Here is a 72,089-nt window from a genome sequence, read left to right as displayed (position 1 = left end):
GTTTTTGTGAAGGCCTGTCAGTAGCCCTTAAAGAATAATAAATAGCAAATAATAATAATAATTTATGCAGCCTAAATGAAATGACCTGGCTCCCCTTGGTAACATCATCCACCAAGACGTGCCCCGACGTGCCCCCGCTGCAGCGAGAGACGGGCTCGGCCCAAAATCCGACAGATCGCACGTTACAGCAACCATATTGCATTTACGCATTGAAACAGGAGTAGTGACGGTCTGGCCATAGGGGGATGAGGGCAAATGCCACAACGACCAAGGTGACTGCGACCGCTGGGTGAAGATGCAGTCCTGCTGATGTGATAAAGATAAAAGTCGGTTGGGGCCAGCTTTTTTACCGCCGACAACTCTTAAACGGTAGACACGACGCAGCATTATGGCTGATGTAGGCCTATAGCTCACCTGATAGAGCAGCTCCCTCAGCAAGTAAATTCATCCTCAGCATAGGTAGTACCTTACTGTAAGTTAATGTCTTTTCTTTTCTCATCATCATGATGATCACTGCTATATATATATATATATGTAGTTTTTATGCCTTTTTTTTCTCTTGAGCATCCCCTCCAAAGGTCTCTGCACGGGCCTGACATGGACCATACAGGGACCGTTTTCAAGGATTTTTCTTTGTCAGGAATAGTTGAATTTGGATAAATATCATGGCAATTATGGTGAAAACCCACTTCTGTCAACTTTGAGCATTTCAGAGCGAGAGACGTGTGTTTTTGAACTGTGAAGTAGACTATGTTGTATTTCAATGAAAAAAGGTTTTTCAAACAATTTTCCTAACCTGGACATGCTAAATTTGGATCTATTTTAAGTCAAGGATGGTTTCACCTGTCCTTTAATTAATTTATGGTGGAAACTTAGTGGAAATTTAGAGCGTTTCAGAGTGAGAGAAGCGTCTTCTTGCACTGTGCTGTATTTCTTTTGTGTATATGTACTGTGATGTGTATTTCTACTGTGTATTTCTATTGTATGCTTTGAATTTACTATCTTTTTCTACTGTGTGCTGGGTTTTCTACTGTGTATTTCTACTTTGTGCTCTGTATTGCTACTGTGTATTCCTACTGTGTATTTCGACTTTGTGCTGTGTATTTCTACTGTGTATTTCTACTGTTTTTCTGCTGTGTGCTATGCACAGCTATTATGTATTTCTACTGTGTAATGTGTATTTCTACAATGTATTTCTACTGTGATGTGTATTTCCATTGTGATGTGTATTCCTACTGTGTATTTCGACTGTGTGCTATGTATTTCTAGTGTATTTGCACTGTGTGCTGTTTATTTCTACTGTGTATTTCTATTGTGATGTGTATTTCTACTGTGTATTTCTATTGTTGGCTCTGTATTTCTACTGTGTATTTCTCTTGTCTGCTCTGTATTTCTACTGTGTATTTCGACTCTGTGTTATGTATTTCTAGTGTTTTTCTACTGTGTGCGGTGTATTTCTGCTGTGTATTTCTATTGTGATGTGTTTTTCTACTTTGTATTTCGACTGTTTGCTATGTATTTCTTGTGTATCTGTATTGTGTGCCGTGTATTTCTAATGTGTTTTTCTATTGTGATGTGTATTTTTATTGTGATGTCTATTTCTACTGTGATGTGTATTTCTACTGTATATGTGATGTGTATTTCTACTGTGATGTGTATTTCGACTGTGTGCTGTATTTCTAGTGTATTTGTACTTTGTGCTGTGTATTTCTACTGTGTTTTTCTATTGTGATGTGTATTTCTACTGTATATTTCCACTGTGTGATGTTTATTTCTACTGTGTATTTCTACTGTGTTTTTCTGCTGTGTGCTATGCACAGCTATTGTGCATTTCTACTGTGTAATGTGTATTTCTACTGTGTATTTCGACTGTGTGCTGTATTTCTAGTGTATTTGTACTTTGTGCTGTGTATTTCTACAATGTATTTCTACTGTGATGTGTATTTCCATTGTAATGTGTATTTCTACTGTGTATTTCGACTGTGTGCTATGTATTTCTAGTGTATTTGCACTGTGTGCTGTTTATTTCTACTGTGTATTTCTATTGTGATGTGTATATCTACTGTGTATTTCGACTCTGTGTTATGTATTTCTAGTGTTTTTGTACTGTGTGCGGTGTATTTCTGCTGTGTATTTCTATTGTGATGTGTTTTTCTACTGTGTATTTCGACTGTTTGCTATGTATTTCTTGTGTATCTGTATTGTGTGCCGTGTATTTCTAATGTGTTTTTCTATTGTGAAGTGTATTTTTATTGTGATGTCTATTTCTACTGTGATGTGTATTTCTACTGTATATGTGATGTGTATTTCTACTGTGATGTGTATTTCTGCTGTGTTTTTCTATTGTGATGTGTATTTCAACTGTATATTTCCACTGTGTGATGTTTATTTCTACTGTGTATGTCTACTGTGTTTTTCTGCTGTGTGCTATGCACAGCTATTGTGCATTTCTACTGTGTAATGTGTATTTCTACAATGTATTTCTACTGTGATGTGTATTTCCATTGTGATGTGTATTTCTACTGTGTATTTCAACTGTGTGCTATGTATTTCTAGTGTATTTGCACTGTGTGCTGTTTATTTCTACTGTGTATTTCTATTGTGATGTGTATTTCTACTGCGTATTTCTATTGTTGGCTCTGTATTTATACTGTGTATTTCTCTTGTCTGCTCTGTATTTCTACTGTGCATTTCGACTGTGTGCTATGTATTTCTAGTGTATTTGTACTGTGTGCGTTGTATTTCTACTGTGTATTTCTATTGTGATGTTTTTTTCTACAGTGTATTTCGACTGTTTGCTATGTATTTATTGTGTATCTGTATTGTGTGCCGTGTATTTCTAATGTGTGTTTCTATTGTGATGTCTATTTCTACTGTGATGTGTATTTCTACTGTATATTTCTACTGTGTATTTCTATTGTGATGTGTTTTTCTACTGTGATGTGTATTTCTACTGTGTATTTCGACTGTGTGCTATGTATTTCTAGTGTATTTGTACTGTGTGCTGTGTATTTCTACTGTGTATTTCTATTGTGATGTGTATTTCTACTGTATATTTCCACTGTGTGATGTTTATTTCTACAGTGTATTTCTACTGTTTTTCTGCTGTGTGCTATGCACAGCTATTGTGTATTTCTACTGTGTAATGTGTATTTCTACAATGTATTTCTACTGTGATGTGTATTTCCATTGTGATGTGTATTTCTACTTTGTATTTCGACTGTGTGCTATGTATTCTAGTGTATTTGCACTGTGTGCTGTTTATTTCTACTGTGTATTTCTATTGTGATGTGTATTTCTACTGTGTATTTCTATTGTTGGCTCTGTATTTCTACTGTGCATTTCAACTGTGTGCTATGTATTTCTACTGTGTATTTCTCTTGTCTGCTCTGTATTTCTACTGTGTATTTCTATTGTGATGTGTATTTCGACTGTGTGCTATGTATTTCTAGTGTATTTGTACTGTGTGCTGTGTATTTCTACTGTGTATTTCTATTGTGATGTGTATTTCTACTGTATATTTCCACTGTGTGATGTTTATTTCTACTGTGTATTTCTACTGTGTAATGTGTATTTCTAAAATGTATTTCTACTGTGATGTGTATTTCCATTGTGATGTGTATTTCTACTGTGTATTTCGACTGTGTGCTATGTATTCTAGTGTATTTGCACTGTGTGCTGTTTATTTCTACTGTGTATTTCTATTGTGATGTGTATTTCTACTGTGTATTTCTATTGTGATGTGTATTTCTACTGTATATTTCCACTGTGTGATGTTTATTTCTACTGTGTATTTCTACGGTGTTTTTCTGCTGTGTGCTATGCACAGTTATTGTGTATTTCTACTGTGTAATGTGTATTTCTACAATGTATTTCTACTGTGATGTGTATTTCCATTGTGATGTGTATTTCTACTGTGCATTTCGACTGTGTGCTATGTATTCTAGTGTATTTGCACTGTGTGCTGTTTATTTCTACTGTGTAGTTCTATTGTGATGTGTATTTCTACTGTGTATTTCTATTGTTGGCTCTGTATTTCTACTGTGTATTTCTCTTGTCTGCTCTGTATTTCTACTGTGCATTGTCTGCTTGTCTACTTGTCTGCTCTGTATTTCTACTGTGCATTTCAACGGTGTGCTATGTATTTCTAGTGTATTTGTACTGTGTGCGGTGTATTTCTACTGTGTATTTCCATTGTGATGTGTTTTTCTACAGTGTATTTCGACTGTTTGCTATGTATTTATTGTGTATCTGTACTGTGTGCCGTGTATTTCTAATGTGTGTTTCTATTGTGATGTGTATTTCTATTGTGATGTCTATTTCTACTGTGATGTGTATTTCTACTGTATATTTCTACTGTGTATTTCTATTGTGATATGTATTTCTACTGTGACGTGTATTTCTACTGTGTATTTCGACTGTGTGCTATGTATTTCTAGTGTATTTGTACTGTGTGCTGTGTATTTCTACTGTGTATTTCTATTGTGATGTGTATTTCTACTGTATATTTCCACTGTGTGATGTTTATTTCTACTGTTATTTCTGCTGTGTTTGTCTGCTGTGTGCTATGCACAGCTATTGTGTATTTCTACTGTGTAATGTGTATTTCTACAATGTATTTCTACTGTGATGTGTATTTCCATTGTGATGTGTATTTCTACTGTGTGCTATGCATTCTAGTGTATTTGCACTGTGTGCTGTTTATTTCTACTGTGTATTTCTATTGTGATGTGTATTTCTACTGTGTATTTCTCTTGTCTGCTCTGTATTTCTACTGTGTATTTCTATTGTGATGTGTATTTCTATTGTGATGTGTATTTCGACTGTGTGCTATGTATTTCTAGTGTATTTGTACTGTGTGCTGTGTATTTCTACTGTGTATTTCTATTGTGATGTGTATTTCTACTGTATATTTCCACTGTGTGATGTTTATTTATACTGTGTATTTCTACTGTGTTTTTCTGCTGTGTGCTATGCACAGCTATCGTGTATTTCTACTGTGTAGTGTGTATTTCTACAATGTATTTCTACTGTGATGTGTATTTCCATTGTGATGTGTATTTCTACTTTGTATTTCGACTGTGTGCTATGTATTCTAGTGTATTTGCACTGTGTGCTGTTTATTTCTACTGTGTATTTCTATTGTGATGTGTATTTCTACTGTGTATTTCTATTGTTGGCTCTGTATTTCTACTGTGTATTTCTCTTGTCTGCTCTGTATTTCTTCTGTGCATTTCAACTGTGTGCTATGTATTTCTACTGTGTATTTCTCTTGTCTGCTCTGTATTTCTACTGTGTATTTCTATTGTGATGTGTATTTCTATTGTGATGTGTATTTCGACTGTGTGCTATGTATTTCTAGTGTATTTGCACTGTGTGCTGTTTATTTCTACTGTGTATTTCTATTGTGATGTGTATTTCTACTGTGTATTTCTATTGTTGGCTCTGTATTTCTACTGTGTATTTCTCTTGTCTGCTCTGTATTTCTTCTGTGCATTTCAACTGTGTGCTATGTATTTCTACTGTGTATTTCTCTTGTCTGCTCTGTATTTCTACTGTGTATTTCTATTGTGATGTGTATTTCTCTTGTCTGCTCTGTATTTCTACTGTGCATTGTCTGCTTGTCTACTTGTCTGCTCTGTATTTCTACTGTGCATTTCAACGGTGTGCTATGTATTTCTAGTGTATTTGTACTGTGTGCGGTGTATTTCTACTGTGTATTTCCATTGTGATGTGTTTTTCTACAGTGTATTTCGACTGTTTGCTATGTATTTATTGTGTATCTGTACTGTGTGCCGTGTATTTCTAATGTGTGTTTCTATTGTGATGTGTATTTCTATTGTGATGTCTATTTCTACTGTGATGTGTATTTCTACTGTATATTTCTACTGTGTATTTCTATTGTGATATGTATTTCTACTGTGACGTGTATTTCTACTGTGTATTTCGACTGTGTGCTATGTATTTCTAGTGTATTTGTACTGTGTGCTGTGTATTTCTACTGTGTATTTCTATTGTGATGTGTATTTCTACTGTATATTTCCACTGTGTGATGTTTATTTCTACTGTTATTTCTGCTGTGTTTGTCTGCTGTGTGCTATGCACAGCTATTGTGTATTTCTACTGTGTAATGTGTATTTCTACAATGTATTTCTACTGTGATGTGTATTTCCATTGTGATGTGTATTTCTACTGTGTGCTATGCATTCTAGTGTATTTGCACTGTGTGCTGTTTATTTCTACTGTGTATTTCTATTGTGATGTGTATTTCTACTGTGTATTTCTCTTGTCTGCTCTGTATTTCTACTGTGTATTTCTATTGTGATGTGTATTTCTATTGTGATGTGTATTTCGACTGTGTGCTATGTATTTCTAGTGTATTTGTACTGTGTGCTGTGTATTTCTACTGTGTATTTCTATTGTGATGTGTATTTCTACTGTATATTTCCACTGTGTGATGTTTATTTATACTGTGTATTTCTACTGTGTTTTTCTGCTGTGTGCTATGCACAGCTATCGTGTATTTCTACTGTGTAGTGTGTATTTCTACAATGTATTTCTACTGTGATGTGTATTTCCATTGTGATGTGTATTTCTACTTTGTATTTCGACTGTGTGCTATGTATTCTAGTGTATTTGCACTGTGTGCTGTTTATTTCTACTGTGTATTTCTATTGTGATGTGTATTTCTACTGTGTATTTCTATTGTTGGCTCTGTATTTCTACTGTGTATTTCTCTTGTCTGCTCTGTATTTCTTCTGTGCATTTCAACTGTGTGCTATGTATTTCTACTGTGTATTTCTCTTGTCTGCTCTGTATTTCTACTGTGTATTTCTATTGTGATGTGTATTTCTATTGTGATGTGTATTTCGACTGTGTGCTATGTATTTCTAGTGTATTTGCACTGTGTGCTGTTTATTTCTACTGTGTATTTCTATTGTGATGTGTATTTCTACTGTGTATTTCTATTGTTGGCTCTGTATTTCTACTGTGTATTTCTCTTGTCTGCTCTGTATTTCTTCTGTGCATTTCAACTGTGTGCTATGTATTTCTACTGTGTATTTCTCTTGTCTGCTCTGTATTTCTACTGTGTATTTCTATTGTGATGTGTATTTCTATTGTGATGTGTATTTCGACTGTGTGCTATGTGTTTCTAGTGTATTTGTACTGTGTGCTGTGTATTTCTACTGTGTATTTCTATTGTGATGTGTATTTCTACTGTATATTTCCACTGTGTGATGTTTATTTCTACTGTGTATTTCTACTGTGTAATGTGTATTTCTAAAATGTATTTCTACTGTGATGTGTATTTCCATTGTGATGTGTATTTCTACTGTGTATTTCGACTGTGTGCTATGTATTCTAGTGTATTTGCACTGTGTGCTGTTTATTTCTACTGTGTATTTCTATTGTGATGTGTATTTCTACTGTATATTTCCACTGTGTGATGTTTATTTCTACTGTGTATTTCTACTGTGTTTTTCTGCTGTGTGCTATGCACAGTTATTGTGTATTTCTACTGTGTAATGTGTATTTCTACAATGTATTTCTACTGTGATGTGTATTTCCATTGTGATGTGTATTTCTACTGTGCATTTCGACTGTGTGCTATGTATTCTAGTGTATTTGCACTGTGTGCTGTTTATTTCTACTGTGTATTTCTATTGTGATGTGTATTTCTACTGTGTATTTCTATTGTTGGCTCTGTATTTCTACTGTGTATTTCTCTTGTCTGCTCTGTATTTCTACTGTGCATTTCAACAGTGTGCTATGTATTTCTAGTGTATTTGTACTGTGTGCGGTGTATTTCTACTGTGTATTTCCATTGTGATGTGTTTTTCTACAGTGTATTTCGACTGTTTGCTATGTATTTATTGTGTATCTGTACTGTGTGCCGTGTATTTCTAATGTGTGTTTCTATTGTGATGTGTATTTCTATTGTGATGTCTATTTCTACTGTGATGTGTATTTCTACTGTATATTTCTACTGTGTATTTCTATTGTGATATGTATTTCTACTGTGATGTGTATTTCTACTGTGTATTTCGACTGTGTGCTATGTATTTCTAGTGTATTTGTACTGTGTGCTGTGTATTTCTACTGTGTATTTCTATTGTGATGTGTATTTCTACTGTATATTTCCACTGTGTGATGTTTATTTCTACTGTGTATTTCTGCTGTGTGCTATGCACAGCTATTGTGTATTTCTACTGTGTAATGTGTATTTCTACAATGTATTTCTACTGTGATGTGTATTTCCATTGTGATGTGTATTTCTACTGTGTGCTATGCACAGCTATTGTGTATTTCTACTGTGTAATGTGTATTTCTACAATGTATTTCTACTGTGATGTGTATTTCCATTGTGATGTGTATTTCTACTGTGTGCTATGCACTCTAGTGTATTTGCACTGTGTGCTGTTTATTTCTACTGTGTATTTCTATTGTGATGTGTATTTCTACTGTGTATTTCTCTTGTCTGCTCTGTATTTCTACTGTGCATTTCAACTGTGTGCTATGTATTTCTACTGTGTATTTCTCTTGTCTGCTCTGTATTTCTACTGTGTATTTCTATTGTGATGTGTATTTCTATTGTGATGTGTATTTCGACTGTGTGCTATGTATTTCTAGTGTATTTGTACTGTGTGCTGTGTATTTCTACTGTGTATTTCTATTGTGATGTGTATTTCTACTGTATATTTCCACTGTGTGATGTTTATTTATACTGTGTATTTCTACTGTGTTTTTCTGCTGTGTGCTATGCACAGCTATCGTGTATTTCTACTGTGTAATGTGTATTTCTAAAATGTATTTCTACTGTGATGTGTATTTCCATTGTGATGTGTATTTCTACTGTGTATTTCGACTGTGTGCTATGTATTCTAGTGTATTTGCACTGTGTGCTGTTTATTTCTACTGTGTATTTCTATTGTGATGTGTATTTCTACTGTGTATTTCTATTGTTGGCTCTGTATTTCTACTGTGTATTTCTCTTGTCTGCTCTGTATTTCTACTGTGCATTTCATCGGTGTGCTATGTATTTCTAGTGTATTTGTACTGTGTGCGGTGTATTTCTACTGTGTATTTCCATTGTGATGTGTTTTTCTACAGTGTATTTCGACTGTTTGCTATGTATTTATTGTGTATCTGTACTGTGTGCCGTGTATTTCTAATGTGTGTTTCTATTGTGATGTGTATTTCTATTGTGATGTCTATTTCTACTGTGATGTGTATTTCTACTGTATATTTCTACTGTGTATTTCTATTGTGATATGTATTTCTACTGTGATGTGTATTTCTACTGTGTATTTCAACTGTGTGCTATGTATTTCTAGTGTATTTGTACTGTGTGCTGTGTATTTCTACTGTGTATTTCTATTGTGATGTGTATTTCTACTGTATATTTCCACTGTGTGATGTTTATTTCTACTGTGTATTTCTACTGTGTTTTTCTGCTGTGTGCTATGCACAGCTATCGTGTATTTCTACTGTGTAATGTGTATTTCTACAATGTATTTCTACTGTGATGTGTATTTCCATTGTGATGTGTATTTCTACTGTGTATTTCGACTGTGTGCTATGTATTCTAGTGTATTTGCACTGTGTGCTGTTTATTTCTACTGTGTATTTCTATTGTGATGTGTATTTCTACTGTGTATTTCTATTGTTGGCTCTGTATTTCTACTGTGTATTTCTCTTGTCTGCTCTGTATTTCTACTGTGTATTTCTATTGTGATGTGTATTTCTACTGTGTATTTCTATTGTTGGCTCTGTATTTCTACTGTGTATTTCTCTTGTCTGCTCTGTATTTCTACTGTGTATTTCTATTGTCATGTGTATTTCTACTGTGTATTTCTATTGTTGGCTCTGTATTTCTACTGTGTATTTCTCTTTCCTTCTCTGTATTTCTACTGCGTATTTCGACTGTGTGCTATGCATTTCTAGTGTATTCACACAGTAGAAATACACATCACAATAGAAATACACAGTAGAAATACACAGAGTCAAAATACACTTTAGAAATACAGAGCAGACAATAGAAATGCACAGTGGAAATACACATCACAGTATAAATACAGAGCAGACAATAGAAATACACAGTAGAAACAACAACACACAGTGCAAATACACTAGAAATACATAGCACAAATTCGAAATACACAGTAGAAATACACATCACAATGGAAATACACATCACAGTAGAAATACACAGTAGAAATACACAGCACACAGTGCAAATACACTAGAAATACATAGCACACAGTCGAAATACACAGTAGAAATACAGAGCAGACAAGAGAAATGCACAGTAGAAATACACAGCACACAGTAGAAATACACTAGAAATGCACATCACAGTAGAAATACACAGTAGATATATAGATCACAATTGAAATACACATCACAATAGAAATACACAGTAGAAATACACAGCACAAAGTCAAAATACACTTTAGAAATACAGAGCAGACAATAGAAATACACATCACAGTAGAAATACACAGCACACAGTACAAATACACTAGAAATACATAGCACACAGTCGAAATACACAGTCGAAATACACATCACAATCGAAATACACAGTAGAAATACACAGCACACAGTACAAATACACTAGAAATACATAGCACACAGTCGAAATATACAGTAGAAATACAGAGCAGACAAGATAAATACACAGTAGTAATATACATCACAATAGAAATACACAGTAGAAATACACATCACAGTTCAAATACACATCACAGTAGAAATACACAGCACACAGTGCAAAAACAAAAGAAATACATAGCACACAGTCAAAATACACAGTAGAAATAAAGAGCAGACAATAGAAATACACAGTAGAAATACACATCTCAGTAGAAATACACATTACAATAGAAATACACAGTAGAAATACAAATCACAGTAGAAATCAGAATCAGAATACTTTATTAATCCCTGGGGGGAAATTGTTGTAGTTCCAAATGCTCCCTGCAAAGTAGAGATAAAACACAGCATGAATGGAACAAGAGGTAAAGATATAAATGCAATAGTAAAGTAGACAACAAATAAAATAAAGTAAAATAGAAAAATAAAGTAGACAATCTCAATCTCAAGTGTACAATGACCACTCCAAGTATGTACATATATACAGTGCAATAAAAAATATGGCATATGTGAAATATACATAGATACACATATATATACATATATAAATATATATATATATATATATATAGCCATTTGAGTCCGATCAGAGGGAGGAGTTGTAAAGTTTAATGGCCACAGGTAGGAATGACTTCCTGTGGCGCTCAGTGGTGCATTTTGGAGCAATTAGTCTCTCGCTGAAGATGCTCCCACAAGCGCACGTACTGTGGTCGGCCAGTGAGGTAATCCACAATCCAGGACACGGGGGGGCGGATCCACCAGCATCGCCGTCAGCTTGTCACCCAGTAGAGCAGGCCTGATGGTATTGAAAGCACTGGAGAAGTCAAAGAACGTGACCCTCACAGTGCTCCCCGGCTTGTCCAGGTGGGCGTAGACACTGTTCAGCAGGAAGATAATGGCATCCTCGACTCCAATCCGGGGCTGGTAGGCGAACTGGAGGGGATCCAGGTGCGGCCTGACCATAGGCCTGAGCTGCTCCAGGACGAGTCTCTCAAGGGTCTTCATGATATGTGACGTCAGTGCCACCGGTCTGTAGTCCGAGAAACCACTGGGCTGCGGTGTCTTTGGCACTGGAACGAGGCAGGACGTCTTCCATATCACAGGGACCTTCTAGAGGCTAAGACTCATGTTGAAGACACGATGAAGCACTCCACAGAGCTGTTCGGCGCAGGCTCTGAGAACCCGTGGGCTGACACCGTCAGGACCTGCAGCCTTACCGGTGGGGAGTTTGCTCAGCTGTCTCCTGACATGAAGCGTTGTAAACAGTGCAGGTCAAGGAGGGGGAGAGTTGGAGTCCATAATGAGAGGAGGCCAGGTAGCATGGGAGCCAGAGGAGGTGTGAGGAGTGGGGGATGGGTGTGAGGTGCTCAAGAAGTTGGATGGGGTGCTAGCAGGAGGAGGAGGGAGGGTCTGAAGCTGTGGTGGCTGGAGACAGTCAACAGGAGATCCAGCAGGGGCCAGGGCTGCAGTGTCAAATCTATTGAAGAACAGATTTAACTCCTTGGCCCTAGCCACACTACCATCAGCTCCACTGCTAGTTGGTCTGAAGCCGGTAATGGTCCTCATACCACTCCAGACCTCCCTCATGTTATTCTGCTGGAGTTTCCACTCCAGCTTCCTTCTGTAGCCGCCCTTAGCCTCTCTGATCTTGACATTAGGTCCCTCTGAATGTCCCTCAGCTCCTCCCTGTTGCCACCTCTGAAAGCCCTCTTCTACAGGTTGACATTAGTATACAGCAGGTCCAGGGTCTTCTCCTCTCTGGTTTTACAGGTCACATACTGGGTGAATTTCGGGAGTGTTTTTTTAATGGAGACCTGGTTGAAGTCATCCGAGGTTATAATGAGAGCACTCGGGTGTGCAGTATTGATCTGTTAAGCTCTTTTGGACAATAGCCGGACTACATTTCTGACAATGTAGTCCGGCTATTGTCGAGTGGATGACGTCACATGCCGACGTCGGGTTAGCGGACGGGGGAATATACACAGCCACGACAAAAGCATGTGAGAATTCACGGGGTACATAGTAGGGACGGAGACCCACAGCTAATAGTTCAATATCCAGGCTGCAGATGGGGTCTTTGATAGTGATGTGACCAGGATTGCACCACCTGTTGTTCAAAATAAACAGCAAGCCCCCGTCCTTTGCGCTTACCGCTCGTAGTGCAGTCCCTGTCAGCCCGGACAGTGTGGAAACCCTCCATGGAAACATTGTGGTCATGAACATCCGTGTGTAGCCATGACTCCGAGAAAATCATCAGACTACATTCCCGGTATTCCTGGTGATTCCGGGTTAGCGCTGTAAGTTCGTCCATCTTATTCCCCAGTGATCTCACGTTGCCCATGACGAGAGATGGGAGACACGGCTTGAATTTCTTCTTCTCCATAAGTCTCCGATGTTTCGCTCCTTTCCGCCGCCGTAGTGATCCTTTCCCTCTGCAACCCCAGTGTGTTTTCCTCCAAAGTTCAGCAGGGATATCCTCCATTACCGGCCGGCTTCAGCTCTATCAGCTGATCCCTGGAGTAAACAATGCGGTGTTGCTGAGCGACGGTCGAGTGGCAGAGTAAAAGTAGCGATTCCACCACAAACAAAACAACAAAAACTCTCCACAGAAAGCATGTTTCGAGAGAACGTAGCTTAATAAATAACTAAAGTAAAAACAGAACAAGTAAGATAAAGAAAAAAGGAGAAAGTTGAAAACAAAGTTAAAGTTAGCAGGAGCGACTGGAACAGGCTGCATACACCGCATGCGCACAAAGACACATCACAATAGAAATACACAAATACACATCACAGTAGAAATACACTGTTAACCCGAAAGTTCATTCTATGCGAACAGTTTGAGTAAATACCACTTTCAAAGATTAGTTTTATTGCATAACTTAAACAGTATGAGTATATGAAGAGTGTATGACAGTCATTGGGTGTACTCATTTTTCTAAGTTTAACAAACTTAAATTATCAAGTTTTACCTCAGGCCGCAGTGCTGCCCTGTTGTGATTGGCTCAAAACTCAAGACAAGTCTGTGCTTGTCCGTTGGCAGCTACAGAGAAAGTTGCACCATTTTCTAATTTACACGGAGCAATTTGAGGTCTTTGCACTTTGCATGCTCCTTGGACAATACATGCCTGCATTTTTCTGTTTTTAGCAAGTTTGGACGCTTTTAAAGGACATTTGCCTGCCGTAAAGAGGAAACCATTTCTGCCTGAATGAAGTGAGTTGTTTTCTCTATTCAAGTATTAGAAACTGCTGGGACATTTCTAGTTTGAAACGTGTGCATTTGAATGTGTGTAAATATGAGGTTGTCTTAGGTAAATTCTGATTTTTGAGTAGCTCTCTCTACTTGTGTGTTTTCTACATACAGTTTTGCAACAGTAGTGTAAAATTCAAATTATTCGATGTTATTTTGAAAAAAAATCAATGCCCACTTTTAACATCAGCCTCATTTGCTCTACTATTTTTGTTTAAAGCCATATTAAAATGCCTTGGAAATGCAAGTACTGCCCTGCCATCTGTGAGAAGAGAGCACAGCTTTTTAAACATTATAGGCTAAAACATGGGACTTATGCAAGAACCGAGCCCTTTCCTTGCTTGCATCAGGAATGTTTGTGTACATTCAACTCTCTCAATGCACTTCATAGCCATTTATCTCGCTTTCACACCAGAAGTGTGGATCAACCGCAAACTGTAGACTCTCAATTGAAGTTTCGCTGTTTGTCATGCGAATCATAATATTTATGAAGACCACACAGCTGATTGTAGACAAATTGCTGTTAACCTGAATATCCTCCTTTGTCTTGTTTCTCGCACTATAGAATCTTAATGAGGGAGGCTCTGTGGACATTTCCGTGGGAATCCTCTGCTATGAAGACACCAGCGCTGCAAGCCCAGCATCGCCACAACTAAACCCCTCAACAGTGGGGATCATCCTAGAGGGCAGCCTTGTAATGGAAGCACTCACCAACCTACCTCAGGCAATGTGCCTCTTGTTTGGCTTTACCTTTGCACTCCACCTGCAGTACCTGAAGTGCTTAAAAAACACATTTGCCTTCATTCAGCAGGTAATGCTAAATTTTGGTCAAAGTGAGCTACCTCCCAAGGTTCAAAAGCTGAAGAATGATCTTGCAGTGTAAGATACATTTATGCTCATGGCACAATTCTCCATGTCCGTGTCTGGATTCTTGCACAAATACATTGCACTCAACATTGCACTCAATATTCTTGCAGTTGCTCATTTTGTATGTGATATTTCTTGTATTGCATGTGTCTAGTGTTGTTCGTTTTACTGAAATAGTTCTACAGAGGGCACATGTTAGAAAGTTGCAGTTTTTTTAACAACTCTGGTCCTGTGTATGCTGTGATTGTATTTGGAAGGAAATTGTTTCCTAATTCAATACACATGTTCTGTTTGCTGCATCATAGAAAGGTACTGTAAAGTAATATCTGCAGCAAAAAGTAAGAATATACTGTTGTAGTTGTTGGCAAAGACCCATTTTGATAATTTTATAAAAACAAGGTCTTGCTGTTATTTTGGATTTGCATCTGGTATTTCACACAGCATCATTGTGAATACAAGTTGTTGCTTTGTTGTGTGTCTAAATAAAATAAATAAAATGCACTGCATTGTGTGGTCATTGACAAAAGAATAATTTAATTGGAATTTTCTTATTCCAAATATAATATTTTAAAATTTAATATATTCATATTTTTAATAAAACTATAATTTTAAGTGTATTTGACTTATAATATTAAGTTTTTCTACTTTTAAGTAGACTCCACTATACTTTTCCTATTGTGATTACTTAAAGCTCTGGTCTACGATCTGAGAAAGGTTTGAAAAAAGCATCCCCCCCACACACACACCCCTCCCCTCTGTGCTCCTTAACCCCTCCCCTCCTAGCTCGTATCGCTCTCCCCTCGGAGTCCGGCGACACACCCCCTCCCGCTACAAGCTTTTTTTTTCTCTTCAACGAACTTTATACGTCCCGCAACTAGGTTGTTTTTTTTTTTTTTCTCTTCAACGAACTTTATACGTCGCAACAAGCACCAAGAGCAACAAGCCGGCAGAAACCAAATACAGCCCAGCTTTGAATGCGGAGTAACGATGTCGGATTCACAGATAAAGTTATTACAATGCACGTTGAAACTCACGTAAATCTTGTAAGTCATTACAATGTCCACAGCTAAGCTCCACAGCCAAGCTAGCGTAACGTCATTAGCATGCTACAGCTACGTTACCTTACAGCTACGTAATCAGCTACAACAGCTAAGTTAGCCACTTCTAAAAGTTATTGAGGGCCAAGAGACTAACAGATGCTGCCGTCAGCTTTCATCACAACGATCGCTTCCACATTGTGGCTGAAAAACAAACCTATGTGAGTCTCAGAGCAACTGTGTGTGTCCCAGCTGCTGTCTGAGTAGCACCAGACAGCAGCTAGGACACACACAGCTGCTCCGAGACTCACACAGACCGCGACACAAACGTGCCCGTAAACCGTAATCTCTTGTTTATGACAGATAAGACACACAAATACACACATCGTAACGCGTTTATGATAATCCATCATATTGATTTAGCAAAGGCTTTGTTGAAAACAAACGGACAAGACCGGGAGGAGGGTTAGCAAAACAGCTGAGCAGTGACCGGGCGAGAGGTTGTTATGGAGAAATAAATCCGGACAAATAAGATAAAAATCAGGAAATAAATCCGAAACCCCTCCGCTTCGCGTTGGGATTTCATCCATCCCTTCATTCATCTTACTTGCTGCTTCATTTAGCTGCCACCAACAAATAAATAGGCTGATTTGGTGTAAACATGTTAACAATGTTAGCTTGTTGTTAGCTTACAATGCTAGCATAGAGGCTAACGTCTCCGTTGAACAAGTAAACAAGTGTTGACAACACTGCAGAGACAGACACCGTCTAATAACACAGAAACAAACTAACGGCAGCTTTCACAGTCATAAGCAGCATCGGCATGAAAGTTATCTGTGTCACAACATCCACAATAAAGACGAAGGTTACCTGCTCAACAGAAACGCCGCTGTATCAGCACCGGGTCCATATCTTCACGGACCTTTCGCCACCGTTCAAATGATGACCCGATGTTTATTCGGTTTGAGCCCACTTTGTTTCACATCTCCGGTTAGTGTCTTTTCAGTGACAGACTTTCTTTCTTTGACTCTTTGTCGGTGGGGCGAGCAGAGGCAGCTGAACGGCTCAGGGCAAAACAAACCTCTTGTCCGCTTGTAGTTTCAAATGCGGAAGTGGGTCGGGACCAGACGTGAGCAGTAGCAGGAGAGTGAGCGAGGATTGGATCGGAAAATTGATCCAATAGGAGCCATCCGGGCCGGATGGTTCCTATTGGTCAATTTCTTTTCAGTTTTACAGACACTAGAGAGAATGGATTTTTTTGGTTCCTTTTACTCTCCACATTGTGTGGGTGGTACTATTGGGTCATATGTAAATGATGTTAATAATAATAACAAATCTTTCAAATCGTAGACCATAGCTTTAAACCATTTAAGTGTATGTTACTTAAAAATGTTTAATTCTGACTATTGTACATTTAAGTTGACTATACTTAAACAAATTAATTTTCTCTACTGTCAATAACTCAAACCATTTGAGGCAATCACTTGACACAAATGGTTTAAGTACAATCAACTTATCCGGGTTTACAGTGTACACAATAGAAATACACATCACAATAGAAATACACAGTAGAAATACAAATCACAGTAGAAATACACATCACAATAGAAATACACAGTAAAAATACACATCACAATAGAAATTCACAATCAAAATACACAGCACACAGTACAAATACACTAGAAATACACATCACAGTAGAAATACACAGTAGAGATATAGATCACAGTAGAAATATATGAGAGGCCGTTTAGGAAATTATTCATATTTGCTCTCACACACACCACTATACTCATACACACACACTACTATACTCTCTTACACACACTAGTATACTCATACACACATACACCACTATACTCTCACACACGCGCACACACCACTTTACTCTCTTACACACACCAGTATACTCATACGCACACACTAGTATACTCTCTTACACACACTACTATACTCATACGCACACACTAGTATACTCATGCACACACACCACTATACTGTGTATGAGTATACTAGTGTGTGCATGAGTATAGTAGTGTGTGTGTGTATGAGTATACTAGTGTGTGCATATGAGTATAGTAGTGTGTGTAAGAGAGTATAATAGTGTGCGTATGACTATAATAGTGTGTGCGCATGACTATAATAGTGTGTGTATGAGTATAATAGTGTGTGTGTATGACTATAATAGTGTGTGTAAGACAGTATAGTAGTGTGTGTGTGTATGAGTAGAGTGGTGTGATGAGGATTCAGGTGAAAGCAAATGACCGACAGAGAGGGTCTCAACCATGGTCTAAAGCAGGCAGTTGACCTCCTAAATAACATATTACAGTTTTTCTCGATTGTTTACACACATTTTCTGAAAGCATGCCTCATACTCTCAGAACTCTACACACAAATCAAAAAACACACACACAATGGGCAAAACCCCTCACTTCTCCTGCAAAATGAAACTTTACATTCAAAACAATGTTATTTCTTCTCAAAATGATATTTTGTTTTCAAATGACACACACAAACCATCATATGAATAGACATTTATAAGAACCAGTTGAACTCTGATGTGCTCAATGTAAAACACTATGATGAATGGAAAACACTTCTTCTCCATTCATCATTCACCTTTTTTGTTCAGTGTTACACTTACTACAGACAGTGCATACATAAGTGTGTTGTAAAATATTTTAGAATATTGTTTTTATACTCAGAACAAATATATTTTATTTTTCCCACAAAAACAATGTACACGGTGTACATCCCAACCAACACAAAGTTGCACATACAGTGGTCGACATACAAAACAACAGAAGAATTTGCAGTTACAGTGAAAAAACAAACAAAACTATGCTGCATCCTCTCTTCTGTTTCGGTCGGGCCACAGCACCTCATCCACATTGCATCATCATGTTGCCCTTTTATGCTAAAGCTCTGATTGCTAATTGTAAAACTGTGTGACAGGTGTTTGCCCATGTGATGAGTCAGTGTGCATAGTAGGGCAATTAACTTTAGAATTTTGAATAACAGTGTGTTCCTTGTGAAAACAAGAGATTTTCTCCATGGAAATTGTGCCAAATGCAGAGAATTGAGCGTAGTGTTTTGAAAAAGTGTGTTTTAGAGCTGCAGTTTGAGTGTAAAGCAGGAATTGTGCTTGTAGTTTAGCAGAATTGGTTCAGGGGGTTGGTGCACAAGTTTCATGTTGAGGTCATTGTGTCTCAAGTACCAGTAATTGTGTGTAAACAATTGAGAAAAACTGTAAATGACAGACAACTGCTAACAACAATGTCGGAGACACAGAGTTTCATCAGCAACATCCCAACCACCAGCCGTCGATGACGAATTAAAGCGTCTTTTTCGGCCAGGATCTAGTAGCAGCAGTGGAGCCTTTCGGGCTGGTTCAAGTAGGCCTAGTGGCAGTGGAGCAGCTAACGGACCCCGCTACCAAACACAAAGGTGTTTTGGTGGATGGGCATCAAAGTCCAGGAAGAGGTAAGTTGAATGAATAACATTTATTTATCCTAAGTTTCATAGGCTATCGGTATCTATTTTTATTTAGGCTGACTAGGAAGTGTTGAAAGACGTGACAGGCTATGTATAAAAAAATGAATGCTGTTGTAGTTATAAAATTAATCTGACAAGGTTAGAGGTCCCGGTTGTGTGCGTTTGTTTTCAATGAAGCCTTTTTATAATCAATCAGTGGATTATCATATGCATGTTACGATGGGTGTATTTGTGTAGTTTTATCTGTCATAAACAAGAGATTACGGTTTACTCTGTCTGAGTGGTGAAACGGAGTCCAACGTCGCTAGCGGCTACATTTGATTGGTGAAACGCAGTCATGTGAACGAGCATCTGTAGGAAGTACCTTCGTCAAAACAGAAACAAACAGATCGCGCATTGTTGTTTGATAAATGACGTATGACCTTGTTGCAAGGAGAGTGGAGGCTCCTTCCACACTGTGGCTGAAAACCAAACCTGCAATCAGAGCCTCTGACCCGGTGTCACAGCTTTCCTCTCGGTGGCACAGAGTCCGCGACACAAATGCGCCCCGGAAACCTGTAATCTCTTGTTTATGACAAATGACAAATACACACATCGTAACATGTTAATCAATCGATCCACTGATTGATTATCAAAGGCTTCGTTAAAAGCAAATGCACACGACCGAGAGGAGGCTCAGCAAAACAGCAGGGAAGAGACTGGACTTGCAGGTGCACTAACGTTAAATGATGCAATTTATAAATTGATAAAAGTTGTATTTTGATGAACAACATTATGTTTCAAATTAATTATTTCACTCCTATGTTGGTAATGAGCGAATAATGTAGAGTTAGTCTGTTGTTATGGAGAAATAAACCCTTTCAGGATGTATGAAGTCCTGTCATTTCCATCCTGCGGTCTGTATGCTGTTAGCACAAAACTTAGTTTTAGTAGCTTTAGGGCCCACACAGAGAAAAATACGTATCGAAACTTTAAGTATTCATTTTTTCTAGATGCCTTTGCTTTTCGTCAGCAGTTAGGTGAGCTATTTTCTATCAAGATGAGTGTGTTTGGGGCAAAGAGGAGTCGCCTCCTCTTTGCCCCAAAGACACTGACCTTGATACAGTGTAGCTATGACCGGAAATGGCTATGCACTCCAGGACGCCCGGAAGTTTCCATGACGACCGCTTGTGCACCTAGCGAATAGATGGTGGTGTTCTCCATTTTCAGTCTTTAATGCGTAATCATAACTTAAAGCTTGGGTCTGCAATTTGGTACAAAAGCATGATTTATCATATTTGTATAACATTTCTTAACATCCTGACAGCAATTAAATCATTTGAAAAAAACCCAAAATAAGTCCATTATCTCTGGCAGCTCCAGGGCTGTAAAAACGTCTCCCAATCCTTGTTAACGGCCCGAGGATGTTGTATGGACGGACTACCTGTCAATCAATGTGCCCTTACCTGACCACCCGCCCCACCCTCTGCTGAGTCTGCGCATCAGTCATTGCGCGTGACCAGCTTTCTACACTGGAGCTATGGCGGACTGTTTACGACGAGACTGGCAGAGAAACTACAGCCACACTTCTCATCACCAGCGGTACCTACAGCAGCTTACACTGCTGAACAGAGACAGAAAAGAAAGACTGAACTCAAGAAGGCTATCAAGAAAAGAAGTTAGACAGTGCAAGAAGTAAAACGAGTCAACATCGGAGCGGCTTTTCAGTGATGGTGACAACTGAAGGAGTCGAAGACCTGAGGACGGACGCCATGGTAGCTGTGTCTCTGTTGGACAGGTAAGAGCTGGTTTGTTTTGTTGGGGAAATGTATTATTACTCTGCATTATGTAGTCAACGTAGCTAACGTTAGCTCCTTATGTTGCTGTCGCATGTATTCACCCAACACTAACGTTAGCCGGTTGTAGCTAACGTTAGCTAGCTAGCTAACGTTAGCCGGTTGTAGCTGACGTTAGCTAGCTAGCTATGGCGAGTGGATAGTGCCACGGTTACCCAGCCAAAGGAGACTGTCGTGTGGAATTGACGTCTGAACCCAAGTACGTCGCCTCACCTACGCCGTCGTCAGGGTCGTGTTGACAAGTACGTCGCCTCACCTACACCGTCGTCAGGGTCGTGTTGATAAGTACGTCGCCACATGTACGCCGTCGTGACTATAATGTACTGCGATTTTTAAACGCTTGATGGCGCTGTTGAATTGTTTGTATTTCAATGTCAGCAATAAAGTTAATCAGAAAAAAATTGAGTGTCATTTATTGAACCAAAGATACTGTATTTAACGTCTTTGATTTTATTTAGTCTATACGTTCAGCCACAAGGTGCAAATTGCTTCAAATTTATATCAAATTATGTTTTAAAAAAATCTAAATTATTTTCATTTTCTTTCACACAGACATTAAGTTGAGTTTATTAATTCGACTGTTGCTAATAGAACAGATACATTTTCTTATACCTAATGCAAATTAGTGAAAACATGATAAATAATACTTACAATAATAAAATTAAAGTTGCAATTCGCGATGGGGAACAGGCCCATGCGACCAAGTGCCACTGCAGGGGCCAGAGCCAGACGGGGGCCGCTGCACAAAGCAAGACGGGAGAAAAAACAAAACCAGCAGGAGCGAAAGTACACAATGTTGCGTCCATTTACCAGTGGGCACGGTCGGCGGGCGTCTGTGATCAGGGGCAAAATATCATCACACGTGAAGTTTGGAACAGATCAGACAATGCACTAAGGAGTTATGACAGGTTAAACGGTGTGTCCACAAGGGGGCAGTGTAACCAAACGTAGGCCGTTTTAATACATTTTGATCAGCATGGTCTCTTGATGATCTGTAACCAGTTAAAGGTTGATTTTGACCAGTTTATTCAAATGCGAGGTGTTGAAATGGCCAAAATCACGCCATTGGCAAAAGTTAAAATCTAACCGTCTGACTCCTCTTAGGATTTCACCATGACATTTTGAGAGTTTTTTTGTGTCTTGGCATGTTCTATCAGCCTAACGAATTTCATGCCTTTTGGGTGAAACCCATATGAGGGGCTCAATGTTTTTATCTTTGAAGGGGAGACAATTTGCAACACCCATTTTCCAGACATCAAAAGCAGGAAGCAGGAATAATAACTTTATTAAATTCCAGAAGAACAATAGTGTGAATGCTGACAAAAGGGTAACACAGAACACAAGACACTAAACCTTATGCAGTTCCAAACTGCGGTGACTGTACTATCCCTGAAATCATACAATCACTGAAACTGTCATAACAGCTGTGCAGAGGGAGCCTCAGGATCAGGGCACAGGTATTTGCCTCTGGGAATCTCCTCCTCTGCTGTGAATGTGGGGCGTGTAAAAATCCCAGAGTGGGGACAACACTGAACCCCAGAGGTGGGATTGTTTCTGCCCCAGTGGCAAACATCAGGAGCCTCTCCATGGTGACCTGCACCGGTTCAAGTCCCTCCTGGTGCAGGACTGCATCTCCACCTGCAATGTAAAAGGTGAGAAATTTAAAAGACAAGATTCCAGTTATTTTTTGTTTTTACTATCCACAAAAAATACAATACCTCCAAATAAATCTGTAAGTGTGTAAGTGTAAAAACCACCCCTTCAATCAAATTAAGGAACATGATTACGATCGTGTTTAGATACTGGTGCTTTGTCTGATGTTGTAAAAGCATAATCTCGAAACTTGACTATTTCATTGTATATGTTTATAGGATAACTGTTTGGATTCTAGGTCCAGGTAACCCCTACTCAAGGAGCAAATGGTGATCATATGCAGCATGTTCAACTCAATGTTGCAGGTCAGAGGGTACGTTGAGCACTACGGATGAAACCTGTAGCTTTAAACAGGTCACCTCCCAGTATCATATTGATTGAGGGTGTTGCTATCTTAAATGTTAATGGAAATAGTGAACACTGAAAAGTTAGGTATGAATGGAGTCACAACAAATAATCAAATCATTGAAATTGATGTCTGTCGATTGGACCACTTTGTGACTTTGTGACATGCCAGGCAACAAGACGAGACTGTTGTTCACTCATGACGGACCAATATGGACACGTGCAGACACACACATAGTCTGTTTTGACTGTCTAGAGCTAGACTTCAGCTCTGTATTACTACCTACTGTTGTAACATGTTATGTGAAAATGTCATAAGAAAAAAGTATGATGAAGATAATGTATTCTGTGGGTAACGGGGGCGGGACTAGATAAGCTTGTGCGTCTCCCGCTTTCCCTTTCGGCCATGTGTATTGTATTATTTAAACTAAGATGATGTGTGATGATGATTGATCTAACTGACATGCCCAAAATAAACAAATAAATATAAATATATGCCGTTTAGAGCCCAAATCAATGTTTGTTTCTGAAATAACTTCAGATAACGTGAGAGTAATTAAATTTATCCAGTAACAATTATGGTAACGAAGTACACTGCTCGCTGACCAGACATGAACAATGCGGAGGTCGCAGTAATTAATTTTGTTGTTTTGTTTTTTTTGTATTTGTCTTTTTTTAACAATTACAAAAAATTGGACCAAATGATACAAATGATAAATAATTTCAAACCCAAATCAATTTCAAAATATGTCTGTGCCCATATTTTCATATGCACAAAATTTAACATTTTCTAGGACAAAGCAAAAATAAACGTCCACACGCTGCATTTCGGGTGCATGGATGGAATGACATTAAATGACCATTGTTGTTGAACATTTATCAGGTGTGGAAATTGCCTAAAATGTGGGATAAGGCTTGTGGAGTAAGTAAGTTTAATTGAAAAATGACCCTTCAAGAAAAGATTCGGACTATATATGCTAACTAAACTTCTTATGATGTGGAAATGCTTTTTTTTAGGGTCTGCCAGGTAAAAATTAAATATGAAAAAAATATTCACAAAATATCTTGGGCAAGGTATGGTTTTAAGTAATTTTAATTACCCATGTCTCTTATTGCCCATTTTTAAGGGACCTGCGACTTCTTCGACATCAAAAAAATTTGAAGAATTTCAAGGCTTTATGGTAAGCCTATGCATACTGTCAACAACAGCTCATGGATTTTTGGGCATGACAAAAAGAAATGATTGTAAATAATGCAGTAACATTCATTCTTTTTTTCTCTGATGTATTCCTAATAATTTGTTAAGCATTGTTTTAAAGGTTTCATTGTGAAGATCACTTCCCCATTTCTTTCAAGTCATCACAGTGTGCATACCTTCAAGGTCAATTAGCCAGTCTCTCCAATGACCAACTGCCCTCTCCTCTTCAACACGTCGGGAGCTTCCTGCTATGCTGTAATTGACCTTGAACAGATCTGACACTTGCTCTGCTGTCAGCGGAGCAGGGGGACCTCCACAAAAAAGCTTTCTTAACGCAGGCTTCTCTCTGAGTGCCTGCAGGACACCCAGAGTCTCCATGCCCTCCCGAAGCCTAGACAAGAAATAACATAAAATTCATTAATAAAGGGATAGTTACCCACAATTCAAATTTCACTCATTTTCTACTCACCCTCATGTCGACTAAGGGCTGGGAGAAGTTTCAGAGTCCTCCGTGCCTTGTCTGAGTTACAGCGGGGCTCCATGCAGCACTGCATGTCCATATGACGGTAGCAAACGGGGCTCACTTTTCTTCGTCCAAAAAGAAACACCAAAAAACATCCAAATACCTCCATAGTGCTTGTCTGTAATGTCCCTCTTGTATTGAAGCCCCGACATGAGAAATTGTTCCGAAAAAAATTAACTCAGACAAGGCATGGAGGACTCTGAAACTTCTCCCAGCCCTTAGTCGACATGAGGGTGAGTAGATAATGAGTGAAATTTGAAGTTTTTCGATTACTAACTGAGAATGTAAATGTATACCTGTTTATTTCCCCCCTCAAATCATTGTGCCATTCTTGTTGATTGGCTTGAAAAATTTTCACTAAAGAAATGCGTAACTTGCTCACTTAGTGCATGTTTACACACAGAAGCGAAAAATATATCACCAGAAAAATCCTATATTCTCTAAAAATTAAAAATTAAACATTCAAAAGACTTACTGCTTTAACGGTCCATCCAGCCTACCCTCCAGATAAAATGTCAGTGCAGACGACAGTATTTCATCCCTGTCACTGAGGGTTCGGATAACACCGAGTGACCCCAACAGTGACAGGCTGGTAAAGGCCTCCGCCACCGCTTCCTGGACCTCTGCCGTACTGTTAGCTTGTTTAATCTGAAATTAAATTCAAATTATTTCTTGAACAGATAAATACTGTCTAAGTTCCATGTTCAGTTTAATACTACAAGAGTTAAAAACAACAGCATAGCAGACATCTCTGAGGCAGGACACATGTTAAAATATAATTGTAAATTGAGGAATTGGTGTAGCTGATTGAATTTTCAAAAAAGCTGTGTCTATTTCCTGTTTTGTTTTTGCTTTTTAACATTTCATAATAGTTCTCAACCAAAAATGAAAGCTATGAAAAATATAACCTCTTAAAATGTGTAATATGTTCATCTTGTATGAGGCAGATCTGTCCTTCTGAATTATTCATTCATTTTCTATACCGTTTTTCCTGCACTAGGGCCACGGGTAAGCTGGAGCCTATCTCAGCTGACTTCGGGCGAGAGATGGGGTACACCCTGGACAGGTCGCCGTCTATCGCAGGGCTAACATATATACAGACAACCATTTACATTCTCATTCACACCTATGGGCAATTTAGAGTCGCCAATTAACGTAACCTGCGTGTCTTTGGTCTTTCTGAATTATTTACACAGTAATCCCACTTTTGAATATTGATTGCAGAACTTGAAAACTTGCCTTTTGGAGCTGGTCCCTCAGCTCACTGTCCTCCACTTCCTCCAACTGTACAGGGGGTGGAGTTTCCCCTGTGAGCTGGGCCATCAGTCTATTGGACAGTGTGTGTGGCCCCACTCCTCCGTGGACCACACACACTGATATTATCCGTCCTATCACTGCGTAGGTGCCCCTACAAAGTCCTGGAAATATTAAAGACATTTGAAATGTCACGTTAGCAGAGTTTAGGCAAAGAAAGCACACAACTGTAGACAGAATGTACTGCATATGTTACCTATTATTTCTTGTTTAAAAGAACTTATTTGTTATACGTCCGTGTTATTTATTACTACTGGAAATTTGAAAATCTTTGGTGTAGGTGGCTGCACTTTTGTGTTAATTTATAAGTAATTACATTTTATAAACGTTATTTGGTAGAACTATTTCATAATTTCTTTAATTGCTTTGATGTTTATAATTAACACCTGTAAATGTAAATCTGCATGATTTCTGACCATTTTTTTGGATGTTTAATGATGTAACTGCCAATGTAACTCACACTTTCTATGTGTACGTGTAAATTAAAATGGTGACTGGTCATTTACACACCTACAGAGTCCAGCTGTAGACTTTTAGATGTTGCCGGTCCATTGAAAAATCGGCTATTCAACAGTGCCTTCATGAGGAGGGTGAGGAATTCCCTCGTTGGCCCGCCATTGTCAATGGAACCTTCACCCTGGCCTAAGGAGTCAACGAAAACAACGTCCAGCCTCCTTTCTGGACAAAAGGCCTTCCTCATGAAGGCCCTTAAGGCACTTTACAGGATGTCAGACCTGACAACATTTACTCTGTTGGCTGGAGGTGGCACCTCCTCCTGTTTTACACGGGCCACAAGTGTGGTTAGGACGTCTCTTATTTGTCCTTCTTGGGACACGGTGGTGGGCAATTCCTGCAAAAATATTGATTTCAGGGGAGTTACAAATAATCCTGAAATTGATGCTGTGGCAGACCATAATCGATATCATTCAACACATCAAGTTTTTTGGTGCCATACCATGGAAGTTCTTTATATTTTCAAATTTAGTATTTTTAATGTCATGATTAATTATATAAGTCACTTGTAGATGACCAATAGGGTACATTAGAAAATTAGGGTAAATGACTGTTAATGCTTTTGGCTGTTTAAAAAGACTGAACTGGCCTTGTACAAGGGTGTACGAACATAAATCATATTTATAAAGTACAACTATGTAGTCATTTATTTGGCCTTTACTGTCTATTACAGACAGTTCTAATCATCTAAAGTTACTTGTGTTTCTTCATTCATTTCCTCGACTGCTATACCCACCTCCTCCTCCATAACCTCCTCCACCTCCTGGTCCCCCTCCACGACCTCCTCCACCTCCTCCTGTTCCTGGTCCCCCTCCACGATAACCTCCTCCACCTCCTCCTCTTCCTGGACCCCCTGCACGAACTCTTCAACCTCCTCCTCCATGACCTCCTCCACCTCCTCCTCTTCATGGTCTTCCTCCACAACATCTTCTTCTTCTTCCTCCTCCTCCTCCTCCTCCTCCTCGTGGTCATCCTCATGCCTTACAGGTGACTAATCAGGAGACATTAGAAAAGTAGTGCTTTAGAGTTTTTTTCCCAGTGTAATGTTTTCCAAGTGCAGAAAACCTTTTTTAATTATTTTTATTTATTTATTTTTTACATTGTTAACTTACCATGTCCATTTCATCACTGCTGCTGTCACTGTCACTTTGTAAGTCAGTCTGTGAATTACACAGACATAATTAATAGAACAGAGAAAAAATACATTTGAACTACTGACATTGGTCTTAGAGAAAAATAATTGCTCACCATAGGACGCACATATAAAGCCGAGCGCCCCAAGACTCCGCTTTGGCGAATCTGCTTTGGCGTGGACTCTGTCAAAGGGATCACTACCCTGTGCCTGTTTACTTTGCAGAACTGAAAGTCTTTGTTCTGCAGCACAGGGTACTGATCCCTTATGAATTGGCGAAAGCCACTTTCGGTCAGGTTCCGTCCAACCTGGTAAACCTTTACCCCATTGGCTAAAAAGAAAAATGCAAAAAATTAAAACAACCAACAAAAAACAATTAAAATAGTAATAGAAAACTTTGAACTATGGACAATTAATGTAATTATGATATAACTATATTTTTAGAATAAAAAGTTATTTTCCAAAAATGCCTGACTCATGAGTCACATGACCATTACTGCCCTAACTTAACTTAATGGTGTAAAATATTTCCTGCTTTAATACATGTATTTCTTTGTGGGTAACAACTACTTTATACAGTGTATGACGGACATTTGCTTACTGCTATAAATGATACATGTTTTCAAATGTCGGCTAAATAGTCACAATTTGTTTTTGTTTTTTTTGTTTTTTTTTAATTATCTTTTTCTTTCAATTAACAAACAGACAACAAAAAACATAATACAAAATAATCAGACATTGTAATAAAGTAAAAATAAATAAATAAGAAAATAACAATTACTAATTCAAATAATTACATAAGGTTTCATTCAGAGGATGCATTTTCATAAATATATGCACTAGGTACCATAACAACAAACACATGTGTACTTACTTACAATTGCTTATGCCTTTATTCAAAAGCGAAGGCAATGTGTAATTCATTACAAGTATACAAGACAAGCAAGACAAAATGTATATATATCTATGAGAAACATAATTTCCAAATCATGAGATGCCATTTGCCACATACCTCACCCATTTTTCCCATTTTTCTTCAAAGATATAAACTTGATTTCTAATTCTCATTGTTATTTTTTCCATTACATATATCTCATTAACAAGATCTTTCCATTTGAAATTACTTAAATTATCATCTTTTAACCAATTTCTTGTAATTTGTTTAATTAATGCTACTCTTATTATTAAAAATAAATATATATCTTTTTTCCTGATGTTTTCTGGAAGTTTTCCAAGTAATAAAATTAATGGATTTTTATTCACAGAGATGCCAAAAATATTTGACAGTTCTCTAACAGAATCTTCCCAAAAAACACCTAAAATTTTACATGACCAAAATACATGACTGTGGTGTGCTATTTGCTCCCTGCATTTCCTCCAACAGCTTGAGTTTACATTACTTCTATATTTACTTTGAATTTGGGGTGTCCTAAAATATCGATTTATAATCTTCCATGCAAATTCTTTCCAGTAGTTTGAGTTAGTTGTTTCATGAATGTTTTTACACATTTGTTCCCAATCTACTGGTGAGATATTACAGGGAATTTCATTTTCCCATTTGTTTTTTACATTAAGATCCATTTGTTTATCTTGATTATTTGCTTGTATTATTTTAACCAATTTAGTTAAAAGTTTTGTTTCAGTACCACAATCATATATCTTAAGCATGCATTTAATAATGGGGTTTACTTCTTGAATAGATTTCTTTTTTACAACATCAAAAACATAGCTTCTCACTTGGAAGAATCGAAATAAATGAGACTTTGGTAAACTATATTGCAACGACAGCTGTTCAAAAGATTTCATTTCTTTATCCCCAAACATTTGTCCAAATTTACATAAACCTTTGGATGCCCATGTGTTAAACGTTTGGTCCATTCTATTAGGAAAGAAGTCTGGATCACTCCCTATTTCTTTCAAAAAAATTACATCTTCCTTTAATTTTAAATTGCGGCAGACTTCCCCCCAAACCGTAAGTGTAGCAACTACCCATCTATTATCAATATTCTCAATATATGATTTTTTGTATTTGGAAAAAGGGAGAGCAGTTAGTGGTATATCTCCACAGTTTATTTCCATTTCTCTCCATTTTGTATGTGAACATTCTCCCATCCAAATTTTAACATTTCTTACTTGTGCTGCTTGATAGTAAGCTTGCAGGTTTGGAAGGTCTAGGCCACCCATTTCTTTTGGCAATTTAAGATAATTCATTTTAATTCTTGGTTTCCTGCCATTCCATATAAACTTCCTTATAATAGAATCCCACTGTTTGAAAATGTTAGCGGCAATATATATAGGTAGTGCTTTAAAAAGAAACAAAAATCTTGGTAGTATGTTCATCTGTATAATTTTGACTCTTTCCCATAAGGAGAGTGGGATTATGGACCATCTGTTTAGTTCCTGTTTGATTTGATTTATTAATTCATCAAAATTCTTTGCGAACAAGTTGTCCAAATTCTTTGTTATATTAATCCCAAGATATTTTATCCTTTCCACATCCCAATGAAATGTATATTTATGTTTTAATTCATCACTAATTGTGCCACCCATGATCATTACATCACAATTTGTTTTTAATTGATTACTCTTTTGGATTGTGTTTTAGTCCAAGAACACCATATTGTCAAAACAAATTTAACATACAGGTAGAAAAATTAATAAAAACAATCGAAATTAATAAAAACAAAAAATACATGCTCACTTAATTTTTAAATATTAAAAAGACATTGGTGTTTTACCTTGCTGGGTGTTGTACAGCATTTGATGCGTTCGCATCAGGCTAGTTCGCATCGACCAGCAGTTCTCGCGTGTGTTACTATGAGGACATAAACAACACAAAATTACACAGGCAAGGAAAAATTACTACTATATGATATTGACAAAATTTCAGAGGTTCCTTTCCTGCTGTGGCTAAGGATGTAGCTTGCCACCACCGGTGTGAATGACTATGAATGAATCAGACCTACAAACTCTGGAGTATTGAAAAAAGTAAAATCATGCAACGCTACACGCTTGTACTACCCTGGTTGACATAAAAGAAGGTGACAGTAGCCAAAAGGTGAGCAGTTTGCATGTGGTTTTTTCTCCTATTGCTTCATTAAAAGAGCACGCTGGACTCAGCTTGCACATAGACTGAGGTTAGAGGACCTCGAGTCCAACACTATTTGAGACTTATATTAACACAAACATTCCGCTTACTTCTGCTTTAACATAATAGAAGGCAATAAGAAGCCAACCAGTATCAGGAAACTCTGTAACAACATCTACAGGTACTGGAGTATTTATTTGTCGCTAGTCATATCATCGTGGCAATATTTGAAAGCATTATTGCTTATTGCATGTTTTTCTATCAATGTGCAGTCCTACACTTAACACAAAGTGGTGAGTAAAAACTATGTGTACGGCAAGTTATATTTTTCCAGTGTCACCTTGACACTTGTTAATATGACAACACACCATCCCTCTTTTTAACTTTGTAATTACTGTATATAAGAAGTAATCTAGAATATTTACTTACGTATGGTCGGTGGAGAGTGCCACCCCACTTGTTGCGCTGCTACTGCGAAAAAAATACATTATAAACATTACTTATTAGCAGTGGTCTACTTTAAAAAAAAGAGAGATATGCTCGTCTCGATGGCTGGACTCAGTGATGATCGAGACGGTTTTTCCCTTTTTTGTTAGATAGCGTGTATATTATCAGGTAGTCTGGCCTGACGGAAGTGCGTTGCTGCGATTAGCCTCTGATCGGTCACCGAGAGGGCCGAGTGAGAGGACGGTTCCTGTAGAAGTTCCTACCCCCTTCCCTTTACCAGGAACTCCTGCTGTGGAAACATGGCTTATGTGTCATACACCATAACCTGCCACAAAAGTTTTATATTGCCTTACCCGATGTTGCACTGGGCTAAGTGCGCCGGTAGTAGATGCAGTGGGATGAGGTTGTTGCAATTCCTGCAACTTTCCTTTATGTCCACCACATTTTCTTCCTATAATGTCATTTACAGAGATGTGTGAGGGTTAGGAGACATAAAATTAAATAAAAATAAAAATAATTTCAAATGATTTAAATAAATATATTACCTGTAGCACGTCCACATTGTCCTGGAGGTCACTCTGAAGGGGAACTATATAGGCAACAGCCTTTTTTAGACTGCTGCGCTCCTTTAAGAACTGGACAGTGTAGCCACCTGGTGGCACTGGAATATCGACAAGCTGCCTGCTCCTGCAGCACCGCATCAGTTTAAATCCACCACAGGTCTTCAGTGGTGGATAGGCCCCCTCCAGAGTGCTGATAAAATCCTGGGCGCTGCCTTTTGCATCCTTAAAGACGACCACCTTGGACCCTAGTCGACTGGCCTGGAGGCACATGGCTTCCTCCAGGGCAGGGATTTCGGAGGTGGCCATCCTTGCACAGCAAAAGAACTTATGCTGCCAGGGCTGTTTTGCTACATTTTGGCGCCTCCTATTGCCACCATAAGGCTGGAAGAGCCGACTCAGGTTGGACCTGACTAGGTCGGCTCTATTGATGGGCAAGCTCCTGAGGGTTGGGGGTGGTAGTGGGGGTGGTAGTGTTGCTGTGCTCGGTCGAGCAGGCCCAGCAGCTTCTCCTCCAGATGGACCATGTGGAGCAGGCTGAATTAATGTTGCGTCACGGATTACCTGGCTCAGCTCCATTATGATGTCCCTGGCTCTGTGTCATTGTAGGGAAAAAAATCAATAAATAATTAACTTTTGGGGTAGATAAGTTATAAATTTTTTTTTTTTTTATCTAAATCAATTTATACTTTCTGTTTATTTCATTTTGGAGGGACAGTAAAAGTAAATAGACAGACTGTATACAGTGCAGTAGTGTTGTTTTATAATAGCTAACTACCTATCTGGACTGTCATATTTTCACTGAAAATTAATCAGAAAAAATGGCTTAAAACATTTTTAGGGGAGACTGGGGACAGTTTTAACACTTTTTAAAAATTTTCTTAGTTACTCAGAGACTATTATGACTACACTCATCAAACTTTTATAGATTAAACATACATTTGTCAGCTAATTACTCATGCCATTTAAAGATGCGTACATATGACAAATCAATCACCATATTCATTTGAATGGAAGAATCTAGATGTTGCAAATGAGCCCAAACGTGGGGGCAGTTGCAACACGGATAAGGAACCGTTGGAACATATTAAATATACATTAAATTTCACTAATCAACTTTAGATTTTTGTCCCAATAACAAAAGTATTCTCAAAATATGCATTGTCTTACAATAGTACTATAGTATTATTTAGTTATGTAGTAATATTTATCAGAGAACAGTTGGAGTTTTGTTTTGCATAGAACATAGGCCTTGAGTCAATGTGCAGAGGTTACCAGTGGTGATGAAACTAAATAGCTCAGTGTAAGACAAGAAGAATGGAACTATTTGCAAGACAAAAAACTTTTATTAAACACATACTCTACGTTTGGATGATTTATTCACTGTATGACATCAAATAAATTAACTTTTCTCAAATTTTCATTGGGAAATATACAGTATGTGGCTACCTTTGTCCCATGGAACAAGATACAACTAGGCTATAGATACAAATTGCATATTTCATTACAGGAAGTTATCTGGGAAATTATTGTAAAATCTTTGGCATTAGTCTCTCGTGGTTTAATGTAATTGGCTGTTCTGTTCATCATGAGTGGAGCACCGGAATATGACAGTAACGACAATTCCATTGACTACCGTGGTAAAGGCCGTGTTTTTGTTTTTAGGTGTCTTGGTCATATCAAATTACACTTAGATTTTGTTTATTATAAAATGTAGATTGAAACATTCATGTAGAAAACTGTTTTTTTGTTGTTGTTGTTGTTGTTTTCTAGCCTATGTGTTCATGTTTATCTGTAAAGGGTCCTCAATGATGCTATTCACGTGGGTGATCTAGAAATGTCCTTAAATTATTGAAAATACCGCACTTGCTCATTCACCAACAATGCAGAGATGTCAGCGCTTGGGCGCTTTTGCAATACCCATATTCCGCCATCAGGAGGCGCTTCCATTGGACCAATGCGTGTCATACTTTGAGCTAGAGGCACCATTCCAACTTTAAACTAATCAGAAGACCTTGAACTATTGAACTTTTTTTTCAAAGTTTTAAAATCTGTTACGGTTTTGAAATTATCACAGTTTTAGTTTGAAGGATTTTTAGCTCCTCTTCTGGGTTTATAATGGGTGTGTATTGCGTGAGCTAGAGTGGGTGACGTCATCGCTAGAGTGCAGAGCAGCTGCAAAAACTTGAGAAAAAACTCTCTTCAGCTTGATTTGGGTCCCACAGCTTTTACTTCACATAGACAATATATACATAGAAATGTAGGAAATCTCAGATGATGGTCTTATTTCAGATGTAGGACTTAAACTTTTGGCTGTAGAAGCCCTAGAGTGACAAGCACTCCAGCAACTCCGCCATAAGCCGCAGTGTTAACTTTGAGCCTAAATCTCTGGAGTGGAGCAGACGGTACCGGTTTTGTCTCTCGCTCTTGTGCCCTCATTTTTCACTCTACAGAAATAAAAAACACATCACATGGTTCAGCAATGTCTCCTGTTACTCACTGTATACATATTTTGGCCATAACCATTACACTTTTTCCTAAACCTGCAGCTGTTTGGGAGCTGTTTTCCTTTTCATTATTATTGGGACATTTTCAACTTTGGTTCTGCTACTGCTCCAGCATATGTGCAGCTACAGAAACTGTTTGGCTGTCAAACTGTTCAGCTTTTTAAGCTCTTTCAGCCTATTACTTTCAGCTTTTCTGCCTTTTCAGCTTTTGAAAAAATCAGCTTTTCCTGCAAATTCTTGACCATTCATTCTCATAGTTTTATGCATGTTTTATGCATTAGGCAAGTGTTTAGAGCAGATTTTGCGAAATCACTTCAGCAGTCAGCATTCACACTGTATTTTCGCAGGAAATACAATTTCTCTAGTGTAATTAAAACTTACCGTTGCTGACTCTCTCCAGAAGCCATAATGTAAGCAAATGGAACACAACTTCTCTAGCTTTTCTTGCTTGTCTGTGACTCTCCAGCAAAAATGCCCGCCAGAACCACTTCGATTAGCCGCGCCCCCCTTGGTTACTGTTGCTAACGTCCAGGGTTGTTACTTCACACGACGCATGTGTGAATTTTCAAAATGGAAGCTAAACATTTTAGAGAAATCTATGACAACCATTCAGAGAGACTTTTCATAATTTTCGGATTCGCGACTGGCACCCATGAAGGTTAAACAAATCAACGTCAATACCAAGTTTGGGCCAAAAAAAAAAAACTTGATTTCCCCATAAACGCATTATGAATTACGTAATATAGCTGATCATGCTGTGCATTTCCAAAAAAAAAATAAAAATCTACCCTGCTACTTCAAATTTGTTTGTAGTTATTGCAATTTTTTAACATTACAAGTTCTGTATTGTTGTTAAAATGTCTTACTTTAAAGTAAAAAATGTTTGAAAGGCGGTTGTTGAACATTTTTTCATTCATTATTTTTTGTTGTCATAACCTAAGTAGAGCAGGAAGATAAAATGAAGATCTGAATTAAAATGATACTGACTCAGCAGCCAAGTCAAGATGTTATTCTTCTCGCACCACAGAGTAGTGCAAGTCCAAACTTGAAGAGCTTTTCATGTCCAGAAAATTGTCTCCCACAGGCCAACAGGAAAACCCACTTCTCCGAATAAACTGAGTCTTTATGCAAAATCAATGTATGTGACATGACTCTGGAATATAGCTTATATTCATTCAAAATCACAAAATAGATTTATTTTTCTTGATGATGATTTACACCTAGGAATATTAACATTTTTCGGTGCATACATGTATAAAAACGAGTGAAGTTGTAGTGGGAGACTACTTTTCTTATCTTTCCAATTAATGCACTATCTGACTCTGAAAATCCGCTCAAGGTTGAAGTCCAAAAAATCAAAGACAAAGCAGCAGGTCCTCAGTCCAAAAGGTGTTTATTTCCAAAACAGAAAACATATATCCGTGAGCTACCCCGGGGCAACTGAGATATCTCCCCGATTCTCCCCATTTTATACCCGTGGTCCAGGGTCCCCACGCCCCTATGGACCATCCTTTTACCTTTATGATAATCATGGGTTTGTCACTTATTATTCTCATTCTTAGATGTGCTCTTAAGGCCCTACAAATGTCTCACTCAGGCCCCTTCTGTGGCCTTGGGTGAGCTGTGGCAGCACCTGTTGCTCATTTAAATGGTGCATCAAACATTGGTCGTTTATCAGCCTCAAGCTCAATTAGAGCATAGTTGGGACTGCTAGGGATATTCCAAAATCTAATCACATGCATGATCATGACCCAGTTTCATATTTGCCACTACAAAGTCATTGCCAAACCATATGAGGTAGGCTAAAAGTATAATTAGACAATAGATAGCCTAATTGGCCCTATACACATGTACAATGAGATGAAGAGCTGCACTTTCAGTTCTAACAATTAAATACAGTACAAGAGAAAAAAATTCTTGAATGATTCTTGTAAGACAATAAATGAAGTGTGTAAAGAGGATGGAGGATGGTCTAGAAATCTAGACGTACCATAGCGGCAGCAAATATTTAATGATATATTCTGGCTTGTCAGGCTATGACTTTGCTGCAATTGTGCAGGTGTATAAGCCTCAATGTATGCAGTAGTTCGGAGTAGTTCCTCACAGGTTTTAAGTTTGTGCAGCAACAAAGTTGTTCGCCATAGACAAGGCCTGCCTATAAATGTCCACACCAAACTCCTCACTCGTCATGAAAGGGTCAATGTGGAGCCTCAAATGTCCCTCGGCTCTCTGTTGCGTATCCAGAGGAGCTTGTGGAACCTCCACCGCAGCCTCTGGGTCAGGGGTTCCAACCGGTCCCTCCCAGTCGATGCCCCAGGTTGCCGCATCTATCTGCAGATATGAAAAAGACTTAGTTAGAACTATGAAGGGCGGGTGCGCATGTTGGTGGGGCCGGTCGCCCACCCAACAAAACAGTAGAGGAAACAATGTGTTGTAAAATGAAAATCAATGTTACCGTATCAGGATTCTCCTGATTGCCCAATAGCAGGCCAGTCACCCAGATTTGCTCTGGGGACCTATTTCCCTCTGTAGAGAGAGGATGCCTGTCCCACATCCGAATAAACTCCTGGAGATGCCAATTTAGTCTTGGCAGAAACACGAAATGCAGGCAGATGATGTGAAGATCTCGATCTGGATCCAGTTGTCCCAGATCTTCGAGACGCCTGAAAGTGCTGTAATAGTTGCACACAACCATACACCACACATCACGCCACAGCCTTTCAATCCTCTGGTTGTGGACACTCTTGCCTGTGATGTGGCTTCTTCTCTCTGTTTCATATTTATTGGACAGAAATGCAAGACAGAGACTAAATCTATAATTAGTTGTTTAAGGATTTTCCAATTTAACATTTAAAAAAAAAAAAAGAATAACCTTAATGATGTAATGCTTAGAAATTTTGAGACAAGTAATATTCACCACAGTTGTTTTAGGCATGCTTATACAAGATCCCATAGAGAGAATGAGCAGAAATAAATTATCTTACCAGGTCTACGTTGTGGATGTTCCAACATGTATCTTGCCACATCAACATTTTCCCCGCCCTTGTCACTTCTGACACAGTGGGGCAAACCATGCCGATTCACAGCTGTCAGGAAACACTCAAGAACTGTTGCTGCCATGTTGTTTGCATTACCCGTGAGGTACATAATGCGTCGGCTGTATCCGTCGATTCCTCCGTGTATGACAATTCTCCAGCTGTGAGAAGAAAAATACTTATGAGGGAATAATAAACGATTATACATCATAGAACCCCTGAACCCTATTACCACAATGTAGTTGAAAATGAATAAAAAACAATTTGACAAAAATGTAATGCTCCACTGCATACTTTCTCAACCTTAAATTAATATTTCTGAAGTAATTTAAGCGTTAGAAATACTGTTAATAGTATGAATGTTGCCTCAGCTGAAGCCGCACCGATTCAGGTCAGCTGAATCAGAATTATGCGACTTCCTTGTGCGAGTAGGAACACCGCTCTTCCGGTACACTGCAACTTCGCCAGTCTCCTAAGACCGAGCTGAAGGCTGGAGTGACTGGTCATATCATATCATCAACTTATCATGGCCAAGCAGCATCCCTCCAGCTCTGTAGCTCTTCTTGGCACAGGTTTTCATCAACAATGGTGTTGACAGGCAACTGTACTGTAATACCAACCAGCTAATAACTTACAATATGTAAAAAAAAATTCTACGGCTAACTGTAAGCCTCGCCCTCTTTCTTGAAAAAAGAAAAAAAAGAAATGTGAAGTTTGTGTGTAATGAGTAGATTTTGTTGAAGAATGAGGCAAACTTTTTTTTTTCTAATATTAATCGTGAAAAGGCACAAAACATTTATAAAAAAATAGTTTAACATTTATCTCCTTAAGGAAATGTTAGAGCCTAACCCAAAAAGTAATGTTTAATGGTGTTAAGTATAGATTTTCTTACCGGATTAATTTATGGTTGCCGTCAATGTGCCAGAGAGACAGGGGACCCGGGACAGAGTATGGAACCCTAGGAGTGGTGTTGAGTTGAAGCCCACGAAGGAAATTTCCGACAGGATCAACAGCTTTTAAACACTGGCGCACCCTGTACTGCTGGACTCTTGATAAAGAATAAAGATGATAAAATTAATGCTAAATGCTCAGTGGTTTAAGCAGAGACAGATATAGACAAGTTATTTCATTATAGAGGAAATGAGACAGTAACTAACCTGATTCCTTTTGAACAGAGATACCCAGTCACTGTTCTGATTCCTGCGTTTGGGCAGTGAGATATGTAGTCTGCTATCTCTCGCCCAAGTTCATCATCTGAGATAGCAGAATAAGTCTGACGCACAGACAGTCCATATTCTGTCATCCTCCTTCGTACAGTTCTCTTACTTACGCCGAAAATTTTGGCAATATCAGTGACTTTGAATCTTTTTTCCAATAGGAATTGGAGCTGTTCACTCGACTTCACAGAATTGCAGCCCTCAACCTCCATAATTGCCATGTGCAATAGAGAGAAGATGTGCTCCTCATTAGAAAGCCTCTGTTCCCCGTCAGCACCTAAAATCGCTAGGAGATCACCGATGCTCTCCAAGCTGATAAGAATGCGATCTGTCTCTTTTTGGGGCACTTGCAGTTGGTTGCCCAAGTCATCCAAGGTATCTGCTATATAACGCAACACCTCCTGTGGACTGAAAAAGAAAAAGGATATCAGTTAGTGGGGCAATTGTGCTCTTTGCACAGCTCTACTAGAATAGAATAGAATAGAATAGAATAGAATAGAATAGAATAGAATAGAATAAAAAATACTTTAAAACATCCCCAGGGGCTAAATTCAAAAACGTACAGCAGCTTTCATAAGTAAACATATAATCCAGCATTATAAAATGGCATTGCGCATCTTGATGGCAGCATGGATGAAAGATTTTCTGAATGTTTGCTTTGCAGGTCAGGGAGATGAGCCTGTTACTGTAGCTGCTCCTCTGACCTATGAGAGTCTTGTGTAGAGGGTGTTTGGGGTCAGTCATGATGGCCTTCAGTTTACACCCCATCCGCCACTTAACCACAGCCTCCACCAGCTACACTCTCTGTCCCAGCACAGAGATGTTTTTATGAGCTTGTCTGTTCCTGATACACCTTGATTAACACATATTGCATTCAAGAGAAAAACAACAGAATCTTAATTGAACATATGTAAGCCGTTAGCAGTTGCAGCTAATGCTGGCTAACTTTATCAACACCTTCTTTATCCACCTCGAGTGATGATGTAAGCCAAGATGGCGACTTATGTGTCCTACAAACTTTTGTGGAAATGGAAAGTGAATTTTTATGATTAGAACAACGTGGTTCTTTGAATAATGTATCCAAAAACATAAAATAGCATACTAAAGTAACAAAATATGTTACAACTGATAACAAGTGCTCCTGATATAACAGTTAATGTAAGAGCACATTTGCATGAAATGCAAAGTAACATTACAAGACCAAGACCCACACAAAAAAATACCTGAGAAGTAACTTAAATTAAAACGTGAAATTCTCGACATTAAAAAAAAAACACTTACCTAGCCATCTGTTGAAAAGAGTTGTATGATTTCAATAAGAACCAGGCATAAAATGTTCAAGCAAAGTTGAGAGCACAACCATCTAGCAAGACGAAGAGGCACTTCAAACAAAGTCCTTAGCGTCTCAGCTTTAAAGTCAAAGCTCCTCCCATGAAGCGTAAGTTTAGGGACGGACTTCCGCCGTCACTTTTAAGAAACGGAAGTTGTTTATCTTTTTTTATTTTCTATTTTTTTATTCAATTTTTTTATTTAAGTATCGTCAAGATACAAACATCAAAGGCACATTGGTGATAGATAAATACGAAGTGTTGAACCAGCTATCTTGATCAACAAAGAACAAAAATAAAGAAAATAGAATGTGAGGGTCTCACTCCAAGATAGTAAATAAGTCCAGCAAAGAAAATAACCTTAGGGCATTTTTGCTTTTCATGAAGTGCAAAGCCGCAGTGAAGTTAGTTTTAAGTTGGATATTTGACAGACATTCGCTCCTTCTCAATACATTAAAAATTCATATAAAATATTACATGTGTTTAAATGCAATAAAAACAGGTGTGTGTCATATAGGGGACTTAGATCTTCTGTCCTGTGTTGATTTTGAGTCAACAGGTCACATGACCTGGGAGTTATTGAGCTATAATGCTCATATTTACTGTACAAAATACATTAAAAAAATCAAATAAAATATTAAATGTGTTTGAATGCAATAAAAACAGGTGTGTGTCATAGAGGACAGTTAGATATTCTGTCCTGTGTTGATTTTGAGTCAACAGGTCACATGACCTGGGAGTTAACGCTCATATTTACAGTATAAAATATATAAAAAATTCATGTGACCTGTTGGCTCAAAATCAACACAGGATGGTAGGGCTAAGCCTCCTCTATGACACACACACCTGTTTTTATTGCATTTAAACACATTTACTATTTTATATGAATTTTTAATATATTTTATACAGTAAATATGAGCGTAAGAGCTCAATAATTCCCAGGTCATGTGACCTGTTGACTCAAAATCAACACAGGACAGAAGATCTAAGTCCCCTCTATGACACGCACATGTAATATTTTATATGAATTTTTAATGTGTTGAGAATGAGCGAATGTCTGTCAAATATCCAACTTAACTTCACTGCGGTTAGTGCAAAGACTTTTTTATGTATATATTCTGACTTCGTTTATCCATCCATTGAAGTGGGGTTTCACTTTGAGGAACTTACATCTGTTAATGAAAGGAAGTTGTTTATCTTGCAAAAGGAAACATAAATATGTGTGAATGTAATCTGTCAGAGCTCGAATATGAATAATTCAACTGCAACTATTAATGCAAAATCCCCTGTGTTCCCCCAATGTCGGTTCATCCCTCTTCGATACGGACCCAGGAGAGTTTTGCAATCACTGGTTTGTCGTAGGACCAGTCAAGGTGGGAGCCACATCCGGTTTACGATCACTTCCGGTTCTGGCGCTAGCGAGTCTAAGCCGCAAACTTGGATTGTCTTATTTGAGGTAAGGTATAGTAAAATAAAAATACATGTGTGATTATTGTTTGTCTATGGAGCTAGCAAAAGCAAATACAGTAATATTGACCGATATTTTTGAAGATATTAGAAGTTTTCCGTTCGTCGCGAATTCGCGACGTTCGGCCATATTGGCTAAATTAGCCATAGCGGCTACATGTAAACAATACTACATTTAGATGGCTTTCAGCAGTCACACACTTTCTAATACAATTCTTGTATTTCTCTGTAATCATTATAGAATTGGCATGTTGTTATATGAATGCAATTTTTGCCCTTTATTTTTACTCAGGAGAATATGCATGCATCCATGTGCTATGGAAAGGAGTACAAACCAGGGTTCCACCAGCAGATAGTGATGGACAGTGAGACAGTGATGACGAGTACATATCTGCACAAGGTGATGAAAATAGCAGTAATAATGCTATAATACTGTACAGACTTTCAGCTTTTGTATTGTTAGCCTCATATTTGTGGATGTCACTGTGAGAGCATGCTGTGTATATGTAAATAAAAATGTCTGCACTATTTTCAATAGTGTTTTTTTTTTGTTTGTTTTTTAAACACCAGGTGACCACAGCAGCAGCAGCGATGACGGCAGCACTGAAGCAGAGGATGATGCACTTCCTAGCACAGCTACTCCTGCAAGAGCAGCTGCTATCAGAACGAAAAGACAGAGGGTAGAGTGGGAGTCAGTGAAACCAAACTCTGCAAAAGAAGTCCCAGTGTGGAAAGCTGCTCTTCCTGAGGCAGATGCAATAAAACTGCCCATTCAGTACTTTAGAGATTTCTTCGACACCGAGCTTCTAAACAGTATTGTGGAACAGAGCAATCTATACTGCATACAAAAAAATCCAAATTGTGTGCTAAAATTGGATCGTAATGAACTGGAACAGTTCATTGGCACAGTAATTTACATGAGTGTTTTGCACTTACTTCACTCACGAATGTACTGGTCCACTCACTCACTCACACACACACACACATACTGTATGCTGCACCTGGGCTGTCATTGAGGACATACACAGACAGTCAGAAACAAGTGGTTGACGTTGGCTCAACCAGGCAAGTCATGTCAGGTCCTGCACTGAACTACACACACATACACGCACATATTTGTTTTTATTGTTGTTTTGTTATCATTGTCATGATGAAGTTTTGAATGTCTGTCATCAAACCAGATTACAATATAAATTAAAATAGTATGTTGGCATTAATAAAATCAATTTCATACCTCAGATGGGAAATGTGTTTTAATTACTACTTTATTACTACTTTTATCCATTAATGCCTGTTGTCGCTAATTTGCATCATACCCAAATTTATAACTATTCTATGTGCTACAGTCAAATTAATAATCTCCACTCAATTTAGTCTCTGCTTAAAGCAAAAACAAAAAAAAATATTTTTTTAACATAATTGCATATAAATTCAGGCGTCAAGGGGATATATATATATATATATATATATATGTGTGTATATATATATATGTGTATATATATATGTATATATATGTGTGTGTGTATATATGTATGTGTATATATCTATATATATATATATATATATATATATGTCCCCTTAACGCCTATAGTCGCGAATTCGCCGCGAAACGCTTCTATTCAAGATATTCAAAATGCAGCTTTGAAAGTGCAGAGATGGTCTTTGAATTGGAATTTCCCTCCTTCCATTCTGTTCCACAAATATATATAACTTGTCTTGACCTAGAGACACCCCAGCATAGACATCATCGTTTTTCTTTTTTTTAATTTGTTTTTAAAAACAAAATAAATAATAATAATATCATGTATTAGAGGATAAAATTCACTTTACCTAGCTCATCCTCATCAACTATTAACATTAGATTAAATAGGTTTTTATGTCACATTCATATTCTCTGAAACTATAGTCAAGCAGGTATAATGCAGATGAGACAATGGTTCTTGGGGGGGAAAAAAGAAAAAACAAACAAAGAAAAAACAAAACAAACACAACATGTTCGTCGTTGTTAAAGCTATAAATCTCAAAGTAAGGATGACTTAGGCTGCATAAAAAAATTAGGGTACCATCAGTATCATAAGGACGCTGAAATATTTGAATTACAGTCATTATTCATGATAAGCAATAAACACTGGTTTTCTCTCAAGTGACCTAGGAAGCTCTACTACTGTCTATCTGACAGTTTGCCTGTTGCTCTACAACTCAACACCACCTACACACCCTAGAGTACCATTGAAAACTCTATACAGTCTGTTTCCACCGGCATTAATATGGCGCAATCTTGTGTCACTCTTGTGACACTCATGACATGAACACGAACAATAAAAGCTACCAAAATCACCCCCTCTGTAAAAGAAAAACCTGGCGCATTTTACTGCCAATTAAAAAAGAAAAAAGAAAAAATCTGATACATTCCATTCTTTCCTGGTCCATCACGTTGCCATTAAGTGGATGATCCCAGTTGTTCAGAATGACCTCCTCCATCTTTAGTGTGCATCTCTCCATCATATCCCCTAGTTAGTCCATCAGGGAAACAGGACTGAAGTCAGGTGCCTCAGAATGTTTGGCCTGTATCCTAGCAACGACATGCAGAGCTTTACATAGAACTTCAGCAGTAGCCGTTGGTGGGATGAACACAAGTGTTGTTATGATATGAAAAAATAAGTCAAGTTTCTGGGTCATCACTCTTGTTGGGCAGAGAGTTTACATTTCCCATGACTCATCTACACTTCCAGGCCTTCAACCCTTTCACCACCAGCATGGCAACCAGGAAATCACCTCTTCATCTCATCTGGAACAGGGTGTTATCCTCCAGACTTGCTCCATTTTCAGTGAAAGAAGCTCCTGTCCTGAAGAATGTTCTCTCCATGCAAAATAATAATAATAATAATGGATTACATTTACATAGCGTAAGTAAAGTAGTCATCAGTAGACAAAATACGATAAAAACATACAGAAACACAAAAAATAGAGAAACGGTTAAATAAAAACTCAGAGCTACCAGATTTTCCCTGTGAACAATGGCACCATCTAGTTGGTAAGATGTAGCCTATATAGAGTATCTTTGGTAAGATCCAAGACAGTCTGGCTGCAGACGTCTGCACTGTGAGGTGTCCTCCACTGTCAGGACCAGGATTTGATTCGAAGCCTCTAAACATAGCAATTCCCAGGGAAACATTGTTAAAATTGGAGATGGACTTTTAAATTCAAGTAAATAGCCTAGGATAGTGTGTCCAAACTTTTCACCGGAAGTGTAGATTTGTGTGCAGTATGCTATATTCTATATGTGTAGTGTACGGACAAAAAAAACCAAAAAAACACTGAAGGTCCTGGGGATGTTTAATTTGCTATTTTGCAGAAAGGAACAGATGGATAGCTGAATAGTATGCTACATAAAAAAAAAAGATTGTTAGCCTACATTGATTACTAACTCAACAGCAGTAGGCTACGTTTGCAAGCACCTCATACACTAAAAACATTATACCTACATGAAAAATTTTAAGTGCATTGTTGCCAGTTGTTGGATATTCACAAATAGCCTACAAATTGATGATAACTGTGCAAGGATTACACTCCGTGTAGGCTAATAGTCATACACAAGGATGAAAAATATTACCTTGTGGTCAATTATGCTTAGCTTTATTGATTAACTTTACTGTTTCAATTTTAGGCCCTAATTGAAAAATTTCACTTCTTGGAAAATGTTGTCGTCATTAATGACTAAATGAACAAACTGAAGACATGTACTGACGACGGCGTACATGGGGCGACGTACTTAGACGACGTGTGTTTCACACGCCTTTGGTGACGACGTGTGTTTCACACGCCTTTGGTGACGACGTGAGTTTCACACGCCTTCGGTGACGACGTGAGTTTCACACGTCTTCGGTGACGACGTACCTAGTTCAGACGTCCAGAGCAGGCGTAAATTTTGTTGGTAATCCTAACATACGCCGTCGTCACGTCGCCGTCATCACACGTTCTTTCAGTGCACTCGCCGTGACGTCGCCGCCGGTCTCTCATCTGCTGTCCCATTCACTCCCATTCAAAAATCCACATGGTCTGACGGCGACGGGAGGGGAGGTTGCTCCTTCTCCTTCTCCTGGTAATCCTTGGTTTGGCACTATCCACTCGCCATAGCTAGCTAGCTAAAATAACAGACTGCTGCCGTATGAAACATATTTACATGTGACGTCACCGTTTACACGCAGACCAACGTTTACATATATTGTGGATCTGATCCATACAGCAGTGTTCACACATACACTGCTACTCTGGGCTGTTTGGACATTAGCCAGACGAGCTGTATGTGAGGGGCGGACTAGTTCTTGTGTGCAACACATGTGAAAGGCCAAGTCCACTGTTCAGAGGTCATAGGAAGATTACATACATCTGTGATTGTGGTTTGCATTGTATTTGTGAGCCGCTGTTGTAAGATGGTACTCATGTGACGTTCATTCTTATAGCATTTTAACTAGACGTTTTAGAAATGTGCTGATGTTGCCTATTTCTGTGTCCTATAGTTATGAGAGGGACGCATCAACTTCCAGCCTTGAAGCGTCAGTTCAGAGCAGAACCATGCCCTGATGTTTCCACTATTTCTGCAGAGTCTCTCTCTGACAGGTGAGTGTAACTTGATGCTGATAGCAACATGGATCAAACCACTGTTATTCATGTAATATGTGTCTTTGATGGAAACATTTCATGTATGCATGTGTCCTTCTTTCATATCAAGTTGGTTTGCTTTATGTGCATGAATGTGCTCCTTAGCAGGGATACAATAGGAAAAGGAATTGCATCATTTCTTTAGCTGCACCAGGAAAATGCTTCAAGTACTGGTCCTAGCAGTCACATGTTGGCCTACTGCTTGAGACTATTGCATATTAGTAATTCATTTTTTAAAAGAAAATAGACTTTGCATTTCAGTTCATGATCTGACTGTCAGCTGACCACAGCAGAATGTGGGAAACACAGAATGCACCTGACAATCCCTATAAATAATCGCTTGCCACCATCACATAAGCTTCCCATCACCCACCTAACCCCAGACTTCATTTTTTTTTTACATAGCAACAGTCCTGTGTTGTCTTTGAGCGAATCAATAACATTTTTATGCCCCATAAACACATTTAGATGTAACTTTATGTCCTGTAAACACATTGAGTTCTCCATCCTTATCCAGTTTTCTGTAATTATTATAATTTTTTGCAGAGAGGATGACATTCCTTTCTCTTAGGCCAGGTACTCTAAGGTGTACAACAAGAAGTCCAGCAAGTAGAGCTTGTACACACTACTATAAAAATGCATAGAAAAAACAATGAGAATGTGAAACTATGTAAATTACTCTGAAAGTGACATTTTGCTCACCCCTCAAAAAGTAGAATTGGTAAATATGAAATGACTGTAAATGGCACAATTCTGATGTAACAGAGACTATTTCTGGTTTTTTTCAGGAATATTTGTCACTGTATAAAATGCAACTCAGGTTGTGGTGTTATAATAAATTGAAATTTATTTCAAGGTCCTTGAAAAGCTGCATTTACTGTCAGATAGTAATTGTGTTCTTTCTACAGGACAGTCGCTGCCAAGACAGTAGGGGATTGAGACAGCACCGACATCAACAGCCTAACCAGTCAAGAAACCTCTGGATGTCCTTCCTGTATATAGTTGTTTATGCTAATCATACTGTATATTGTGTAAACGATAAAAGGTATACTATTTGTATACTATATTTGTAGTTTTATTTACTTACATGTGTTCCAAGAAATGGAATAAACAAGAGTCTAACCTAATTCAGTTGTTATTATTAGTGCATCATGTAAAGTGTAAGAACTGTAATGGGATGGTTGTTTATGCTGGAAGTGTAAAGAAAAGGCATTTATCATTTTCAAGACTTTATTCAAACAAGTTAGAGAAAAAACAAGGAGTAAATACAGAATGACAAATAAATAGGTGTCAGGCAGAGTTCAGCACTTGATGTGACTGCTCCAAACGTAGTCCTTGAATTGTGGCCTGTAAAGCAACAGATGAGCAACATGATTAGATATTTTTATGGAACAGAACTTGACTGTCCTCAGAATACTGTAAACATACACACTTTCAATGGTCAATACTTTATACATTCCTGGACAAAACTGTACAGATGTCCCAGTTTATATTACATTAAAAAATAAAAAGGACCAGCCGTTGATCTTTCTTTACATGTTTCTACTTACTGTGTTTATTATTATGCACCAAAACACAAATTCAAATGGTTAAAAACTACTTGGCAAAAAATGTGATTCTGAACAGAGCACGTGTGTCCAAGTTACATGCCTGGTCAATATACTGTACAAACACAAATAGTTGTAGGTGGTTATCAGGGGACAAAAAGCACCAGTTATGTTCTACATTAGATGCTGACCTGCTCATGTGCAATCCTTTGAGCTTGAAGATCTGCTCGATCTATGAACACCTGCTCCTTGACCTGTCCCCCTCACGTCCACGGCCTCTGCCTCCACTCATGTCCTCCTCTGACGGGATGATGTGCTTCGCTCTGGCGTGTCTTCATCATCAGTCAACAATGCTGTCATCGTGGAAGCTCTAACATGCAAAACATCGTATCATCATGAGTCCAATACAATATTCACGTTCGTCTGTGAATCACTGAGGGAAACAAAAAAATAAAACACGTAGCAGGCCCACCACTAATCTTGATGTTTTAGCTTTTCCATATCTAATGTTAGCATAGCCAGCTGCTGCCAGCTAACCAGCAATGAGTTACAACATCAAAACACACTTTCAAAACAATGTCTCAATGCTAAAAAAAAAAGCTAAGTTGACAGCTATCAGTGCTAGCAATGGCTATGTTGGTTGTATACGTTCAATTTGATTATATTAGGTGTTTACTTACAGGCGAATGAGACATCGTAAAGTTATTGGTAGTCGGACGTTGTGAGACAAAATGATGCGCTGTCCTCCTCACCGCTCGTGAGGACTCGGACTCCGTCGGCGGTGTTCGGCAGTCTTCGGACGGTGCGCGTTCATGGTTTGGGGGGAGCGGCTTCGGAGAGAGGCCTGAGTGCAGGGGGCGGAGTTTACTGGCTGGATACTTTCAAAATCTTTCACGGTCTTGATGGTTTTTCCAACTTGCAGACCCCAGCTTTAATACTACAAATGAGTTTGCGAAAAATATTATATTCAATGCATTATGTTTAAAAAGAAATTGTTATATTAAAATATATCGAAATATTGGTAGGGACAACTCTGTCTTTCCCAAACTTTGGTTGTGACTTGTCCCTATCGTCCCTATGCAAACTTACGCCCTTGTGTGCAACTATTACAGCACTTTCAGGCGTCTCGAAGATCTGGGACAACTGGATCCAGATCGAGATCTTCACATCATCTGCCTGCATTTCGTGTTTCTGCCAAGACTAAATTGGCATCTCCACGAGTTTATTCGGATGTGGGACAGGCATCCTCTCTCTACAGAAGGAAATAGGTCCCCAGAGCAAATCTGGGTGACTGGCCTGCTATTGGGCAATCAGGAGAATCCTGATACGGTAACATTGATTTCATTGTACAACACATTGGCCCTCATTTATAAGCTTTACAAGCTTCGGTATTTATCAATTTGGACGTGAGCGGAAGCTACGATCAGATCTCACGTCAGGTCTGAGCTCGTGTACGCAAATCTGAGTCTGTGGATTTGCGGCGCAGCACAGCAAAATATGTCTGAGTCTGAAAATAATTATTAAACAAACCTCAGCTGTCATTGAGCATAAGCAGTCACATATTTAGAACAGATCCAAACGGATGCTTAAAACAAATAAAACAAAATTTAAAAAAAAACAATAAAAAAAACAACACGTTTTTCCTGATACCACTTTTTTGTAAAATAACACAATATGATAGGCTACATAGCCTAACATGACAACTAATTATTGCACATTAAAATTTGAAATAATAATACAAAAAGGCAATTTTATGAGATTGCTGGGTTTCTGAATGTGGTTGGAGCAATTGATTGCACTCATGTGCGTTTGAAGGCACCATCCATGAATGATTATGCATTCATCAATCGCAAAAACTACCACTCGGTGATTTGTGATGCCAAGCTATCACTTTTAAACGTGGTGGCCAGGTGTCCCCCCCGGACACACGATTCTTTTATAGCCTATTTCAAAACAGCTGTGTTGGCTGCAGGACGGCGCACTGCTGAGCCAAAGTCATCTCCTCAGTAAGTAGCTACCCTGGATAAATTGCATTAAACTAAACAACGTATCAGATGATGAACATTTTGGTATGGTTCTTCTAGGTGACAAGGGTTATCCTCTAACAGATTACCTAATAACCCCGCTGGCAAACCCTGCTACAGAGCAGGAACGCAGATTCGACAGTGTGCACACATGCACACGGGTCACAGTGGAGCGCTGCTTCGGGTTGCTGAAGGGCAGGTGGCTCTGTCTCGGACCAGCAGGGGGAACGCTGCTGTATACTCCAGAGAAAGTGTGCGATTTTATTTTGGCCTGTTCAGTTTTGCACAACATTGCATTAGTGAATGGAGTGCCTTTTGATGTGCCGGCGCAGCCAGATGAGCCAATGCCCATTGTCTCTCCATCTCCGAAAAGTTTCTTTTCTTGCCAGTGTTTCTTCTCTCCATGTTTGACCTCAGTGGGCGAGGCCTCCGAACCAGGAATATTTAAGGGCGTAACATGTAAATGACGATCGAATTCAGCCGCCGCATTTATCAAGACCCGATCATTCGTACGCTGGGATTGGTCAGATACGAATGTTTCATAAATCACACGTGTGTCCTGTCATAAGACCAAATCTGCGTTCAGATCTGCACCCGTTTTCACGCAAGATTGATAAATGAGGGCCATTGTTTCCTCTACAGTTTTGTTGGGTGGGCGGCCGGCCCCACCAACATGCGCACCCGCCCTTCATAGTTCTAACTAAGTCTTTTTCATATCTGCAGATAGATGCGGCAACCTGGGGCATCGACTGGGAGGGACCGGTTGGAACCCCTGACCCAGAGGCTGCGGTGGAGGTTCCACAAGCTCTTCTGGATATGCAACAGAGAGTCGAGCGACATTTGAGGCTCCACATTGACCCTTTTATGACGAGTGAGGAGTTTGGTGTGGACATTTATAGGCAGGCCTTGTCTATGGCAAACAACTTTGTTGCTGCACAAACTTAAAACCTGTGAGGAACTACTCCTAACTATTGCATACATTGAGGCTTATACACCTGCACAATTGCAGCAAAGTCATAGCCTGACAAGCCAGACTATATCATTAAATATTTGCTGTCGCTAGGGTGCGTCTAGATTTCTAGGCTAGCAAAGTCACCTAAAAAAAGAAAATGCAACGGGACGTCCGCAGGTATAGCAACTGCCAAGTGGTCACTGACCTCTTGACGAAACGGTTTTGAAAGTCGTCCTTGGTGCGGCAGACCGGGGGTACGAATCCCACTCAGGGCAGGCCAAACAGCATCGGGCACACAAGCATAAAACCAAGATACAAAGGGGGGGGGGTGCTCTTGTATGATATCCTTGTCTTAAAGCAGAAGTAAGCGATCCGGTCGTTCTGGCTAACTTCTTGTCAGCTGATGGAGTTAGCAGGCCCCGCCCTCGTCCCTACGTCACCACATTCACGCGCATCCCTTGGCTACACACACAGAGAGGACCGCCCCTTTATGCCGTTCTCTCTCCTCATTGGATAAAGGTTGTAGGATACAAGGAAAGTTTTCTCCTCGGCTTACAGCAGAGCAGAGTGACTGACAGACCCGTGTTTCGGACCAAACACTCTATATAAGTGATTGCTGTCGGAAGATATAACTATTTAAGACTTATATTAACACAAACATTCCGCTTACTTCTGCTTTAAAGTAGCTTATTCACAAAAGTTCTTTTTAAAAAATGTGTATTTTGGATTTTTTGGAGCTACGTTAATCATTCTATTCAATTATGGTTTGTAATTCTTTTGGATGACCATAATGTCAAAGAGAAACTAAAACATTCATCTGGATTGTCATGTGAATTCTGTGAACTCACGCATTCACTTACCTCACAGTCGAAGGGCCCTACCCCCAGACTACTTGTCACTGTCTTAATGTGCAATACATTTTTAATAAATACGTATTCAAAGCTGTGACACAAGTTCAATGTCATTGTCCATCCTCTTTACTCACTTCATTTATTGTCTTAGAAGAATCATTTAAGAATTTTTTTCTCTTGTACTGTATTTAAATGTTAGAACTGAAAGTGCAGCTCTTCATCTCATTGTACATGTGTATAGTGACAATAAGGCTTTCTATTGTCTAATTATACTATTAGCCTACCTCATATGGTTTGGCAATGACTTCACTCGTTTTTATTTATGTATGCACCAACAAATGTTAATGTTCCTAGGTGTAAATCATCATAAAGAAAAATAAATCTATTTGTGATTTTGAATGAATATAAGCTATATTCCAGAGTCTTGTCACATACATTGATTTCGCATAAAGAGTCCGTTTATAAATACATGGTTGAAATGAAGGTCAGAAATGCTCAGTTTATTCTGAGAAGTGGGTTTTCCTGTTGGCCTGTGGGAGACAATTTTCTGGACATGAAAAGCTCTTCAAGTTTGGACTTGCACTACTTAGGTTATGACAACAAAAAACTATGAATGAAAAAATGTTCAACAACCGCCTTTCAGACATTTTTAACTTTAAAGTAAGACATTTTAACAACAATACAGAACTTGCAATGTTAAAAAAATGCAATAACTACAAACAAATTTGAGGTAGCAGGGTAGATGTTTTTTTTTTTTTTGGAAATGCACAGCAAATACGAAGCTGAAGTTAGCCTCCGATTCGCCAGCCTCAGATTCGGCACTTAAGGGGAAAGTTAAGAGGAAATTAACGTAACGTGCAGTGCGACAGTTGTGACACATCTTGATGTAAAAACATTTAAGACATTTATGGTAAGACATTAACTTTGCCTGACACCCGCTACAGTATGTTTTTGTTTGATACCCATACTGACCTCATTAGACCAGGTCCAGATCAAAAACCACTGTACCCAGACTTCTCAAATCTGGACTAGATTCATCTACAGGCCCTGAAGATTCATTCAGACACATTTTCTGATCTGTGAAATCTTTATTCTATTTGTGAAAATGCAATAAAGGCACATTTCACTGTTTTGTCAGCATATAGACCACATTAGACCTGGTAAAGGTCAAAAACCACTGTACTTCTCACATCTGGCCTAGATTATCCTAAAGAGGCTAAGAATTCATTATAACACAGTTTCTGATCTGTGAAACCTTTATTCTATTTTTTGAAAATGCTATAAAGGCAGATTTAACCATTTTCTCAGCATAGACCATGATAGTCCTGATCAAAAAACACCATGCCTAGACTTCACAAATAGAATCAAGGTTTCCACATCAGAAACTGTGTTATAATGAATGTTTAGCCTCTTTAGGATAATCTAGGCCAGATTTGAGAAGTCTAGGTACAGTGGTTTTTGACCTGCACCAGGTCTAATGTGGTCTATATGCTGAGAAAACAGTGAAATGTGCCTTTATTGCATTTTCTCAAATAGAATAAACGTTTCACAGATCAGAAACTGTGTCTGAATGAATCTTCAGGGCCTGTAGATTAATCTAGTCCAGATTTGAGAAGTCTAGGCATAGTGGTTTTTGATCAGGACCAGGTCTAATGTGGTCTTTATGCTGAGAAAACAGTGAAATGTGCCTTTATTGCATTTTCTCAAATAGAATAAAGGTTTCATAGATCAGAAAATGTGTCTGAATGAATCTTCAGGGCCTGTAGATGAATCTAGTCCAGATTTGAGAAGTCTGGGTACAGTGGTTTTTGATCTGGACCTGGTCTAATGAGGTCACAAAAACATAGCGGGTGTCAAATGTTTTTACATCAAGATGTGTCACAAAAAACAGACAATCAGTGTACAAACAGTCGCACTGCACGTTACGTTAATTTCCTCTTAACTTTCCCCTTAAGTGCCGAATCTGAGGCTGGCAAATCGGAGGCTAACTTCAGCGGCGTACAGCAAATCTACAATCGCCATAACTGATTAACGTTACAAAAATACGTCAGAAAACCTGCAGTCCGACAAGGTATGTGATTACATGATCAGCTATATTACGTAATTCATAATGCGTTTATGGGGAAATCAAGTTTTCAAATCAATTTTTTTTTTTTTGGGCCCAAACTTGATATTGAAGATTTGTTTAACCTCCATGGGTGCCAGTTGCGAATCCGAAAATTATGAATAGTCTCTCTGAATGATTCTCATAGATTTCTCTAAAATTTTTACCTTCCAATTTGAAAATTCACGCATGCGTTGTGTGAAGTAACAACCATGGACGTTAGCAACAGTAACCAGGGGGGGCGTGGCTAATCGAAGTGGTTCTGGCGGGCATTTTTGCTGGAGAGTCACAGACAAGCAAGAAAAGCTAGAGAAGTTGTGTTCCATTTGCTTACATTATGGCTTCTGGAGAGCGTCGGCAACGGTAAGTTTTAATTACATTAGCATTTTGGTATTTAGTGTTAGTACACGTGATTTTTTTATTTAATGTTTAATTTTTAATGTGTCCATTCCAAACTGTGCTATGTACAGGCCTTTATACTTTTACTTTATACTGGCCTTTATTTTTTGGAATCTCTGATAAATGGTCTGGCTTTTTCTGTAACGTTAGGCCTGTAAGGTAGCTACAGTAATCTTCTAACATTAACAGCAGGTTTGAAAAAATGAAAAAAAATGAAGCGTTGTAGGGGAGACTGGGGACAGTTGCAACAACTGCCATGTGGAAGCACATATGTAAATGCAAATGTACAAAATAAAACATTTTTAGCTTAAAATAGCCACAATATATCTATTTTATTCCTCATGATTAGAGCACTGGAATAAGAGAGACGACACGCATTGGTCCAATGGAAGCGCCTCCTGATGGCGGGATATGGGTATTGCAAAAGCGCCCAAGAGCTGACATCTCTGCATTGTTGGTGAATGAGCAAGTGCGGTACTTTCAATAATTTAAGGACATTTCTAGATCACCCACGTTAATAGCATCATTGAGGACCCTTTACAGATAAACATTAACACATAGGCTAGAAAACAACAACAACAACAACAAAAAAACAGTTTTCTACATGAATGTTTCAATCTACATTTTATAATAAACAAATTACAAGTGTAATTTGATATGACCAAGACACCTAAAAACAAAAACACGGCCCTTACCACGGGAGTCAATGGAATTGTCGTTACTCTCATATTCCGGTGCTCTACTCATGATGAACAGAACAGCCAATTATATTAAACCATGAGAGACTAATGCTAAAGATTTTAAAATAATTTCCCAGATAACTTCCTGTAATGAAATATGCAATTTGTATCTATAGCCTAGTTGTATCTTGTTCCATGGGACAAAGGTAGCCACATACTGTATATTTCCCAATGAAAATTTGAGAAAAGTTAATTTATTTGATGTCATACAGTGAATAAATCATCCAAACGTAGAGTATGTGTTTAATAAAAGTTTTTTGTATTGCAAATAGTTCCATTCTTCTTGTCTTACACTGAGCTATTTAGTTTCATTACCACTGGTAACCTCTGCACATTGACTCAAGGCCTATGTTCTATGCAAAACAAAACTCCAACTGTTCTCTGATAAATATTACTACATAACTAAATAATACTATAGTACTATTGTAAGACAATGCATATTTTGAGAATACTTTTGTTATTGGGACAAAAATCAAAAGTTGATTAGTGAAATTTAATGTATATTTAATATGTTGCAACGGTCCCTTATCCGTGTTGCAACTGCCCCCACGTTTGGGCTCATTTGCAACATCTGGATTCTTCCATTCAAATGAATATGGTGATTGATTTGTCATATGTACGCATCTTTAAATGGCATGACTAACTAGCTGTCAAATGTATGTTTAATCTATAAAAGTTTGATGAGCGTAGTCATAATAGTCTCTGAGTAACTAAGAAAAATTTTAAAAAGTGTTAAAACTGTCCCCAGTCTCCCCTAAAAATGTTTTAAGCCATTTTTTCTAATTAATTTTCAGTAAAAATATGACAGTCCAGATAGGTAGTTAGCTATTTTAAAACAACACTACTGCACTTAATTTCAGATTGTAATATTGATTTATTCTGTCTTACTGAAACCTGGCTGCATCCTGAAGAATATGTCAGCCTGAATGAATCCACTCCCCCTAGTCATATTAATACTCACATTCCTCAAGGCTCCGGCCGAGGAGGTGGTGTTGCAGCTATTTATGACTTAAGTCTGTCAATCAATCCTAAACCTAAATTAAATTATAACTCATTTGAAAGCCTTGTTCTTAGTCTTTCACATCCAACGTGGAAAACTTTACAGCCAGTTCTATTTGTTGTAGTGTATCGAGCACCTGGTCCTTACTCAGAATTTTTATCTGAATTCTCTGAGTTTTTATCAAGTCTAGTCCTCAAATCAGATAAAGTAATTATTGTAGGTGATTTTAATATTTATGTGGATGTCGTTAATGATAGCCTTAGTAGTGCATTTATCACATTATTAGACTCTATTGGCTTCTCTCAGTGTGTACATAAACCAACTCACTGTTTTGACCACACCCTTGACCTTGTTCTAGCTTATGGTATTGAGATTGAAAATCTAACAGTTTCTCCACAGAATCCTCTTTTATCAGACCATCACTTAATAACTTTTGAAGTTCTATTACTGGACTACACACCATTAGGCAAAAACTCCTTCACTAGATGTCTATCTGATAGTGCTGTAGCTAAATTTAAGGAAATTATACCGCTGGCACTAAATTCAATGCCATGTCTTAATATAATAGAGGACTCCTCCGCTAACCTCAGTTCCTCACAAATTGATCATCTTGTTGATAGCACTGCAGGCTCATTGCGAACAACACTGGACTCTATTGCCCCTCTGAAAAAGAAACCTATAAAGCACAGGAGGTTAGCACCCTGGTATAACTCGGATACCCGCAAATTGAAGCAAACATCACAGAAATTTGAAAGGAAATGGCGTTCCACTAATTTGGAAGAATCCCACTTAGCCTGGAAAGATAGCCTTAAAATATATAGGAAGGCCCTCCGCAATGCCAGAGCAAGCTATTACTCGTCATTAATAGAGGAAAACAAAAACAACACCAGGTTTCTTTTCAGCACTGTAGCCAGGCTGACAGAAAGTCACAGCTCTACTGAACCATGTATTCCTACAACGCTCAGTAGTAATGACTTCATGAGCTTCTTTAATGATAAAATTTTAACTATTAGAGACAAAATCCATCATCGCTTGCCCTCAACTGGCACTATTGTATCTTTAAACACAGGAACCTCAGAAACAGTTGTAAATTCTGACTTATATTTAGACTGCTTCTCTCCCATTGACCTCCACCAACTAACTTCGATGGTTTCTTCATCTAGACCAACAACTTGTCTCCTAGACCCCATCCCAACTAGGTTGCTGAAATGAAACTTTACCTTTAATTAGCACATCTCTTCTAGAAATGATCAACGTGTCTCTATTAACAGGATACGTACCACAGTCCTTTAAACTAGCTGTAATTAGACCGCTCCTTAAAAAGCCTAATCTTGATCCAGAAGCTTTAGCCAACTATAGACCTATATCCAACCTCCCTTTCCTCTCCAAGATCCTTGAGAAAGCAGTCGCCAACCAGCTATGTGACTTTCTTCATAACAATAGTTTATATGAGGATTTTCAATCAGGTTTTAGAACACATCATAGCACAGAGACGGCACTGGTGAAAGTTACAAATGACCTCCTAATCGCTTCTGACAAAGGACTTATCTCTGTCCTGGTCTTACTAGATCTTAGTGCTGCATTTGATACCATTGATCATCACATTCTACTACAGAGACTGGAACACTTAATTGGCATTAAAGGACCCGCATTAAACTGGTTTAAGTCCTATTTATCGGATCGATTTCAGTTTGTACATGTTAATGATGAGTCATACCTGTATACCAAGGCTAGTCATGGTGTTCCTCAAGGCTCCGTGCTTGGACCCATACTATTCACCTTATATATGCTCCCTCTAGGAAATATAATTCGGAAACACTCCATAAACTTTCATTGTTACGCAGATGATACCCAGTTATACCTATCAATAAAGCCAGATGAAACTAATCAGCTTACTAAACTCCATGCATGTCTCAAGGACATTAAGACCTGGATGACCTGCAATTTTCTGCTGTTAAATTCAGATAAAACCAAAGTTATAGTACTTGGTCCTAAACACCTTAGAGATGCATTATCTAATGATATAGCTAGTTTGGATGGCATTAACTTGGCCTCCAGCACCACCGTCAGGAATCTGGGAGTTATCTTTGATCAAGATATGTCCTTCAACTCCCACATAAAACAAATTTCAAGGTCTGCATTTTTTCATCTACGTAACATTGCAAAAATCAGGCCCATCCTGTCTCAAAAAGACGCAGAAAAGCTAATCCATGCATTTGTTACTTCCAGGCTGGACTATTGTAATTCTCTATTATCAGGCTGCCCTCACAAGTCTCTAAAGAGTCTCCAGCTGGTCCAGAATGCTGCAGCACGTGTACTGACAGGAACTAAGAAAAGAGATCATATTACTCCTGTATTGGCCTCTCTGCACTGGCTCCCTGTAAAATCAAGAATAGAGTTTAAAATCCACTACTACTGTTATCACTAGTAATCACATTTCCATGTGCATTTCATTGTTGTTGCTGTGATGCCTCTTTATGTGCTTTCATTCCTGTCAACCATCCATTATAATTGTATACATTGTGATCTCGTTGATCTGCTCTGTACATGCGACATCTATTCCACGTCTGTCCGTCCTGGGAGAGGGATCCCTCCTCTGTGGCTCTTCCTGAGGTTTCTTCCGTATTTTTTTTTCCTCACTCGAATCGAGGGTCGAAGGACAGAGGGTGTCGTCTCTGTACAGATTGTAAAGCCCTCTGAGGCAAACTGTGATTTGTGAATTTGGGCTATACAAAGAAAATTTGATTTGATTTGATTTGATACAGTCTGTCTATTTACTTTCACTGTCCCTCCAAAATTAAATAAACAGAAAGTATAAATTGATTTAAATAAAAAAAAATGTTTTTATAACTTCTCTACCCCAAAAGTTAATTATTTATTGATTTTTTCCCTACAATGACACAGAGCCAGGGACATCATAATGGAGCTGAGCCAGGTAATCCGTGACGCAGCATTAAGCCACATGGTCCATCTGGAGGAGAAGCTGCTGGGCCTGCTCGACCGAGCACAGCAACACTACCACCCCCACTACCACCCCCAACCCTCGGGAGCTTGCCCATCAATAGAGCCGACCTAGTCAGGTCCAACCTGAGTCAGCTCTTCCAGCCTTATGGTGGCAATAGGAGGCGCCAAAATGTAGCAAAACAGCCCTGGCAGCATAAGTTCTTTTGCTGTGCAAGGATGGCCACCTCCGAAATCCCTGCCCTGGAGGAAGCCATGTGCCTCCAGGCCAGTGGACTAGGGTCCAAGGTGGTCGTCTTTAAGGATGCAAAAGGCAGCGCCCAGGATTTTACCAGCACTCTGGAGGGGGCCTATCCACCACTGAAGACCTGTGGTGGATTTAAACTGATGCGGTGCTGCAGGAGCAGGCAGCTTGTCGATATTCCAATGCCACCAGGGGTCCGTTTCACAAAGCAGGTTTAGTGAAAACCCTGAAATGAGGGAAACTCTGAGTTTTCCGTTTCACAAAGGGAGGTAACTCAAACCAGAGAAAGAGGGGTAACTCTAGCCTGTTTCACAGAGAGAGGTAACTTAAGCTCTCGGTCAGTTACCATGGTAACATACTCTATGAATCTAACCTGGTCGGGACCAGGTTTTTCTCAACAAACCTCGAGTTTCTCTCTGTCTCCGCCCTCTTTCAGCCACACACGGTATTTGATTTCCTCATTCATTCAGTCAGCAGGCGAGTTTTGGCGTAATATAGTTCTGCCGTCAGTTTTTTGAGAAAATCATTGCAAAAATCAGTCAGTAGGCCGACATTAGACGTTATATTAGGTGGCGACTATTTTCACTACCATGGCATGTCCTTTTGATAATGATCCCGTGGATGAAGGTGCAGCATTACTGCGCAGAGAATTAAATATTCGTCGGAAGATGATTATCAGACCGCGCATAGTTTTCTTGCATTTCCAAACAATTATCTTTTTGAGCGGTACCGTTTCACGTCACAGTCCATCATTTACATACACAACCTAATCCGTCCTTACATTTCCAACATTACCAACCGAAGTCATGCTCTCACATCCCAGCAGATATTGTGTGTTGCGCTGCGTTTTTGTTTTTTTTTTTTGAATAGGGAGTTTTTTTTATACAACGTCGGAGATGCAGAGCACTTGAGCAAGGCAACTGTATGCAGAGCGGTCAGAAAAGTGTGCCTTGCCCTGAAACGCCCAGTGGGGTGAAAAACGTAGCCCTCCTCTTCCCCGTTGCCATGGTGACTCGTCGAATCGAGGCTCCATTGATGCTCTCTTTTTATACTTGTGGCGCACGCGCTTAACTCCAGGTGAAACTACTCCGAGTTGATCAAACTAACTCAAATCAGCTGTTCTGGAACCGAAAACTCTGAGTTGATCTACTCTGAGATAGGAAACTCTGAGTTCAAGGTTAGACTCAGAGTTTGTTGAACCTGCTTTGTGAAACGGACCCCAGGTGGCTACACTGTCCAGTTCTTAAAGGAGCGCCGCAGTCTAAAAAAGGCTGTTGCCTATATAGTTCCCCTTCAGAGTGACCTCCAGGACAATGTGGAAGTGCCACAGGTAATATATTTTAAAATCATTTGAAATTATTTTGATTTTTATTAAATTTTACATCTCCTAACCCTCACACATCTCTGTAAATTACATTATAGGAAGAAAATGTGGTGGACATTAAGGAAAGTTGCAGGAATTGCAACAACCTCATCCCACTGCATCTACTACCGGCGCACTTAGCCCAGTGCAACATCGGGTAAGGCAATATAAAACTTTTGTGGCAGGTTAGGTGTGGTGTATGAGACATAAGCCATGTTTCCACAGCAGGAGTTCCTGGTAAAGGGAGGGGGGTAGGAACTTCTACAGGAACCATCCTCTCACTCGGCCCTCTCGGTGGCCGTGTCTCCACTGCAGACAGGACCCACAGGGCTCTTATGGCGACAGGCAACAGTTTTCCATCATCGCGCAGCTGTTGTGCAGTGCTTTTTCCCAGCTTTTTTTTAGTGCTACTGCTTTTTTTTCCTGATAATTAGTCTCGCTCGCCAGACCCTCCTCCAGAGAAGAAGGGTCTGGCTGGTCCGCCTATGATTCTGCGATCAGAGAAAAAAACGCTCCAAACTGGATTTGGGTCTGCGGTGTAACGACTCTTTATATGTCTATGGTAATGACGGTTGGCAACCGCTGACGGATATTTCTTCTTCTGTTCAGTTCAAGACACAGATGTATAATAGATCCATGGTTCGGTTCCTGTTGTTGTTTGTTGATGTTTCCCTTTACCGGGCGGACTGTGAAAGCTGCAGCACGGAGGCGGGACTTCCGCCAGGTAGCTCGTTCCGACCGATCAGAGGCTAATCGCAGCAATGCACTTCCGTCAGGCCAGACTACCTGATAATATACACGCTATCTAACAAAAAAAGGAAAAACCGTCTCGATCATCACTGAGTCCAGCAATCGAGACGAGCATATCTCTCTTTTTTTTTAAGTAGCCCACTGCTAATAAGTAATGTTTATAATGTCTTTTTTTCGCAGTAGCAGCGCAACAAGTGGGGTGGCACTCTCCACCGACCATACGTAAGTAAATATTCTAGATTACTTCTTATATACAGTAATTACAAATATAAAAAGAGGGATGGTGTGTTAGTTGTCATATTAACAAATGTCAAGGTGACACTGGAAAAATATAACTTGCCGTACACATAGTTTTTACTCACCACTTTGTGTTAAGTGTAGGACTGCACATTGATAGAAAAACATGCAATAAGCAATAATGCTTTCAAATATAGCCATGACGATATGACTAGTGATAAATAAATACTCCAGTACCTGTAGATGATGTTACAGAGTTTCCTGATAGTGGTTGGCTTCTTATTGCCTTCTATTATGTTAAAGCAGAAGTAAGCGGAATGTTTGTGTTAATATAAGTCTTAAATAGTTATATCTTCCGATGGCAATCACTTATATAGAGTGTTTGGTCTGAAACACGGGTCTGTCAGTCACTCTGCTCTGCTGTAAGCTGAGGAGAAAACTTTCCTTGTATCCTACAACCTTTATCCAATGAGGAGAGAGAACGGCATAAAGGAGCGGTCCTCTCTGTGTGTGCAGCCAAGGGATGCGCATGAATGTGGTGACGTAGGGACGAGGGCGGGGACTGCTAACTCCATCGGCTGACAAGAAGCTAGCCAAAACGACCGGATCGCTTACTTCTGCTTTAATCAATCATTACCAAAAATGTATGACCAAAAACAATATAGAATATTGCACCAGTGTCTAGCAGAGCAGTTCACTCCCCTAACAGTTTAAAAAAGTACTCATCATGAATGCAGCCAATGGTACACAGAAAAATTATAAAGACTGACCCCATTATTTAGCCAGTGGCCTTCCTTCATCAAATTGGCGTTATTGTATTCTTGTTCCAAGGTAAACTCGGAAGAGAAGCTGTGTAATGTAATAACACAGTCAATTCAAATCTTTACCAATAGAAGGAGTTTCTCTCCACACCTTTAACTGTGCATTGGGGGTAGCGCACTGATATTTTGGCATTTTCATCATCCCCAAGGCAGGGAAGCCAGACAGCCAAACTTATTCAATGTGGAACAGGCTGTCTTGGTCCGTGAGGACCAAGCTCAAAGTGGCCGAATACGGAGACTAGTAATGTAAGTAATCATACTTTCACTGCTACACAGAGAGCTGTTGCCCCTTGGAAAACTCATACACAAAAAGAAAGCATCTGTTCTTAAAGGACAAATTTACGAGCGCCTGTCTTTTCGTTCTTATTTTAAATTTTTTGTGAGAGATGCAGAATGAGATATACTACAATAATCTGATGCCTAGGATGTTTGTTCTCTTGTTGAAAGATAGGTGATTTGAATTAAGTTTAGTCTTTCTTTCGTTTTCATCATAATTTCAGTTCTTTTACAGTAATCAAGTCTGGCGTATTATTGTATGCTGTGTAAACAAAGATTTTTATATGACAAATACTTTTGACGACACCCAGAGTGCTTTAAAAAAAAAACACGTGCAAACTGCTCACCTTTTGGCTACTGTCACCTTCTTTTATGTCAACCAGGGTAGTACAAGTGAATGAAGAGGGTTTTAGCGTTGTATGATGTTACTTTTTTCAATACTCCAGAGTTTGTAGGTCTGATTCATTCATACTCATTCACACCGGTGGTGGCAAGCTACGTCTTTAGCCACAGCAGGAAAAGAACCTCTGAAATTTGGTCAATATCATATAGTAGTAATTTTTCCTTGCCTGTGTAATTTTGTGTTGTTTATGTCCTCATAGTAACACACGAGAGAACTGCTGGTCGATGCGAATTAGCCTGATGCGAACGCATCAAATGCTGTACAACTCCCGGCAAGGTAAAACACCAATGTCTTTTTAATATTTAAAAATTAAGTGAGCATGTATTTTTTGTTTTTATTAATTTCCATTGTTTTTATTTATTTTTCTACCTGTATGTTAAATTTGTTTTGACAATATGGTGTTCTTGGACTAAAACACAATCCAAAAGAGTAATCAATTAAAAACAAATTGTGACTATTTAGCCGACATTTAAAAACATGTAACATTTATAGCAGTAAGCAAATGTCCGTCATGCACTGTATAAAGTAGTTGTTACCCACAAAGAAATAAATGTATTAAAGCAGGATATATTTTACACCATTAAGTTAAGTTAGGGCAGTAATGGTCATGTGACTCATGATTCAGGCATTTTTGGAAAATATAATTTTATTCTAAAAATATAAAGTATTTCATAATTACATTAATTGTCAATAGTTCAACGTTTTCTATTACTATTTTAATTGTTTTTAGTTTGTTGTTTTAATTTTTTGCATTTTTCTTTTTAGCCAATGAGGTAAAGGTTTACCAGGTTGGACGGAACCTGACCGAAAGTGGCTTTCACCAATTCATAAGGGATCAGTACCCTGTGCTGCAGAACAAAGACTTTCAGTTCTGCAAAGTCAACAGGCACATGGTAGTGATCCCTTTGACAGAGTCCACACCAAAGCAGATTGTCAGTAGTTCAAATGTATTTTTTCTCTGTTCTAATAATTATGTCTGTGTAATTCATAGACTGACTTACAAAGTGACAGTGACAGCAGCAGTGATGAAATGGACATGGTAAGTTAACAATGTAAAAAATAAATAAATAAATAAAAATAATTAAATAAGGTTTTCTGCACTTGGAAAACATTACACTGGGAAAAAAAACTCTAAAGCACTACTTTTCTAATGTCTCCTGATTAGTCACCTGTAAGGCATGAGGATGACCACACGGAGGGGGAGGAGGAGGACAAGGAGGAAGATGTTGTGGAGGAAGACCATGAAGAGGAGGAGGTGGAGGAGGTCATGGAGGAGGAGGTTGAAGAGTTCGTTGAGGGGGTCCAGGAAGAGGAGGAGGTGGAGGAGGTTATTGTGGAGGGGGACCAGGAAGAGGAGGAGGTCATGGAGGAGGAGGTTGAAGAGATTGTGGAGGGGGTCCAGGAAGAGGAGGAGGTGGAGGAGGTTATCGTGGAGGGGGACCAGGAACAGGAGGAGGTGGAGGAGGTCGTGGAGGAGGAGGTTGAGGAGGTCGTGGAGGGGGACCAGGAGGTGGAGGAGGTTATGAAGGAGAAGGTGGGTATAGCAGTTGAGGAAATGAATGAAGAAAAACAAGTAACTTTAGATCAAATCAAATCAAATCAAATTTTATTTGTATAGCCCAAATTCACAAATCACAGTTTGCCTCAGAGGGCTTTACAATCTGTACAGAGACGACACCCTCTGTCCTTCGACCCTCGATTCGAGTGAGGAAAAACTTGCCCCAAAAAAGGCCCTTTTAACAGGGAAAAAATGCGGAAGAAACCTCAGGGAGAGCCACAGAGGAGGGATCCCTCTCCCAGGACGGACAGACGTGCAATAGATGTCGCATGTACAGAGCAGATCAACGAGATCACAATGTATTCAATTATAAGCGATGGTTGACAGGAGTGAAAGTACACAAAGATGTATTACAGCAATAATGATGAAATGCACATGGAAATGTGATTACTAGTGATAACAGTAGTAATGATCAATGGCAAGGATGGTATGTAGCAATGCAGTATGATAATAGTAGTGGAACGTATGTAACAGAGATGTGACTAATATTAGCGACAGTAGTGGTGGGTGTCAGGCAGGGTCATGGCAGTAGGTGCATCCACGATCAGGCAGGGCCATAGCAGTAGGCGCATCCACGATCAGGCAGGGCCATAGCAGTGGGCGCATCCACGATCAGGCAGGGCCATAGCAGTGGGCGCATCCACGATCCACGACCCGGGCGCGGCCAGGATCCAAGGGAGCCTGTAGGACTAGAAAGCACAAGGACTCCGGGGAAGAAGCAAGTCAGTGACATGCAGAGATGGGGCATGTATACAGGCATAATGTATACAGATGGAGAGGAGAGGAGAGGGGAGGAGAGAGAAGCTCAGTGTGTCATTGTCCCCCGGACTAGGCCTATAGCAGCATAACTAAGAGCTGGTCCAGGACAGTAAGCTCTATCGAAGAGGAAGGTCTTAAGTCTACTCTTAAAGGTAGAGAGGGTGTCCGCCTCCCGGACCAAAACAGGAAGATGGTTCCACAGAAGAGGAGCTTGATAACTGAAGGCTCTGGCTCCCATTCTACTTTTGGAGACTTTAGGAACTACAAGTAATCCTGCGTTCTGGGAGCGTAATGCTCTAGTTGGGTGATAGGGTAATATGAGCTCCTGGAGATATGATGGTGCCTGACCATTAACAGCTTTGTAAGTGAGGAGAAGGATTTTAAACTCTATTCTTGATTTTACAGGGAGCCAGTGCAGAGAGGCCAGTACAGGAGTAATATGATCTCTTTTCTTAGTTGATTAGAACTGTCTGTAATGGACAGTAAAGGCCAAATAAATGACTACATAGTTGTACTTTATGAATATGATTTATGTTCCTACACCCTTGTACAAGGCCAGTTCAGTCTTTTTAAACAGCCAAAAGCATTAACAGTCATTTACCCTAATTTTCTAATGTACCCTATTGGTCATCTAAAAGTGACTTATATAATTAATCATGACATTAAATTACTAAATTTGAAAATATAAAGAACTTCCATGGTATGGCACCAAAAAACTTAATGATGTGTTGAATGATATCATTGCTATAATCGATTATGGTCTGTCACAGCATCAATTTCAGGATTATTTTTAACTCCCCTGAAATCAATATTTTTGCAGGAATTGCCCACTACCGTGTCCCAAGAAGGACAAATAAGTACGGTGGCCCTGAAGTGCAAATCACAACAACAAATCAGAAAACACAACAACAAAACAGAAAACACAACGGCAAATCAGAAAACACAACAACAAAACAGAAAACACAACAACAAATCAGAAAACACAACGGCATATCAGAAAACAAAACAACAAATCAGAAAACACGACGGCAAATCAGAAAACACGACGGCAAATCAGAAAACACAACAACAAATCAGAAAACACAACGGCAAATCAGAAAACAAAACGGCAAATCAGAAAACACAACAGCAAATAAAAAAACACAACAACAAAACAGAAAACACAACGGCAAATCAAAAAACACAACAAATCAGAAAACACAACGGCAAATCAGAAAACACAACAACAAATCAAAAAACACAACAACAAAACAGAAAACACAACAACAAATCAAAAAACACAACAACAAATCAGAAAACACAACAACAAAACAGAAAGCACAACAGCAAATCAGAAAACACAACAACAAATCAAAAAACACAACGACATTAACCAAACCGGAAAAGGTAGGTACCCTCGGGCGACATGAATCGTCGCTGATTGGTCCGTCCTTTGAACCGGAAGGACAGGGTTTACATGTTTTCAAAACAAGAGCGCTGCCAGTGACGACATACACGCTGCTATTAATGAATACTTTGATGACGAGACCAAATCACCGCAACGGTCAGCCCTCCTGGCCGAGACTCAGTGAACTTTCCCCCCAGAAAACAGCCTCTCTCCCTGCAAGTGAAATAGTCAGACAGCGTCCTGTTGACTGATGCTGATTATGAAATATGTAATTTAGACTGAAAAACGTAACTTTGTCACTTTCCAGGATGTTTGGTGGGTCGGGATCTCAATCACAACACATTATAACGGCATCCATATGATTATAAACAGTCAGCTGGTACATGTTCAGATTAACAGGAGGACACCGGGAAACACCTTGAAAAAAACACATACGTCATCTTCATGACGTGTATGTCACGCCTCCTCTGGAGCCGCAGCGCCGGCTTTCTGTGTGAATTAGCCTATACTCTGGTTCGTCTTTTACGCCGGAGTTGCTTGGTTCTGTGTGAACAACCAACGGCGAAGAATTGGCGAACCGCTGCGGCGATAATGCGGCGTCTCTGTGTGATTTCAGAGCTTCCCCGCTGGACACCCATTTCTCGCAGCTTTTCTAAGATCTCATGATACATCACTCCATTCATAAACATGTCATTAATTAGAGACATGTATGGCTCGAGTGAGGCCATTAGAACGTGGGACTCCAGTGGTCTACTGGGACTGGACCATAGACTGTACACAGTCAATGGACTGGACCGTGGGACGCTCAGACCGGTGTGTTGTTGCTCACCATGGATACCGAGCAAGTCCCTACACATTGCGCATGTGCAAAGCGTGGCCACACAGCAGAAATGTACCGTGGGAAATGGAATAACAATAACGGAAAATGTAAATTAGATTTATTATTTCGTTTTGGTTTCCTTGTTGATTATATTTTCCGTTTTGGGCTGAAAATAGGAAAACAAACACCAGTTTTCAATGTTTGGTGCACACAGAAACACAGAAAAACGGAATATTGACTTGTAAATTTCGTTTTTCGTTTGCCACATTAAATATAATTGCATGATCAGATGATACACGGACCCATATACATGTCCTGCATCAAAATATTCTTTAATAGCAGCGTGTATGTCGTCACTGGCAGCGCTCTTGTTTTGAAAACATGTAAACCCTGTCCTTCAGGTTCAAAGGACGGACCAGTCCAATCACTACGATTCATGACGCACGAGGGTACCTACCTTTTCCGGTTTGGTTAATGTCGTTGTGTTTTCTGTTTTGTTGTTGTGTTTTCTGATTAGTTGTTGTGTTTTCTGATTTGCCGTTGTGTTTTCTGATTTGTTGTTGTGTTTTCTGTTTTGTTGTTGTGTTTTCTGATTTGCCGTTGTGTTTTCTGATTTGTTGTGTTTTCTGATTTGCCGTTGTGTTTTCTGATTTGTTGTTGTGTTTTCTGTTTTGTTGTTGTGTTTTCTGATTTGTTGTTGTGTTTTCTGTTTTGCTGTTGTGTTTTCTGATTTGTTGTTGTGTTTTCTGATTTGTTGTTGTGTTTTCTGATTTGCTGTTGTGCTTTCTGATTTGTTGTTGTGTTTTCTGTTTTGCTGTTGTGTTTTCTGATTTGCTGTTGTGCTTTCTGATTTGTTGTTGTGTTTTCTGTTTTGCTGTTGTGTTTTCTGATTTGCCGTTGTGTTTTCTGATTTGCCGTTGTGTTTTGCACTTCAGGGCCACCGTAAATAAGAGACGTCCTAACCACACTTGTGGCCCGTGTACAACAGGAGGAGGTGCCACCTCGAGCCAACAGAGTAAATGTTGTCAGGTCTGACATCCTGGAAAGTATGGAAGAATTATCCTATCTTTATTCAAGAGCGTAGATTTTCAGTTTGAGAGCATGATTTCATTCCTTTTCAGTGACATAGCTCCTTCTCGCGCTCAGATTTATTCTCCTCGCACTCATATTTTCTGCTCGCACTTGGATGTCTGCTGCTTTCTTTCAAAATGTGTGCTTGAACTCAAAAATCACATGCTCGTGCTCACATTTCTTCTGCTTGCACTCAAAAATTTCGCTCGCATTCAAATATGTCCTGCGCTCGCTCAGATCTAAAGTCTGCGCGCTCAAAACTAATGTGCACGCACTCAGAACAAGCACCTCCTCTCAGGTTGAGGAGTCTGCTCAGACTCGAGGCTGTCCCTCCTTGCGCTCAAACTATTGTGTTTCACCAGCCAATAGGGGACAGCTAGAGTGTGGACCAATCAAATGACGGATGCCACCCTGGGTGCGTTCCTTCGCACTTTTTTGAGTGCTCCGTAGGGGCGGGTATATGGTCTGTTTGTAAAACTGCTTCTCTCAAAATACACCAGTTTACTATATTAGCTAGCTATTTGAATCGTCACCTATTTAAGACACCAGCATATTTATGTAGGCTATAATTATTCTTAAGTAATCGTAAAACGAGTTATCGTAGGCTAGTTTAGATTCTCTTTTTTATTCAATATTAGCGGAAATATGTTATATAGTATGAATACTCGAAAAGTAGAGTACGTGTTACGATGGCCGAGTGGTTAAGGCCAATGGCAAGTTTTGCATTTTAAACCATCGGACGTCGGTTCGCATCCCGGCCGCCCCACTCTTGCTCATATTATTATTGAAACTATATGAACGATGTGTTTTGAGTTGTAGCAACATTAAGCAATAAACTTGAGGTATTTGACCGCGCTGGTCCATCTTGTCTCCCGCTCAGTACCTCGCTCCGAGTCCCGCTCTAACTCTTCTTGTGAAAGCATAACCAACACTAACTTAATGTAATGCGTCCCCTGGCTTTGACCCCATTACACGGACCAATGTTATCGTCAAATCATTATCATCGTAGCGTATTTTTCATTAGCCTATGTAAGGGATAATGTATAGTTCGGAGGTTGTTATGGAGAAATAAACCCCGACAGGTTGTATGGAACCATACAACCTGAAGGGGTTTATTTCTCCATAACAACCGACTAACTATACATTATCCCGCTTATTACACGGCCTTACGACTGAAATAAATAATAAATAATCACCCACAATGATTCAGCAGCGACAAGGATCGCTCGGTAAAGTTTTAACTTTCACTTTCACTTTCGGGGCCTGAGAGAGGAGCTGGACAGCGTGCTGTGGTTGGTGTAACGCGTTGAAAGTCCAGCTGTCTTGCTTATGTTGCTATATGTTGCCAGGGCGGATCAGAGCGCCGTCCCTAGCTGCTCTCATGTGTCCAGTCACAGACACGATCTGACGACTTTCAAGGCCGGCCTGAGAGAGGAGCTGGACAGCGGTGCTGTCTTGCTTATGTTGCTACATGTTGCCAGGGTGGATCAGAGCGCCGTCCCTAGCAACGGTCTGTTATAATTGACGACGACGCAGCGATGGACCAATCAGAGAGCAGCATTCAATAGAGCCGTGTAATAAACCTTTTTAATCACGTAGCTTAGCCTATTTACCGACCATCTCTTGTTAAACGTTTCAATAAGAGAATCAGCTGGGTACACGTATTCTATTACTGTAACAGTAATTTATTAATTCAAATTTTAAATAATAATATGACAGACAGCAAGAGTGGGGCGGCCGGGATGCGAACCGGCGTCCGATGGTTTAAAATGCAAACCTTACCATTGACCTTAACCACTCGGCCATCGTAACACGTACTCTACTTTTTGAGTATTCATACTATATAACATATTTCCGCTAATATTGAATAAAAAAGAGAATCTAAACTAGCCTACAATAACTCGTTTTACGATTACTTCAGAATAATTATAGCCTACATAAATATGCTGGCGTCTTAAATAGGTGACGATTCAAATAGCTAGCTAATATGGTAAACTGGTGTATTTTGAGAGAAGCAGTTTTACAAACAGACCATATACCCGCCCCTACGGAGCACTCAAAAAAGTGCGAAGGAACGCACCCAGGGCGGCACCCGTCATTTGATTGGTCCATACTCTAGCTGTCCCCTATTGGCTGGTGAAACACAATAGTTTGAGCGCAAGGAGGGACAGCCTTGAGTCTGAGCAGACTCCTCAACCTGAGAGGAGGTGCTTGTTCTGAGTGCGTGCACATTAGTTTTGAGCGCGCAGACTTTAGATCTGAGCGAGCGCAGGACATATTTGAACGCGAGCGAAATTTTTGAGTGCAAGCAGAAGAAATGTGAGCACGAGCATGTGATTTTTGAGTTCAAGCACACATTTTGAAAGAAAGCAGCAGACATCCAAGTGCGAGCAGAAAATATGAGTGCGAGGAGAATAAATCTGAGCGCGAGAAGGAGCTATGTCACTGAAAAGGAATGAAATCATGCTCTCAAACTGAAAATCTACGCTCTTGAATAAAGATAGGATAATTCTTCCATAGGAAAGTGCCTTCAGGGCCTTCATGAGGAAGGCCTTTTGTCCAGAAAGGAGGCTGGACGTTGTTTTCGTTGACTCCTTAGGCCAGGGTGAGGGTTCCGTCGACAATGGCGGGCCAACGAGGGAATTCCTCACCCTCCTCATGAAGGCACTGTTGAGTAGCCGATTTTTCGATGGACCGGCAACATCTAAAAGTCTACAGTTGGACTCTGTAGGTGTGTAAATGACCAGTCACCATTTTAATTGACACTTACACATAGAAAGTGTGAGTTACATTGGCAGTTACATCATTAAACATCCAAAAAAAATGGTCATAAATCATGCAGATTTACATTTACAGGTGTTAATTATAAACATCAAAGCAATTAAAGAAATTCTCTCTCTCTACAGTTGTGTGCTTTCTTTGCCTAAACTCAGCTAACGTGAAATTTCAAATGTCTTTAATATTTCCAGGACTTAGTAGGGGCACCTACGCAGTGATAGGACGGATAATATCAGTGTGTGTGGTCCACGGAGGAGTGGGGCCACACATTCTGTCCAACAGACTGATGGCCCAGCTCACAGGGGAAACTCCACCCCCTGTACAGTTGGAGGAAGTGGAGGACAGTGAGCTGAGGGACCAGCTCCAAAAGGCAAGTTTTCAAGTTCTGCAATCAATATTCAAAAGTGGGATTACTGTGTAAATAATTCAGAGAGACCAAAGACATGCAGGTTAGGTTAATTGGCGACTCTAAATTGCCCATAGGTGTGAATGAGAATGTGAATGGTTGTCTGTATATATGTTAGCCCTGCGATAGACGGCGACCTGTCCAGGGTGTACCCCATCTCTCGCCCGAAGTCAGCTGAGATAGGCTCCAGCTTACCCGTGACCCTAGTGCAGGAAAAACGGTATAGAAAATGAATGAATAATTCAGAAGGACAGATCTGCCTCATACAAGATGAACATATTACACATTTTAAGAGCTAATATTTTTCATAGCTTTCATTTTTGGCTGAGAACTATTATCAAATGTTAAAAAGCAAAAAGAAAACAGGAAATTGACACAGCTTTTTTGAAAATTCAATCAGCTACACCAATTCCTCAATTTACAATTATATTTTAACATGTCTCCTGCCTCAGAGATGTCTGCTCAGCTGTTGTTTTTAACTCTTGTAGTATTAAACTGAACATGGAACTTAG

At 39.2% G+C, this 72,089-nt stretch overlaps 3 protein-coding genes and 3 long non-coding RNA genes across 8 annotated transcripts; 2 read left to right on the top strand and 4 right to left on the bottom strand.

Moving 5' to 3' along the window:
* Window positions 1–20,657: 20,657 nt before the first annotated feature.
* On the top strand, window positions 20,658–47,185 carry LOC311249397. 2 transcript variants are annotated; one of them, XR_014621179.1, is made up of 3 exons: window positions 20,658–21,079; window positions 45,985–46,084; window positions 47,035–47,185. It is a non-coding gene; the product is annotated as an uncharacterized lncRNA (long non-coding RNA). The 2 variants fall into 2 exon arrangements; XR_014621180.1 differs by lacking the exon at window positions 20,658–21,079 and adding an exon at window positions 43,053–44,370.
* LOC311249151 (G2/M phase-specific E3 ubiquitin-protein ligase-like) lies at window positions 22,435–26,933 on the bottom strand. The gene is made up of 5 exons (XM_084339954.1): window positions 26,681–26,933; window positions 26,096–26,274; window positions 25,332–25,504; window positions 24,510–24,724; window positions 22,435–22,775 (listed from the first exon to the last, which is right to left on the bottom strand). Exons 1-5 carry the CDS (start codon window positions 26,868–26,870, stop codon window positions 22,492–22,494), a joined length of 1,041 nt encoding a protein of 346 aa, XP_084196080.1. The 5' UTR covers window positions 26,871–26,933; the 3' UTR covers window positions 22,435–22,491.
* On the bottom strand, window positions 27,363–31,381 carry LOC311249790 (uncharacterized protein; the record flags this gene model as incomplete). Its single annotated transcript, XM_084341106.1, has 5 exons — window positions 31,333–31,381; window positions 30,554–30,630; window positions 27,932–28,146; window positions 27,796–27,843; window positions 27,363–27,674 (listed from the first exon to the last, which is right to left on the bottom strand). Exons 2-5 carry the CDS (start codon window positions 30,603–30,605, stop codon window positions 27,363–27,365), a joined length of 627 nt encoding a protein of 208 aa, XP_084197232.1. The 5' UTR covers window positions 30,606–30,630; window positions 31,333–31,381.
* LOC311249627 (uncharacterized protein) lies at window positions 31,740–40,209 on the bottom strand. 2 transcript variants are annotated; one of them, XR_014621207.1, is made up of 8 exons: window positions 39,374–40,209; window positions 38,610–39,077; window positions 38,345–38,500; window positions 37,402–37,613; window positions 36,873–37,186; window positions 36,522–36,748; window positions 31,896–32,505; window positions 31,740–31,801 (listed from the first exon to the last, which is right to left on the bottom strand). XR_014621207.1 is itself a non-coding variant. In XM_084340818.1 (6 exons), exons 2-6 carry the CDS (start codon window positions 38,888–38,890, stop codon window positions 36,527–36,529), a joined length of 1,185 nt encoding a protein of 394 aa, XP_084196944.1. In that variant the 5' UTR covers window positions 38,891–39,077; window positions 39,374–40,209; the 3' UTR covers window positions 35,919–36,526. The 2 variants fall into 2 exon arrangements, 1 of the variants encoding a protein (XP_084196944.1); XM_084340818.1 differs by lacking the exons at window positions 31,740–31,801; window positions 31,896–32,505 and having other exon boundaries at window positions 35,919–36,748.
* LOC311249132 lies at window positions 41,065–42,901 on the top strand. Its single transcript, XR_014621122.1, has 3 exons — window positions 41,065–41,453; window positions 41,757–41,864; window positions 42,035–42,901. It is a non-coding gene; the product is annotated as an uncharacterized lncRNA (long non-coding RNA).
* Window positions 47,186–47,246: 61 nt separating the features above from the next.
* On the bottom strand, window positions 47,247–48,600 carry LOC311249398. Its single transcript, XR_014621181.1, has 3 exons — window positions 48,354–48,600; window positions 47,865–48,043; window positions 47,247–47,473 (listed from the first exon to the last, which is right to left on the bottom strand). It is a non-coding gene; the product is annotated as an uncharacterized lncRNA (long non-coding RNA).
* Window positions 48,601–72,089: the final 23,489 nt, after the last annotated feature.

Source organism: Pagrus pagrus, assembly GCF_965226575.1.
Source record: "Pagrus pagrus genome assembly, chromosome: 20".
Classification (NCBI taxonomy): Eukaryota; Metazoa; Chordata; class Actinopteri; order Spariformes; family Sparidae; genus Pagrus; species Pagrus pagrus.
Note: the sequence above shows the minus strand (reverse complement) of the source record. Positions and strands in the feature narration are given on the sequence as shown.

Bases quoted from the DNA above. Each gene is read 5' to 3' on its own strand.
- LOC311249627 (XM_084340818.1), bottom strand. From the start codon at position 38,890: ATGGCAATTATGGAGGTTGAGGGCTGCAATTCTGTGAAGTCGAGTGAA. The intron at 38,501-38,609 runs GTTAGTTACTGT...TTCTTTATCAAG, and splicing joins CTCTGTTCAAAAGGAATCAG to AGTCCAGCAGTACAGGGTGC. The intron at 36,749-36,872 runs GTAACATTGATT...TCATATCTGCAG, and splicing joins ATCAGGAGAATCCTGATACG to ATAGATGCGGCAACCTGGGG.
- LOC311249151 (XM_084339954.1), bottom strand. From the start codon at position 26,870: ATGAGGAAGGCCTTTTGTCCAGAAAGGAGGCTGGACGTTGTTTTCGTT. The intron at 24,725-25,331 runs GTAAGTCTTTTG...TTTCTTGTCTAG, and splicing joins CTGGATGGACCGTTAAAGCA to GCTTCGGGAGGGCATGGAGA. The intron at 22,776-24,509 runs GTATGCACACTG...TTTACATTGCAG, and splicing joins CTGGCTAATTGACCTTGAAG to GTGGAGATGCAGTCCTGCAC.